The sequence below is a fragment of the Cyanistes caeruleus genome, chromosome 3 (genome assembly GCF_971803275.1).
Source record: "Cyanistes caeruleus chromosome 3, bCyaCae1.hap1.1, whole genome shotgun sequence".
Taxonomy (NCBI): domain Eukaryota; kingdom Metazoa; phylum Chordata; class Aves; order Passeriformes; family Paridae; genus Cyanistes; species Cyanistes caeruleus.
Genome location: NC_141703.1, coordinates 36,386,853 through 36,458,941, shown reverse-complemented (window position 1 = coordinate 36,458,941; position 72,089 = coordinate 36,386,853). Strand labels below are relative to the sequence as shown.

The 72,089-nt window shown below is 34.6% G+C and overlaps 1 long non-coding RNA gene across 3 annotated transcripts; it reads left to right on the top strand.

The window, feature by feature from the left end:
* The first annotated feature begins 37,559 nt into the window (after positions 1 to 37,559).
* LOC111922747 (uncharacterized) lies at positions 37,560 to 47,179 on the top strand. 3 transcript variants are annotated; one of them, XR_015285446.1, is made up of 5 exons: positions 37,560 to 37,656; positions 38,653 to 39,023; positions 39,448 to 39,522; positions 40,612 to 40,751; positions 45,769 to 47,179. It is a non-coding gene; the product is annotated as an uncharacterized LOC111922747 (long non-coding RNA). The 3 variants fall into 3 exon arrangements; XR_015285447.1 differs by having other exon boundaries at positions 37,565 to 37,656; positions 44,020 to 46,198; XR_002860697.2 differs by having other exon boundaries at positions 37,594 to 37,656; positions 38,851 to 39,023; positions 45,769 to 46,198.
* The last annotated feature ends 24,910 nt before the right edge of the window (positions 47,180 to 72,089 follow it).

Sequence of the window (72,089 nt, the reverse complement as noted above, 5' to 3'; positions counted from 1 at the left end):
GGGGAATGCTATCAAATACATATTCATTCCTTAGGCACAATGGAAACACACAATAATTTACTAACATGAATAGTCATAACCCCAAGTAGTTTAACAGAATTGCAGCAATTCAAATTAATTGGCTCTCTTCAGAACTTCCTAAAAAGCCACTGCCATAATGGTAATATGTTCCAGAGCTTCCAAACAACTGATACTAACTGGATGCATAAATTCTGCAGTGTACAAGAAAAGAGAGGAGGGTTCAGCATTGCACAAAATCTTCTGTAGACCAACAGGCACAGAAAAGTAAATTGAAACTGAGAGGAGGATTTAAAAACCCATAATGCTTTGAATCACAGGCATTGCATTATGAGTTTTGTTCTGAAGTATGGAATGCCACATAAGCTACAGAAGCACAGACCATCTAAAAAAAAGTATCAACTTTTTGTCATCATTATCTTTTTATGACAAATGTTCAGTCTGTTCAAAGGTAGATTCACAGGTTCTCAAGAAAACTAATTACTGATGTGAATAGTAGTGCCTTCGCTGTGAAAAAATCCACATAGCAGGTGTTGATGGAGATAAAAAAAAGTATGTGTCTAGCCACTCTCCACATTCAAAGGGAAGTGATAAAACTATTTTCAATTTCTATTTGTTTTTGTATAAAATCTTACAAATTTTGATTGAAAAATATTTTTAAATTGAAAATAGCCAATAAGGTTCTGCAATTTTAGGTCATCTCTTATTCTGCTTTTGGCTGAGATAGAGTTAATTTTCTTCCATGTGGCTGGTACAGGGCTTTGTTTTTGATTAAGTGTGAGAATAATGTTGACAACATATTGATGTTTTGTTTTTTGCTCAGTAGTGCTTGCTCTAAATCAAGGACTTTTCAGACTCGTATACTCTGACAGCAAGCAGGTGCACAAGAAGCCAGGAGGGAGCATGGCCAGAGTAGCTGACCCAAACCAGCCAAGAGGCTATTCCATAAAATAGAATGTCATGCTCAGTATATTAACTAAGGGGAGTTGGCTGTGATCCCTGCTCAGGGATGGGCTGGGCACGGGCCAGCAGGTATGAAGTAACTGTACCCTCCGTCACTTTTTTCTTGGGTCTTATTCCTCTCTTTCTTTTTCATTACAATTTATCATTATTATATTTGACCTTGTTTTAATTATTAAACTGTTCTTATCTCAACTTACGAGTTTTCCTTTTTTTAACTCTCCTCCCCATCCCATGTGGGAGGGGAGGCCAAGTGGATTGCTGACTAGTGCCGTGTTGCCAGCTGGGGTTAAGCCATGACAGCTGTACAGTTTAGGAACAGTTCTCCTGGGCTCCTCAGGCAGAATGAGCAAAACCAGTAAGCCATCAAACTGTGAATTTTGAAGAGCACCTCAGCATTACATTGTCACGCTGGGCTCACATTATTTACCATGGGATGATAACATAGAGTATGTAAAGATGCACCAGAGACAGGTTTCATTATCATTTAAGCAATGTCAAGGTTAATGTTGTTGGATGTTCAAGAACTTTGTTGCTGCAAACCCTACCTGGAGCTCCTGAGCAGCGGTGCTTTTCCTACACAGCTCAGCTGCTGTTCAAACATCAGGAGCAGAACTGCTCAGATGATCAGCAGATCATCTGCACTGCTAACACACAGGAAACAGGCTCTTTACAGCCACCAATGCTGTACCTTGATGTTAAGATAGCTCAAACTGATAACTGTTTCTACTGCTATTAAAAAATAAACTGAAAAGAGAGAAAATTGTCTAGAAAAATGGAGGTAACTTCCATTAGATAGTGTGCTCTAAGCAGGGAAACCAAACTCAACACAACATATAGCTATCGGCAATTTACTCTGTAACAGCTTTGGGATGGAAACGAATCATTCCACTCTGCATAGCAGTGTATTTTTCCTGTGAAAATATCAGAAATCATACTGTATTTTAATCAGTTTGGTAAAGCACTGTGTGTGTGTGTGTAGGTGGTTTTAAATCACACTATTGATTAACTAATATAGGAAGTAGTATTTGGGATGTTGGTATTCCATGTCTTTCTAAAATACCCTCATTTAGGAAATTGCATGAGCCATAAATAACTTTGTTGAGAAAGATGTGTCTTGAGAGGATGGACTCATCCAGATTCACACCATTTCCACTACAAAAAAACCCGCCCCCAGATACCCACCTCCCTCTGAAGTCTTAAGAAAATCCCTTTGTAGCCATGTAATTTATTGCAAAAACTATAGCCTACAAGGTTTTTAAGCACAGTCTTGCTGATACACAGAAGACTGCCACACATGAATTACAACAAACCTTACATGCATATTTTCTCATCTGAGCAATAACCAAGAGGTGTCTTTACACTTTCAGTGATGGAAAGGCAAAGATAAATATTAAACTGGATGTCTGACAGCTGGTATTAAAATCAAGGCCAGCTGCTGTCCCACAAAGCCGGCAGTCATTCAGCTTCAACTCTTAGCTTATTTCAAATTATTCACATTTTTCTAAGAGCATTGGGTTCCCATCAATTTTTTTTTTTTTTTTTCATGGTAAAGGAAACCTTTACCTGAATTTTTACTAACTATTTTTTTCCCAACAGAATGGAAATAAAAATACAAAAAGCTATAGACATTCATTAGCCTTTCAACAACAGACAGAAGAAAAATTACCCCATTCTCTGTTTCTCTTGCAGAATAATGACAGCAAGGAGATGCTCAAGATGCACATATGGGAGACAAGGTAGAGACTGATGTTAGAACTGTGTGCTTAAACACACCCTATAAAATCCAAATCATGGGAATTACAGTTTATCATCTAAATAGATATTTGCAATCCTATTGGACTTTAACATAACCACACACCCTGGAGATTCTCTTCCAGGACTGTTGTTCCTTTTTTACAGGCTTTAAAGTTCCAGTGAGGGTAAGTTCAATCACATGGAAACACCCCTACCACGTACATATGATCCAGTGTTGCAGCTCAGTCTTGGCCATGCTGAGCTTCACTGCTGCACTTCTAATTGCACCAGCACTGTCTTGCTTTGCACACCACACTTATTCCACAGTCACTGCCTTGACTTTTGTTACCTCTGAGATCTTATTCTCTTGTCTTTGCAACTTGGCTGAAGTTGAACTCTAGAGCACAGTCTCTTTATTCATTGACATTGTTGTTCTGCTGTTTAAAAAAAAAAAGGTACAAGCTGAGGGTTCAATTACAGAGGGCAGTTGCATTGCCTCAGGGGGTGGAGAAACCTACAAACTGTGAATCAGCGTTACAATATGCCTCCTATTTCTCTTCTTCTATAAAGTCATTGATGTATCCCCCTACACCACCCCTAAACTTAATTATATACTAAGGCATGTATAATTAATTAATTATACATGCTCTGATACAGCTGCACTGGCCGTAACACTGGGAGGGGAAAAACTGAGCCTACCACCTGTGCAGGAGGGGAAATAATAGCTCTATTGAGGCTGTCTTTGACTTCCTTGTTGTACTGTTCCTAGATTATAACTTTAAAAAGGAGGAAAGGGAAAATGTTAGAAAGTAAGCACTTTTTCCAGGAGTTTGTTTTATTTTACTGGGCTTCAGATCAAACTTTTGGTTTGAAAATCATGTGTAGATGTGAAACTAGTTTGTCTAGCAAGATATACATTTTCTCTCAAGGGATGTCTGACAATCTGTTAACACAGTGTATAATGGAGAGGGTAGGGGGCAGATCACAGGCCAGATTGTTAGCTAGTATAAAAGAGGTGTTAATGCCATTGACTTTAATAGGGCTACGTCAATATCCACCAGCTTAAGATTCTCTGTATCACAGCCCACAGACCACTTGCGGCTCGCAAAGCCTTTGTATTCAGTCCACAAAGGGACTTTTTAATTGTGGCTATACTTGACAGAATCATAAAAATGTACTATTATCAGTTTACCCAGTGATTCTCTAGCATTCCTAAGGATTAACCTCTCTCTTTGGAAGCATACAGAGTTGTGAGAAAACCTTCTCAGCTAAATCCAAGTTCAATTCAGGAGCGACCATTGGAAACTTTCATTAAATCATTTTATTGTGATAACTCATTTTGAACACATGCTGTCTCAATTTATTAGCAAGGAAATTTAGCTGTGAAGATTCCATCTGTGAGTATATTAAGAAAACATGTTGATTTTTTAAAGTAACTTTTTATATGTAATGTAACACCTTATAAATTTAAGACAAAAAAGCAATAGAATTAATGTAAACTTTATAATGCTGTTCTCAGACTGATGTCTTATCTGTTAAGGGTTCCAGCACAAATAAAAAATTCAGGATTCCTGTTTTATATTCTAATTAATTAAAGTTAATTAAAGTACAGTAGATATTCAACATGGAATTATTTCTGTGGAATGGAAATTCTTACTTACAAAAAAAAAGGTGACCTTGCTCTCCAGAAGTCAGTAGGAAAATAAACCTGAATGTGTTTAGGCAACTAGAATTGCACTGACTTCTCTAGCGTTTGAATACGTGCCATGTTTGCTTATTCTTCCTAAAGAATAGCATTCACAATATTCAGGACTTAAAAGACACAGTAGGACTCTCCAAGTCCCCTGCACCAGTTTATCCTCCCCTCCAGATCATGCTTAATAATGAAAAAATAAAGGATGATCACTTTGTATTAAGTAGTTGTGGGGGGTTTGTGGCTAAAAGCCGCTAATGCCTCAAACTTCATTTTATAGTCTGCCCCAAACTCCTCCACTGAGCAGTACAAACCTTTTCTTCTCCAAATAAAGGCTATGTCTGCATATGTGAAGACTAGGGAGCAGCTGGGCCACAGAGAAATTATCAAATATTGTGCAAGTTGGCAATATCAAAACTGTTTATGTTGGAATAACTTTTGCCCAAGAGGTGGGTGCACTTCGGCAGTCAGTGAAATGATCCCCAGATACCCATGGCTCCCATTGCTGTTGATATATTAAATATGTACCAAATTGTGTATACAGAACACACACATGTCAAAAGTTGACATCAGTGGGAAACAGATAATCCTCTAAAGGCAAAATGAGTCAAGTAATTTTGTTGAACTATCTTGAAGTTGCGCAGACTTCTTGGTCAGTATGGCAAAAAAATAGGATGGCAAAGAATTACTGTTATTAACAATAGTGCTATCTTAAAATAAGAGGTTTAAAAAATAAGAAAAGTTTATCACAAGAGTGCTAAAGATTCCTGCAATTATATTTTCATCAAAATGTTTTTTTAAATATCCAATGTTAACCAAATTTACTCTAGAGACTAGTGTGAATTTTAATTTCATTTTTTGCCACTAGAGTGCTGATATCTAATTCACCATGGAAAGAAAAAATTATTTTTTTATAATATGTGGATATTGTAAATAATTAATATACATAGCTCTATGTCTTTCAGAAAATTTCCTTAGTTCTCAAATCCAGAGTAAAAATTTGTCAGGATAATCCTAAATTTTTTTCCTATCATTTTTTTCTTTGTTCATGCTCATATTGGTATCAGTTAAGCCCACTTAAGATGATGGTCAATAAAATTTACATGCTTTTAAGAATACTTTTGTTTTCAAAGGAATAATTAACAAAACAACAAACAACGTTTGTAACAATGTTACAATAAAAACGTTATAATAAAATTTCTTCTGATCTTGCTGCTTCATTCAAACTTTTTTCTTTTTTCCCCAGACTTATGCTATAATTTCTTCTTGTTCTAGCAGCAGAAAACATTAGCCATCTTTATATTTCAGGAAGAAGCTAAACATCAAATAAACAAAATAAACTTTTGTACAGCATAATACATAATATATTAAGTTCTTACTGTTTTGTAGCTTGCATTTATTTAATTTCTCATGGTCAAAGACAAAAGATGAAGCCTAAATCGAGTGAAAAATTCAAATAAACTTACTCTGAATTTTGAGTGGAGTCAAACAGTTCCTAACACCTAAGAATGGATGCAAACAATTTATTCTGCTTGTCATGTAGGAAAAACGTTTTCAATGGAAAACAAAGCACTCTCCCATTTTAGTGTTTGCCATTTTATCAAACTAGACAAAAAGGGAAGTTGGCTGCTGTAGCTAATGGACTATATACTTCTTTATTCAAATGAAGTTATATTAACAGTATTGAGGACTGTTTCAACCTATATAGAACATGTAATACAGACCAGAGTAGACCTCTGGTATTCTAAGTCGAGGTACATCTACGGAAGTCTTGTATTGCATAAGAGTATCTGTAAAGCAAGAAGTCGTAGTCTGTAAAAGCTGGCATGACTTTACAAAATTTACAACACAAAAAACTTTCAAGAAAACCCAGAAAACTGTTGATGTTTGAAACATTTTTTCCCTTCTGTGGTAAAACATTCCTAATCAGGTTAGTTTCTTAGCTGTATCTGGTTTTCATCTTATCTCAGATGATGCAATGGAAAGAAGACTCTAAGCACAAATACTGCGCCAATTATTCATGCAGCCATATTTGTGCAATAGGACATGTGTAATTCTCATTTTTCAAAAGTGAGTTTTTAAAGAGTCTTTCTAGCTCAGTCCAGAAATCCTCAGTTCAGTTTCCTTCTTTCAGCTCTTTAGCAATTTGTAGTTTACTGGGCAGCTGGATACGTGCAGAAAGACACTATTCCATAATGGAACACACTGCAAAATGGCCTTTTCATTCCTCTTATCTGTATTCTTTCAGCTACTCTGTTCATTTGCTCCTTTACCAAACACAAACTTGTATTTTTTTTTTTAAAGAAAGAATTATATTCCTCTTTTTAGATCTTGCTTACCTTTTCAGCCAGCACCATTGTTTACGTGAAGTTCTTTTGCCAGAGCCTCTGATTTTCCTCTCTGTTTTTTGTGACTTGTGCTTTCTTTCAGTTTATCTGCCTCAATAGCAAATTTGCACTCTCTGAGAAAAATAATGTCTTGATTTAATGTTAACTACTTGATTAAATACAACACATTTTGCTATTTATAAATGTTTTCAAGAGGGCCACTGGTAGGTTATAGGCTCTATTGAACACTCTTTATGGAATTTTTTTTACTGCAAATAGTAAACACATGCCTGGAAGGAGAAAAAAGCAATATTCTGCTCTTATTCTATTTCAACCCTTTGTATGCTAAGATGCCTAAAACATCTGATATGTATCTTTCAAGGAAGGTCAGAAGGTGTAAACCAGTGGTACAGCTTCATATGTAAACACCTCAATACCTTAGACTTTTGGTCTAAGTATTTATTTCCATTTCTTTCCAGCCATTTTGTCCTACACTCTGCAATTCTCAAATAAGCATTTTCTTACACAAAGATTATTGTGGAATGATGTATGGGAGTATGTCCTCTCTGTAAATTAAACAGTTCCCATTTCCATGGAATGGCACCAAGATCAAACAATATAACTTCTTTTAAATTTTTCTTTAGTTATCTCACTGTCAACTTCTGATAAACTAAAATTCTGTTCATTAGCAACAGAGCTTTGTAATGGCATATAGATACAGAAGGAGGACATCCAAACAGAAAGCACCAAAATTAAAACTCTTTTAAATAGATGGCTCCTGCTTGTGTCCAGTTGTCTGTGTCTTCTCCTTCCATGAATCACTTTGAAGATGAGGTCATCCTCAGAACTTGTGAGAGAGCTGAGGCCCTGCCTAAAAATTAGGGAAAATGATGGTAAATCAGTCCAGCATAAATAACTTTCAAAAGAAAACATTACTGAGGTTGAGATGTGTTACACTTCATTATTTATGAGCCTTACATATTTTTCTGATGGAGATAAATATATTAAAAAAAAAAAAGATAAGCTTGCTGTTTCAAAATTTCCTGCCTGCTTATACAGATCCCTGGTTTTGGTTAACTCACAAAACTGGCCCTGAAATAGCCTGAACACAGCACAGACTTCTGGAGTCGAGGCAGTCACCAGGTTCTATCTATGAGAAATTCCACACTTAAGCCATGCTGTCAATTAGACAGGTCCCACTGTAATGGTGTGTCTTCTGTCAAACATTACTGAATAGGCCCTTGTTCCATTTGATACTATCCTGAGGAAGCTTTATCACAGTTCTGATGCATGGTAACCTGATAAGACTTCATTTAGCACCCTTCTATCACTATTTAACCTTAACATGCATCTGAAATCTACCATCAAAATAGCAGAATTGGTTTTTTTTTGGTGATGGAGTGCTCACTAGTGGTTAAAGAAGATTAGCTAAGGGTTTTTATTACAAAATAGAGTCTGTATCCCACAGTCTTGATAAATCCTTGGTAACAAGAGTTGCATCATCTAAAAGGCTAGCTGTTCATACCTGATAAGGTTTCTAAGAGCATAAAAATCTCTAAATAGACCAATTATGTGAGAGAGGCATTTATAAGGTGTCAGCATTATTGTTAGATAATGCCTTAATTGAGGTATCTATATGTTTCTTAGGAGATTAAAAAAATACCTTATTATAAGGATGCTTGAGAAATTCAGATCATCTGTTTTATGGAGGAAACAAAAAAAATAATATTTCTGTTTATTATATTTATATCTAAATCCAACACCCCTTACCATTTAACAGAGTATGTATAGCTAAAAATATCAGAAGGCTCTTTAGTTTGTTCATAAAATGTTGAGACCAATTCTTAAATCAATTTCAAAGTTATTAATCTGTCAGTCAATTGTACAGGATCAAATGTGAAAAGAGTTAAGAAGATGCTTCAGAGTCATCAGATTCTTTTATCTTTTTCCCTCAAAAGTACAAAATAGCATTCAAGAAATTAAGTGATTAATTAAATTTATGCTTATATAACTTAAGTAACTTCTTACATAAATAGAATGTGTATGTTTGATGCACATATCTCTATTTAGCCAGAATTTTGGAGGCAGGGTTGTTTTTAAAGCTTTCCACTGTTCCAGGTATGTTCTGTACTCACTGCTGCATCTGCAGCCAGGTTATGTCACACAGACATCACATGCAGTGACAAGTAGTTTATTCCAAATACTAGCTAGATTTCACCATCTCCAGTAAACTTCTGTTGCAACTTCACCATTGAAAATACAATATTCAACCATTTATTTAAACTAAAGTAGATGAGTTTGTGTTTTTAGGGAAAACATGTTAAGGAGATCTATTCAAGAATGTGAAAAAGCATGTCAGAATCTAGGAACTATGGAGTTCAGAATGCCTTTTCAATTTATAATGCTACAATAAAGAAAATGCTAAATATATACAGTATATGCTTTATACTGTATATAAAAACTTGTATACATGTACCACTATGTATGCTTATATGTGCATTTATAAAAGAGCTCTACAGGAAATTAACCATTAATTCTATCATAAATATTGTTGTCATAATTTATTTAATATCTTATGAAAATTTAAAGTGTTTTAATCAGTGGTCTTTTAAATCAAAGATTTGAACCACACAATTTTCAAGACTTAAAATTTTAACTCATTTTCCAAGAATAAAAAAAATTTCAAAATTATCAAATTGTAGATTGTAATCTAAATCATAACAGGAAAAGAGTTATTTTCAGTATCCATGATGTAAGTGGTTACTAATATATGCATGCAGCTGGGGGAAAGGATATTAAAAAGGGGCTTAAATAAACTACATTTCTCTGACAGTAACTTGGTTGTGATTCATAGTCATAACAGCAATTATTTTCTGATCTCAACAGGCTGAGGAAGTAGGGAGTGCCATTTCTTCAGTTTGGGTTGTGGAGGACAGCAGTAAACTCTAAAAATTGCTTTTCCACTTACACTCTTTTGTGCCCTAAACTACCTTTTATAAATAGAGTTAACCGGTAACAATTCCACATCATGATGTATTTTTGTGATTTCATCTCTGTTTGGGGTCTCCTCCCACACACTGTCACTCATCAGATACACCACAGCATCTTCACTCTAGTATTTTTGGCAAAAATAAGTAGAGCATCTGTTAAGTTGATTGAGAGCTTTCTCACCAGGTAATAACCTTTACCTAGTGATATCCTGAAACTGGAGAAGGATTGCAAAAATCTGTTAAAGTTTTCCTCATTAAAAAAATCATATACCATTTTACCAAATATATCAAATTTTGGAATCAATGTCAGTCACTAATAGAACAGAAAGATTTTATAACAGTACACAAGCAGATGTAGGATTTATACTGGATCAATTAAGAACAGAATAAACAGCAGGTATTTTTCTTTGAAAACTGTTTATTTCCATGGGGTGGGGGAGAAATGGAACAACAAAACATTTTTTGTTTAGAAAATTATTTATTACTAGTAAGTCTTTAAAGATCACATTGGAAATCCTTGGTAACACTTTATGTGTTTTCCAAAAATGTGCAGTCTGAAACAATATATGTTAAATGTTGGTGATATTTTATTTCCCTCAGTACTTCAGGTCTAGTGTCTAATAATACAGTGAATAAACCATACATGAGTTGGGAAAAAAAAAAAAAATCATGCTCATTTATAATCAATGACCTTCATAATTAGTGACAAGGATTTTCTTTGTCTGCATGGGAAAATTTTGAAATGTATCATCAGAATCAAGAAATACTCTCTTTTTGTTGATTTGGGATTTTTCACAAAATAGATTATGTAAGTGAATAGAGCAAATCCTTTTGGTTTTATTCATATAACATATACTATATATATGTGTCTGGTCCACCAGAAAACAAGCCCCCAGACTGCTTGTCCTTATCTTTTATATGCTGGTGAAAATGCAGGACTACAAAACCCATGCACATATGCACAAGGTTATATGGGAACTAGCCCCTAGATTAGAATTTAACTGGGAAATTGAAGTAAAATGTTTTCAATGTTAAATTGCTTTGCCTGTGACCACAGAGTGCCACCACACAGGTGAAATGTGTTAATTTGTCTAACCAAGGAGATGCATTTACCTGCTTGAGCCAACTGACTGCCTTGACAAACAGAAGCAGAATTAAATGAATCTCCATTATTGTAGACTATGTATCATTTTTGTAGACTATGTATGGTAAAACTCATCAGTGTCTTTCTCTGTTAAAGTGCTGCCTATTGATGGCAGCAATGTGGTTTTGACTTGATTCATCCCTTCAGGAATGTCTGACTAAAAATGTCTTGTTTGTGATTTGAATCTAATTACTTAAAAGTTCAGAATAAATGTTTCTCACAAATTGATGTTTTAATATGTCACAAATCCTTCTATGAAGTTTTGTTAGACAGAAGAAAATATATATATATTTATCATGACAGTGATTCTTTGATGTGGAATTGATTCTTCAGGCTCTGAAACTTCATTATAGTTATAAAGAAAATATCTATTTTTCAACACTGTTTAATGAGTGAGTACAAGGCTTTTTAGCTAACTGCTAAAGTATGATTGCTTTGATCTTTTAGCTATAGTCCTTTGGAAATGACAGCTTGCAAAGAAACACAAGAAATCATTCAGATTGAAAACCTACTGAGAAATACTAGGGAATAAGGGTTTTTCTTTGGCTCCAGGATATCATATCACTTCATGGTAAGAAACCCAAACCTGTGTCATTACTCTATTGTAAAGCCAGACAGAGATCCCTGTGGTCCAAAAAAGTAAACTTATATCACTTTAGATGAAACTAAATTTGTTTGACTTTTTCTGTGAATCCTACCACATTCAGAATGGAATGTGGGCACCTCTGTACTCCTATTAAATACTATAGCCAGGAGATAATAAACAAGGACATGAAATTGGCAGTCATAACTCATTAGGCCACAGAGACCACTGGAAAGGGATTTTCCCTCTTGAGTAACAGATCCAGCATTTGAGAACTGGTCCAGCAGCTAAATCAAGGAAACACATCTTTGGTTTTCCCTTATTTATTTTAAAACCTTATGTAATATCATAAGGAATTTAATTGGTGCAAAAATTTTCTGGGCAGTTCTTTGAAAATCTTACTTTTTCCTTTACCCTTCTGTTCAAAGGATTACTCACAGGAGATTTCTCACTTTTTCAATCAAAATGGTCATGTCTTAGTGCTGTACAATAGAAGAAACGCATTTTCAGTCTGATCACTTGCCATGAAATATTAATACACATTAAATGTTGATTGGCATTTATATGCTTTTGGAGATCTTGGCCTCTTTTAACAGAGCTTCTTGCTCATTGAAGGAAAATAGCAGTACTTGCAGTTCAAAGACTATTCATTAACAGCTCTAGCTGTCAGTAGCAACAATAACTTACAGGAAACTGAAACCAAGAAATCCATTGTCACAATGTGTAAAAGAGCTTTGGACTAAATTACCCAAGTAATTAGGTTTTAAATCCCACATATTCCTCAAAAATTCTTTGTGGTTTTGTGACGAAAACACATCTGGGCAGGTCCTTAGGCTGTTGCTACTTTACTTATTTATCATATATGGCTGATAATATTGCAATGTCTACATAACAGAGGCTGTGCAAAACCATCACTTTCTTTTAACTTCAGAATATAAGGATGATTTAACATTTTTTTCCCTTTCTTTTTTTTTCTTTTTTTTTCTGTGTGTCGTATGAAAATTAAGGAAATTTGAGATAAAATGGTTGGAGGAAAAAGAAAATAAAATGCTTTTGAAGAAATAAATGATTGCAAGGAGCAAAGTAACAATTGTTAAATGACAAACTAAGCAACTATTGTTTTCTGCCATCTTTACATGTGCTAAGAATTACTAATTTAAGATTAACTCAACATAATCATGGGATGTAGGGTTATTTGTCATGAGTATGAACAGCAGTAACTCAGACTTTAGAGGTTTTTAAAAAGATCAACTATAAGATGATCTCCTGACATTAATTAATTTATTATAAATTTTATGTAATGACTAAAAACCAAGACTTTCACATCTGATATTAACGTAATTTATATTTACAATTTTGTATAAGGCAAAATATTAAAACACTTTACATCCACAAAGAGCATATATATTTCAAACTTTGAGCTTCCATAATTTGATAAATTATGCATCAGATATGTTAAAAGTTCAAGGTCTTGCAGCTATGTCTGATTCGTTCACTCAGCCCTTCAAGAACTGAATTAGTCAATGAACGTGTGTATTGGAGAGCTTGGTTACTCCTACACATATCAAGTGACATGATTGCCATCTGGATCTTTCACTCTCTTTTAGGAAAGGGTCACAGAGGAATTTCTTGGCAGTTTGAAAAACTTTAGTCTTTTTATATTCAAAACCATTAGCCCAGCCATTTATCTCCTCCAGACACCTCTACAACTAATTTTTGCTGTGTTGAGCCTCAAGAGCTACACTGGATGTGTTTTCTTAGATGTATGGCAGTTTTATTCTCTTATTGGTAATCAAACTTCCCAGGAAGGAATTCTGAATATAGTACTCTCATTTATGATGTTTATTTGAGTTCAGCAAATATCTTTACCCAATACTGCACTAAATAATTACCAAAGGTCACATTTGGAGATGATCACTGATCAGTACTCTTCTAAATCTGTTAATAATCTTCTAACAGACCTTATACCTCTCATACACACAGGGGAATGTGTGTACACACATCTAGATTTGTGGAACAAATCTAGCAGTTCAGACACACACTGGCTTCCTTCAGGGAAAGTTCTACTGCTATCCAATATTCCTAAGTATGGAGAGCTAGAACAAGAAACATCAGGAGTTTAAAAGAAATCCAAGTCTTACATGTAATTTCTTGTCTTGCTGATCTAAATATCTTGGACAAGAACCAGATCTCTGAAGTGATCCTTATGTGTTGAGTATTCATTGAGTTAATCAAGAATTAAACATTGAACAGGACAACAAACTTGAAAATGAGAATGAATTCACTATTGCTTCTTTTTTACAAGGAAACACCACAAATAATGAAATCGAAACAGCTACTGCTTTTCCCAAAAATAAATTAAGAAATTTTTTCTAGAGTAGAAAAAAGTACTAAGATTTTCAGTTGGGAAAATAAGAAAATATATCAATTGTAAGCTTTTTTTAATCTGTGTTTTAAAACAAAGTATTAAGCTTAAAATTCATATTTCAACTAATTTTTTGGATAGAATTTTATTGATATTTAATTAAAAGCATGGATAAATATACAGGAGATAAAAACTATTGGAATCTAAAGCAAACTATGTTTCTTTATTCTTTCATTCAGCTGCTAAAAAAAAAACAACTTCAGGTAAAGTCAAAGAATTAATCAGACAGAGTATGCTTTTAGTTTGGTCATACTGTCTATGTTGTGCTTCCTCACATTTTTTTCTCTGGGGTATTGTGAAGTCAATATTGTTAACACTGCATCCACTATATTGACAACAGTTACCAAACCTTTCTCTTCAACAGGATTTTTTTTTGTTTCTATTTTGAATGAGACATGCATTATTTCAACTTCTCTGTAAAAGGAGAAGATTTTGTTTATTTTCAACATTTATTAGGAACAAACAAGAAGGTTCATTGTTCGTATAGTCTGGAAGAAAAAAACCGCAAACTTGCCTATAGAAATTGTTGTAAATCTTCCACTATATGTATAAGTCATCTATGTTCTTGAAATTGCACTGATGAGGATATCAAGATAAAAAATTGACCACTCTTTCTTAACCAAAAATGAGTAAAGAGTTTAAAGTATTTAAAACGTTGAAATAATCTTTGAGTACAGATAATGCATTAAATCACAAATATATGCATTTTTCCTTTATGAGATATCATCAGTGGCATTATTGCCTGCAATATTTTAAGGCTTATATTTCATCTGATGATGGTGCTGCATTTTTACGCCCCATAGTCTCAGCTGAATCTTGATGTGATTTTTCTCAATGCCACTTTTTGAGCACAAGGGTCAAGTTAGATTTTGAGGTGTCAGCATTATGAATTTGGAGCAATCCTATTGATGTAAAAGTTATGAAAATAAAGACCAACATCTCAGCTTCAGTGGAGGTTAAATACGACCAAGTCCATATATACTATAAAATATGGGGATGTACACAGCTAAATAATGGACATTTGGCTCTCAGTACTGAAGAATTATTCTTTCAATGTGAAATCTGATCTAGAAAAGATTTAGATAACCAAAGATGGTTGGGTTTTTTTTCCCCCTAATTGAAGATTTTATACCTTGAAACTGCCCAAGGTCAAAGAATTCTACATTTTTTTATACCAGCATAATTCAAACTTCCTTGATATGTTTTGTGTTTCTTGGCCTAATAATTATAGGTATTACTTAAATAATATATTTATGTTTTTATATATGCGTATACATCCGTGAGTGTCTATGTGTGAATAACAGAGTGAGTTTATGTGACTGTGTATGTAAGCCTGATGGCTGAGATCCCAAACTGAAGCAAAATCCCATCATTTCCCTATTACCTTTTGGAGGGGAAGGCAATCCAAATTTTTCTGGACTGTGCTTGATTATTTTCTGTTGGAATTAGAGGGACACAAATGTAGAGGAAAAAATGGAAAAAATAAAGTTTTCCTTGCATTTTTTGTTTGTATTTAATTTCTATTTAAAAGGGAGAAGCTTGTAATGTAAAAAGTTTTGTCTAGCTTTCTAAAAGCTCATAAGGTGTTTAGGAGCATTACATTTCAGCAGCAACCTCCAGCATAGGGGCATGAAGGGCAGAATTTGTAATAAGAAAATCAGGAATACGCTTACAATTTTCCTAACAATGTATGAGACAGCAAGAGCTGCTTTAACATTTTCTATGGTTCTCCTGCATTTTTTTCCAACCCTTAAACACAGCAACAAGCATGGCTGGCCTGTCTGCTGCCATTTGCTAGAGCACAGAGGAATGAGAACCACCATGAGCTGCAGTGGAAGGACTGCACAGATAACAGGAGTAAAGAAAGGCATGAGTTGCAGCCCTTTGAAGATATATGCAATATGTTTTTGAGTATTGGGTGGCTTAGAGTAAGATCCAGCTAATGGGAACAAGGCTAACAAGCCAGGAGCTGCTGATGCCACAGATTCCAGCATTAGGGAATAGCTGCGTCGTGTGGCAGTGCATGTGTGAGTGCTGGGACATGGCATGACTCACTGGACCTTTAACAGGGTCAGACTTCTCCTACAGGTGCAGCTCGGGGTAATAACAGGTGATAGCCGAGTTGGCTGATGAAAAATGATAACTTGATGGATCAGATCAACTTAAACCACGCTATGCTACCCACTGGAACCTCTGATTGAGACTTACTGGAGAAGAGAGACCCTGTGTTGTACCAAGGTGCAAAGCACTTTGCCTAAGGATCTCCTCTTCAGAGAAAAAGATCACAAAATTACTCTGACATTTAAAGAATGAGCTACTGTTCCCTCACTCATCTGACAACACAGAATTTTATTTTCTCTCTTTAATATAAATGTCATGTTAGGCATTAGATTCATATTTGTGAATGGAGTTAATTTCTCACTGGAAAACGAAAAGTTGAACATAAAATTTGAGGCTTCTGACCAGATTTTTTTTTTTTTTTAATTAATTTAATAAAACTCTTGGATCTGGTCATGCTTCTGCCAGGGAAGGCCTTTAGTAGGGTTACCAAAATAATTTAAATTTATATTATACATTTATACATGCACAAGCAAACATTTTTTATTTTAATACTTTTGATTTATTTCATATTGCATAAACATGTCACTGTTAATGGTCTTATGGAGTACAATCCATTGTCTTTGGCATTTCCAGCCTTTTACGGGTGGTCCGTCTGTTTCTGCTCCTTACTGCAAAACAATAGTCCTTTGTAACTGAGTTTAAAAATCCATTGTTTTGGCAGATCATTCATTACATATTTCCAGATCACTTACAAATCTGAAAGCAATTCCATATAAAGATGCATTTTTTACTATGGTAAAGACCTTTGCTAATATTTCAAGTATCTTGTTCATCAACAGTATGAAGGGACACGCTGCACCCTTAGTAGGTTTGCTGACTGGAAAGAGTGGCTGATACCCCAGAGTGTGTACCACCAGGCAGTGAGATGGGAACAGGCTGGAGAGCTGGGCAGAAAAGAACAAAGTGTAGGGCTCTGCACCTGGAGAGGAATAACCCCATGCACAGGTGGGGGCTGCCTGCTCTGAAGGCAGCTCTGTGGAGAAGGACCTTGCAGACAACAATCTGTCCATTAGCCAGCAGTGTCCTTATAGCCAAAAATGCCAGTGGCATCCTGGGGTGCACTAGGAATGGAATTGCCAGGAGGTTGAGGGAGGTGATCCTATCCCTCTGCTCTTCCATGGTGAGGCCACATCTGGAGTGCTGTGTCCAGTTCTGGGTTCCTCAGTTCTAAGAAAAGAAGGAACTACTGTAGGGGCTTCAGTGGTGGACTACGAAAATGATCAGGGGACAGGAGCATCTCCCTTATGAGAAAAGGCTGAGGGAACTGGACCTGCTTAGCCTGGAGAGAGGATCTTATCAATGTTTAGAAACATTTTAAGGGTGGGTGTCAAGAGGATGTGCCCAGCGATGTCCATCTTTACTGTGATTTCCACTGACGGGCCAAGGCAAACCAGCACAAACTGTAACACAGGAAGTTCAGTCTGAATATGAGGAAAAGCTTCTTTACTTTGGGAGTTACAGAGTGCTAGAATAGGCTGCCCTGAGACATATGGAGTCTATTTTCCTGAAAATATTCAAAACTTGCCTGAGCATCAATGCTGGACACATACTTAAGCAGAGGGGTTGGACTAGATAATCTCCAGATTCCCTTCCAACCCCAACTATTCTGTGATTCTGTGTATGTGCTAACATATTTTTCCTGTCATACCACATTCATATTCTTGGGGTTTACATTCATACTAGACATACACTGAGACCTAGTAAGGTGATAATTATGTAAAGTTGTCAGAAAAACACTTTAAAACAAGTGGGGCTTTGGTTTGATTTGTCTTTGCTTGGTTTTCTAAAGAAGCAGGTTTTTCCTTACATTTGTCTTTAAATCGTATGACAGAGTAGGTCAGAATTTTCCTTCAGAAAGCCTCTGCTCAGTTTTCATCAAGGAAATACCTTTCCCATAAACAGTAGTCCAAATACCTTCATTAGGCAGGTAAAAATTCCCTGTGGATTAGTGAGCTGTGTTAGTATCTTTATAATGAGTGTTTTCTACTTCTGTGCTCAAGTTTTTCATGAAATGTAAACATGAACAACAGGTGTTGGTCAATAGTATCCTCCAGGATATGTATGTACAACATGGATTAAACAACCTTTTATCTCAAGGAAGTTTCTGATTCCTTTAATAATTTCTAAGTGTTTCTTGAACAATGATGTTGGAAAAGTTGGGGGGTTTTGGTATTGAAAGTAGCTAAAAATGAGGACATTTGAAACATTAAATTCATTCTTTGCCCTGAGCATAGCTTTAATCTGTGAAATCCCATTTGGATATATACTATGCTATGCTCAGACAATTAGTTGATATTCCAGTTTTTCATTTTTTGTACTAAGAGATTTCATTTTTCTGACATGTCATAATAATTTCTATTAAAACAGTATTTCCAGCTCAGGACATAGCCTACAACTCCTCTTCCCATAAATTAAATTTGAATCTTTCTATATTTTCAGAAATAAAAATTTTGCTGTTTTAATATTTTATTTTTTAACTGTGAAAATGCATTGCTTCTTAATATTCCTTGACCATTTTGGTCTACAACTGTATCTTTATTGCCAGTTTTCTTTATTTTTCCCTATTTTCTACAGATAATATTGCATTTTCCAATCTGTATTTCATATTAAAAAGAAAACACATATCAAAACAGATTATATACTCTCAAGAGATTTCTCAGAAATGACTGACAATACAATATGATATTTGATGGCCTAAATTGACATAGCATATGCCTTCTCTTATTGTCAAGATTCTTGGTATTGACACACTTGTTAATGTTAGTTAGGCATCTCCAGCGCTAACACAAATAAATGAAGGATAATTTTTTTTTTAAAAAAAAAAGGAAAAGAGTCTTTCAGCATTATGTAGCAATCCCCTTTTCATTTACTTTGTTACCTCTTATAAGTGTATGCAACAAAGTTTTAAATAATGAGTTAGCAGGCTGTATTACACTGTCAGGGCCTAAAAGGCTCCAGTCTTTTGAGATAGAGCAATTTTGTTAGATATAATTTCCATGTGAATAAAAAGTAAGACTCTGCTAGATAGTCTCAGCCAGTGGCTAGCCAGCCCTACACCATCAAGGACATCACCCAATTAAATGCAGGGGGAGAAAGCAGCCACTGAGGTACAGAGAAGAAAACACAGAAGCCATGCTGCAAATCTTAGTGAAAGGTTTTAGTGCTCACTGCTTGCATTAATTATAAATGGGTGAACACCATAAAGTCCTTGTCCTTCCATTGGAACACAGAACACATTTAAGTTAGTAACTCATCCAACCCTAGAGCAATTAAAAAAGATAACAGTGCCTACCTAACATTTGTAATTTTCATTGTGACGATGTTTCTTTAAAACCACAATTTCTGAAACATCTAGGCATGCTGTCTCTGATACAGATATGCTCCATAAATCACCTGAATTCACATATACTATTATTATTAACTATAATATGTAAGATTCTATAGAAAGTCTCTGAAAAACTTCCTACCCCTAACATTATTATTATGTATTATTATTGTATCATCATCATAAATCACCAAGCCAACTGAAATGGATGTCATGGGTATAAAATGTTGAATTTTAAAATCTAGTCCCACAGTAAACTGTTTATGTTTACCTCAGTAATATATTATGCTCAAAAATTACTACATTAATCCTTCAAACTAATTTTTTCTACTGAATATGTTTCTTCATTTATAGTCTATAACAATTTAACAATGTCAAACTAATACAAAATTCCAGAGATAATGTTACCTTATTTTGGTTTATATTTTATTATGCTTTCTGCCTCCCTCTTTTCCCACCTTCTTCCATCCTTTAGTTCTCTAGAAATGAAATCTGTGGTATATGTCCCATTATCTATCATTTTGTGACAGTAAAGAATTCATATTCAGGTGGGTACATCTTGCAGATAACTAGAGTTTGTGCTATAGTTCTTCACTCTTTTCCTGCTTTTCTTGTTTTTAGGTTTCTAAATTTGAGGTCTTAGTACATCTTAAAGAAAAATATTTATTTTATTTTTAAAGGAATTGTCCTTTCTCCCTCCCTCTCTCTCTTCCCCTCCTGATGGACAAAGGTGGAGCCTAATTGTGAGTGCATCTCTAGGAGGGTTGTCTTTTAGGCTCACAGTATAAATAACTGAAAAATCTCTCTCCTGAGAAGAGTTTGGAATGAGATATCAAGTGGCTTGAATCATGTCTGGGGAAGGCTATATCAAAATACTGAGATAAACAAAAGTGGAATAAACCTTTATAAAGTAAACTCTAAGAAATTGTTTTACGTAATTAAAAGTGGGTGAACTAGAGGTGGTGAACTAGATGATTCTAGAAATTTCTGAAAAAAAACACCTTATTGCAAAGAGAAAACAATGATATCTAGTTTAAACAAGAAAGAATAAACTAACCTTTAAACTTATACTTCTAAATCTCTGTTTAGGGGTTATCTTTTCTGCCCCTTACTGAGAAAATCAGGCAAAATAGCATTCCATTTTCTGTGTTATTCTAAATTAAAATGGCAGCAACCTTATGTTGTTAGAAGATTAAGAAAGATGGAGTGAGATGCAAGAAATAAACCTTTGCTGGTGAAATTGTAAAGCTTCAATACTATTTAGAGCATTTAGACAGTACTCATTGTGAGATATGGAAACTCATTGACATTTTCACAAGTGTTGTTTATCTGTTGTTGGGTTTGTGGTTTGTTTTTTTTCTCTCCAATCTCCACAGAATGAGAGACTTCCTTGCATCCTTAAAAAATATGAAGTGATAACCTGCATAACAATTCAGTCAGTTTTAAGTAAATAGGAAATTGCAGCACTAGGGTGTTGATAAGACCACTTGGGACAGAAATGTCAGTGTCTAATACTAAGTGTTAAATTAATTTTAAAATAATTTAAATTAATTTTAACACATAATAATTAACAGATTTATTTATACATTCCCAGAGGTCTTCAGTGCTTGGGGATTAGCGATTGCAAATCAACAGGGGAATGAAAGCATCAAGTTCAAATTGTCACAATTTTTAGAGTTGTATTTGTTATATGAGTACACAGTCACTCTGTTTCTGCAGTAAGGAAAAGGATGTGAGCAAGGACATGCTTGATGAGAATAGATTTCTGTTGCAAAACTCTTCACTTGACACTGCTGTATATTAGAGGGTCTGGAGAGCTGCTCCTACTCACTGCAAGGTTTGCAGCTGTGAACACAGACAATACAGAGTAAAGAAGTTTTATGCTGTGCATTGGGGGATTTTTATTCCTTCTCTCACAGTTTGTGTTCTGGCAGTGCAGATAAGCCTCCATTAGGGATTAGGGTGCCATTTACCTTGGCATTGTACATGCTCAAAGGAAATATATTCCTTTTCCCAAAGAGTTAATTTAAACATTGGCAACCTTTAAGATACGTTTGCTCATGCCTAAACCAGGTTTGCAAATGGATACTTTATTCACATCAGATACAGCTGGGAAGCTGCTTCTGTTGTGTATATTTGGGATACAGGTGGCTACTCATTGAGCAGCTATTTACTGATTCTATTTACATATACCTACCATTATTTACCAAGGTGTTAAATCCTACTTTTTTTTTTTTTTTAACCACATAATTTTATTTGTTAGACAATTTTTCTTTCTGTGAATGTTTTTTCCTCTTTTCCAAAGTTCATAATATAAGTAAAATACTTAACTGTGTGCAAATATTCACCTTGTATTGACTTCCAGACATTAGCTACTTTCTTACATAGCTGGTCAACTAACTTCTCCCTTTTCTATTCCCAAATGAAGATGCACTATCATATTTTTTTTAAATATAGGAAGCAAGGAAAAGTAAAGAACAACAAATTAAATACATAATATATATATATAATATAATACAAATTTTATGTATATATTATATACATAAAATATGGCAAGACTTTCAGAATTACTTCCACATATATGAATCTTTATCTGTCAATAGAACAGAAGACCACTACCTAGACCACTATGTATTGTCTCAAGCCTCCAAAATTACAAGACTTTCAGCTTTATAATATACAGCCAAAAATATAATATTAAAAGACATTTTCAAAATCTGTTACCTGCTTCTCACCACTGATTTTACGTATTTTGATATGACCTACAAAAAAAAAAAAAAAAAGTAGTGAGCTTCACTTTTTTATTTTTCATACAAGCAGGGAGCTACAGCACTAGGATTATCACTGGTTTCATCCCCACACCCTAAACTTTTAACTTAACTTTAAAAACAAACCTCTAAAAAAGCAATTTAAATGTTCACTTCTTGTTCAATTTTAAGCAGGTTAAAATAAGTTATTTATTTATTGCCTAAAACTCATTAGAGGTAATTAATATATCATTTACTATTGAATGTGTCATTCTACAACACACTTTGGTTGGCTTCATAATTTTGTCTCTCTGATGAATATTATTTATCTTTCTCCAGGGAATAAATCTCCCTGGTGATATGTAGGACTGCACAGCCACAATATTCTAAAAGGTACTAAACCAGTTTTAACAATATCTTTTCATAGGTTTTTGAATGCTGCCATTTACATCTACTCCTGCCTGAAATAATTGCTTGTTATTTAACAGTCCCTTGAGCCCACAAATGGAAATATTGGCTTACTGCTAAAAGCTGACAGTTTTTCAAGCCTCTTCAAGGGATGCATATTTTTTCTTTCTTTCCTTCAATTTTTTTCTAATTCACTATATTTTCAGCTTTTTACGGTATGCTATATTCCAACTATATTGTTTTTCCTCCTGCTTTTATTCTTTGTAAGAGCTTTCCATGCCTAATCATTCTAGATGAAAGAGTGGTCATGATAACACAATTTCCTTTACAATAAAAAATATTCAGAAAATAGAAAGTGCTGAGGGCTTTTATTTTCTATTATTTTTTTATTATTATTTTATTAGAATTGTTCTTAATAACATCACAAAAAATTTAGCAGTAAAACACTGTGCAGGTCTCGTTCTTTTAAGTCTGATATGCACACATATTTTAAGGTGTTCTTCCCCAAATGACTTAGGAAAAAAGTGGCTATGATACAGCACAATTTTCTTATTGCTTTGGATTTGCTAACATCTAATTCCTATATTTTCCCTTCCCTTCCCTGCCCTTCCCTGCCCTTCCCTTCCCTGCCCTGCCCTTTTTCCTTTTCTTCCTTTGTTTTTCTTTTCTTCTTTTTTTTTTCTTTTCTTCCTTTATCCCTTTTTTTCCTTTTTCTTTCTCTTTTTCTTAATTTTTCCTTTTACTTTGCTTTCTTAATTTTTTTCTTTTTCTTTTTTTTAAAGAATTGTGACTGAAAAAAGGATTGAAGACACCTAAGAATAATATTTATTTTATTATAATCTGTAGAGAAAAAAAAGATAAATAAAAGAAAGAAAAGGTCAAGTATGTGGTCCTTTAAATAATATATCTTAGTCTCTGAAAAATGAAATAATTTATTTCCTTTCCTTTTTAAATTTTTCATCTAACTCATTATTCTTTACCTTATTCTAAACATAAATGGCATGTTCACTGTCTCTTCTCATTGCTGCTCATCTGTAATCACAATTCAATTATGAACAATCACCACTTCTTTTAGAGTCATAATCTATTATGGTGAAGCATCATGAGTGAAATGCTGTCTCTCTAGGTGTTTGTCATTGACTGCAGTGTAGTAAATTTTCACCTGCTGGCAGATCAACCTGCAGTTTTACAAGCTGGCTACTTTGACAGGCAGTGTGATTTTTGAGGGTAAAATATCTTGAAAAATTATTTTCTGGAAACTGGAAGGTTCTCTTAATGTTGAACCCATCACTGTATGGCAGAGTAGAAGTTGTGTGAGCCACATATATATAAAAAATTACCTCGTTTCTGTGTGAAAACAATTGTGTGTATGGCAGTTTGGTACAGAGACAGTATTTACACCTGATAGTTGAAGATATTTGAGATTCTGAAAATTCATGCAGAGAATTTCCAAAAGATACTGTAGTTCCTAGAAAATTAAACTTTTAACTTGCGGTTCTGTTGAACGTTCATAAAATCTTCTTTACTCATAGTGAGTTCTTTCTGAATCAATGAATTTAGGAATGAAGTCTGAAATACTGAATAATATATTAATGTACTTGGTGCACTCATGGGTTGTCCTAGTCTTTCAAGAGATTCAGAAGAACACCAGAAATTATGTAAAACAAGAGTAAGTGATGTCTTTAGAACTAATTTTAAATTTTAAAATAGCTGGGGTGGGGTTGAAAGCTCTAGTTCAAAAATAATAGATGCAACTATTTTGGTCAAACAAATTATGGTGGATGCTAGATATTATTTTGTAAAATTAATATAATAATTCAACTTTGAAAAATTGCCATTAGAAGGACATTCTTTGACCTTCATATCTTTATTTTCCTTTTCACCTCCAAATTTGTGTTGGAATTATTTTTTTACTACTTGTTAACATTTCCCTTACTTTATAGTAGGTAAAAATCTAGCCTTAATCCCAGGTGTTAGCTTAACTAGCTCATGAGTCTGTTTGATCCAAAGAATTTTTCTTCTATTAACTTTGACGAGTTCATTATCAATAGATTAAACAGAGGGAACTGAAGAAATGTGTTAGTGTTACAATAAATACAGGAAGCCAGTAATTCCAGGATTCCTTTCCCTATATCTACCACAAGAACTAGAAAGCTGAAAGCTCAGAACTACAACTTGAAATACATTTAATACTTTGCTATGTACCATTGCCACATCACTCTAAAATCCCTTATCTAATCAATAACTCAGGAAATGTTATATCCTATCTCTTTTCTCTCCCCTTAAGGAGGAATCAGAAATGTGAGAAACACTTGGCTGCAATCGTCTTACTCAGTGCATGTCCTAGGTTCAGCAGCACAAAAGGAGCGCATCATTCTGATGATCTCTCTGTTGTTCTCTCTACCTGGGTGGCATCAGATCCACTCCAAGGCCAAATGCTGGATATATTCTTCAAAGCCATGAAAGAACTGGGCCATGACTCCTTCATACCTGCTGCTCATTCTGCCCCAGTGTAGCAGCTGTGGTCTGAGTAACTGTGACAGAGACCTTGGTTAAGAACTTGGCAACTGCCTTTGTCTGCTTTACAGAGAAGGATATTTCTTTTCATCAAAAATTGGAATGAATTCTGGACAATGACACCTTACAAGTCAAAGTGAAGATCCATCTCTTTTCATTTGCATAGGTGCAATCACCTCCGGGTGACCCAACACTATTCCCTTGGAGAGTAAGACAAGGGAAAGGCATGCTATGTTCAGATGATGTAAGCAGAGTGGTTAATTTCAGTCCTCTGACTGCCTTGTTATAAAAGACTGTTAGTGCTGAGATTCTGCTCTGATGAATTTAAAATATACGAAAAGATTAGATAAAATACCTTAGATAAACTGCTTATGCTTCCATTTAATTTTCATACCAAACATACTCCTGCAGCAAAACACATTCCACTGGGAAATTAGTTCATCAAGACGAAAAGCATGCTGTGGCCATTAGCTGTTCCCCAGTTTCATCTTTTCATTGCCTCTCAGCCCATTAAGCTTCAGATCCACAGTTTCTTTACCACTCTTAGCTCCATTCTTTATTACAGATGATCTACAAGTTTCTGTTTGCTCCCACCTGTCACAGTATCTTTTACCAAGTTACACTAATTTTATAAAATAGACTCATATAAACAAATGTAAAAACAACTTCCTCCATCAGTTGTACTCAAAATAGCATGAGATTTCCTTATATGTATGTTGATCTCTATGTTGTTTTCTTTGTTTCAGGTCAGTTTATCATTGTAAATATGGTTTAAGCGAGTCTACGTTTCTGCAGCTTGTAAATTTTAGCCGTTTTCAGAAAAATCTTGAACCTCACATGTTTTTTTCCCCAACAGAAGGAGCCACAAGTTAGAGGAATTTCCAAATTCAGTGTGTGAGCATTACATGGACCCTTGCAGGGAGGGGAAGAGGGGGGTCCTGAGTCTTTCTTTCATGTGTATCAAGTCCTCTCATTTTAAGACTTAGGGAGTTTTTCTCAAGACCTATGACTGTTCATTTATTCACAGCAAATAAATTACTTCTTTCTTAGTGGGAATTGCATTTTAGGCAGACAGTACATTGCCTTAGTTTTCAGTTGCTTTCACTATTTTTACATGACATAATCTGTCATCAGAAATATATTTACATTTGTTATATCATCAGCTGCCAGGTTTGCTCTGTACTCTTTTGCATGTGAGAAGGACTGGGGGTACCTACCTCAGCTTAATTAACTCCACCTGGCTTGAGACGCTCCCTTTCAACAATCTGCCTCAATGCCTTTATACAGGCACAGCAGGAGAAAGCCACAAATCTAGTGAAATTAAATCACTCTCCATAGAAACATCTTGAACAATAGCATGAGAACATGGAGCCAACCAATCATGTTCAGGCACATGGAAGTTGCAACAAAGATAAGTGTACAGCAGCAGCAACTAATACGAAAAAAAGAAAAACATGTTAGCTTCAAAATGGAATTTATTCTCTATCAAAAGATTTCAGAATTATTTCCACCCAAGTGTCTTATTCCCTCCCAAGCAGTTGCCAGAAAGTCATCACCAGTGCTTGAAGAGAAAAAAATAGTGAAGTGATTCACCTTTTGCAAATGAAATGTACCTTGGGTGTGATCCAGGCCTATGTCAAGCACCACTAAAGGGCTGCACTGTCCCTAAGAGGGCTCAGAATGTCAGGGTCAAGTCTCTACTCTTACAGAATCAATGCCATTTTTTGTAGTGCTTTCAGTGGTTCAAGAGTGAAGAAGAGCAAACATAGATGGTATTTTCCTGGTTTCACAGAGAGGAAGAGGTCTTATCCTTCTAAGAGGAGAATGCTACAGTGAGTTGCAAAACAAATAGATTTACAGAAAAAAAAAAAAAAAAGAAAAAGAAAAAAAAAAAAGAGTGTGTCATGTGTCCTGGTATTGTGTTATTTCTAAAAATGGTTTTCATAAATCTAATTGCAGAATACAAGAAGAAAGTATTTTCAAAATGAATGACCAAACCTGAAGTTTTCTCCTTGAAATAAATATATAAACTGCCAGGTTACAACGCTACATTTCCCAAAACTGCAGTGAAGCTGTTTCACATCTATACACATATGCACGCACACACAGACACACACACACACACAGAAAAAAGAATTAGAAAAAAAGGAAAGTTTTGGTGAGTGAGACACATTAAAGGCCAAATTCTGCCAGGCTTTCTCACAGTAACACTCTCAGTAATGTCCTCAGTAAATGGGGCATTACTATTCCAGTAATCCTATTGATCTCACTTGGACAACTTCAGAGTAAAAAAACTGGTCAATACAAGCAGGTTGGTGGATTTTGCCACTAAATTATTATCTTCCTTACATTCTATCTCTATAGGTCAGTACTGCTCCTTGCCAAATGTTTGAAGTAATAATTTATAAAATTTTGCTTTGCTAAATTCTCAGAGCAATAAATACTGTGAGCATTAATTTGCAGCATATATTTCTAATTGAAAAATTATTTTCTTTTGGAAGGTGGCCATTAATATGAAAAATGTTATTTTATTTCTTTGTAGTCTTCATGCCAGCAGAATCCTGAAAGGGAAAAGGATGAGAGGTACATGTTTTTCACAGGATCTCTACAATTTATACGTAATAGTCCAAGGGTTTTTTAGTATTTTTTTTTATCATTATTTTTAGTATTCTTTTGTTATGTAATATATGCTTATATTTTTTATAAATAGTCTTGATTTTGGAGTGACATTTTATCCCTTGAAGGAAAATCAAAAATTTCTCTCATGAATACTCCCAGCTACAAATATATCATCAACCAAAATTTCATATATATCACTCAGAAATTGAAAGATAATGAATGTTTGGTTCAATAAATTTAAACTTTTCAATGTTTATGAAAAGCAGATACAGTAAAAGAGTAAAGAGCTGAAAGAAAGCCTGTTTTAAATGAAGAAAAGGAAAACACATCAGTTTTGTTCAGCTCTAGTAAGAACTCTCAAAATCAGGGTGGTACAGGAGTGCAGAAGAAATATTTGTATATTTCTAGGCTAAATGCATATACAGATGTTGATTTGACATCAATGAATTAATTTATAACAGAATTTTTATCAATAAGTTTAATAGAATTTTGTAAGTTAATGTACAGCAAATTGCATGAGCAGCCATTCTCTAGCTATTACTACTCTAATGATGGAAGAGGTATTACAACAATGTGTATATTAAATCTGGTTTTAAAATCTGTTATGATTTGTTGTTGTGTATTGCCTAAGACCTATATCTTCTGCATAGTTTTTTTTTTCCCTCAGTGCTCTTTTGCTAATGTCAAATCATTTAAGAAAACACTGAAACATGTGTAATGTACCTACATGAATAAATTGAATATTTAATGGTTCAATTCCCTGACCTTTGAGATTGCAATACAGGACAACGAGCACACTTTGCTAAACATGGAGGCGAGTGGGTGTGCATATCCTGGGTGAAATACTTCAGAAGGGAAAAGCAAAGTCAAGTTAGAACAAATACTCTAGTCCCTGAAGGCCTGTTGCTGAAATCAAATTATAGGCTTGGACTATCACAACTTATTCCTCAAAAAAAGTCATGCTGCACAAGAATATATCATCCACTTGGATAGACAAGTTACAAAGAGCCAAGTGTTAAGCAGTGAAGTGTCAATCGGGCAAAGTGGGTTTCTCAAATGCACACACATGCAGCCTGCGCACAGATTACATGCACTATCTCACCTCTGGGAATCTATTGCACAACTCATATTTGCCTTAAAGTGAAAACTTGCCAGTAAATTTGTTTTCAAGAACCACTAATGCTGCAAGACCCTCTATGTTTTTTACAAGCAATTGTCTGACTACACTAGAAACCCTAACTTTTCTTATCAGGACATAGCATTATTTTTGAATATACCAAATCTGCCTTCAGAAGAGGATTGGCAGCTCTCAGAACTCTAAAAAGGAAAAGATAGATTGAACTAATTTTTCATAAAGAAAAAAATAAATAGATTGGACTTGTCCAGTAGGAGTCATTGTCACCATCATAGTTTTACTTGTGATATAGTTCCATAAAGTCATATTAGTTGAAGTCCTATAAATGCTCTGCTTTAAATTATACTGTATTTCTTACATATCACACAAAATATTTTTCATGTATGGTAATCATACCACACAGTACAATGCATCTTTCTTTTATCTATTTGAGGAAAAAATTCTTTATGCTTTTCTAAGTTCTACGAATTAGCATGCTTTCTGAAGAACAAATTATAACAAGTCAGTGTGCTTGTTACTCTAAACATGAGGAAAATTTATTTTAGGTTATATTTCCATATGATAACTAAAATTATGAAGCCATAGAATGGTTTGGGTTGGAAGGGAACAGTATCTTGTTCCAGATCCACTTCCTTGGGCAGGAACATCTTTTGCTAGGCCATGTTGCCCAATGCTCCTTCCAACATGTTCTGTTCTTGTAAGCCCCCTGCGGCAGATGGAATGCTGCTACATGGTCTCCACCAAAGCCTTTGGTTCTCCATGTTGAACAACTTTCAGCCTGTCCTCATAGGAGAGGTGCTTCATCACTCTCCTCTAAACTCACTCCAACAAGTCCACATTGGACTTATGTTGGGGTTCCCAGAGCAGTTGTCAGATGGGGTCTCATGAAGGGAGTAGAAAAGCACAGAATCTCTTTCTTTGCCTTGCTGGCCATGTTACTTTTGATGTAGCCCAGGATATGTTTGTCTTTCTGGGCTGCAAGTGCACATTGCTGTCTGATGTTGATCTTCTCCTTAATCAAATCCTCTAGGTTCCCAAATTCCCTCTTCTGCTTTCCTCGGGGAAAGCTCCTCAGAGCTGCTTTCAATCCACATTTCCTCCAGCCTGTATTTGTGCTTGGGATTTCTCTCTTTGGCTCTTTGACTGAAACAAGACACAGTGATGACAATTTTATGAATCATTCTGCTTCTTATTCACCACTCCCTGCTCTTAGTCATGCTTTACATCTTTATGTTTGGCCATTTTGTCACTGTGTATTTGTCTATGTGATAATCATCTTAACCCTTTCACTATGGAAAAAAGCTATTGATCAGTGGTGATTATGAAATACGCCACAGTAAGAAAGATAATGAAGATAGGGAAGTAGCCACACAGACATTAGGCATAAGAATATTTCCACCTTTACTTCTATTTCTAACCAGGTGTTTCAGAACTATTTTCTGCATCTTCTTTCAATCACAACATTAGATTAATCCTAGTTTCTGTAGAAGCAAAATAGTTTTTTCAATATTTTTTATGTCAAACACAGAAGACAAAGACCTACTACATGGCATCAAGTACTATGAGAGATATAGGGGTGTCCTGCAGTAGTCACAAGTCTGGTAAGTGCTGGGCAGTGTCTTCTCTCTAGACTTCTTTCATTTTCAAGAGGAATATGTGCAGAAATTTGATGCCATCACACCAGTCACCTTACAAAGCAGACCAGAAACATTATTATGTGAGTTGGTCATTCTATTTCTTCTTTTCTTCCTGTCTGTGATTCCCTGTTCTGTGCATCAGGACCCCATCAAGGTGGAAGGATTGTAAAGCATTATCCTGGGACCCTGTCATAGATAACAGGATGCCCTTGATTCTGATGGTCACATTTAAATTCTCTCCTTGAGAAAAGGTTTTCAAAATAACTAATGTAGCTTTTCCTCACACAGATATGCAAAACAAAGTTTGGCCCTGGGAAGCCAATGGGAGAGATAGATATGGAAAACAACATAATGTGTTTAACTAGGTTAAACCCTAGCTTGATAACTAGGTTTAATAACCATTTACTAAGTACTAAGGTGCCTCTCTTTACCCCAACTCTACTCCTAGAACTCAGTCGAAGAGTAGAGATTTTGTAAGAAATATAAGGTTCAGTGCTATTTGATCATTGCCCAAGATATTTAATATTTAATAAATATGTCAGAAAATATCTTTAATTTCCTGACAAGAAGCTCATCTTCTGTTTAGCAATAACAATAGATCAACAAAAGCAGATATTAGTAAGAAAATCTCCAACAAAAACAGTGTTAGGAAAGATGACTTTAATCTTACTTTAATAAGGCTCCACTTCATGTGAAAAACATAGGGAAATAAAAACTTCTAAATAATAAAATAATAAAAAATTGGTGTAAAGTAATGTTTTATATTAAATTTCCTAAACATGTACTAACAGTAAGATTTAAGATAGCATATTTTTTTAAAATATTTTTTTTTAAATATTTTTTAGATACCACCTGATTATTAGCATCATACTTATTGGAGGTTTCACTATTATATGATTGATCTTTATGATTTTTCAGATACTGCTTAAACCTCAGCATGTTTTTCACAATAATCTTTTACATCAAAACATATTTCAGGACTTTCTACCCTGCAGCTGACCTGAAATCCATCTGCTATGAAACCTTCCCTCTGAATGTTGTAAAATGGTGAGGACACTTCAGAAAACATAGCCTATCCAATAATAGATTTTTTCTCTTTCTCCTCTACCACACATACTGAAGACCAAAAAAGTGATCACGTGCATCCTTTAGTCTTGGAAATGCAGTTATCAGAAAACAGAAATTTCATTTTATAAAATAATGACATTTATAATGATGACAGCAAAGACAGCAACAGTATTAATAATGACAGCCAGTGTATGTCAAGTACTAAGAGATCACAGTTAGGTGGCTTTAAAAAATACATGGAAGAAGTCAGACTAGCCCTTTCTCAGAGTGGACTTTTCAGCATAAATTTTCTTCATACAGAAGAAACCCATATTTTTACCTGAGTGATTTTGTTTCCACCACTGTGTTTATGATCCATCAACTAATCAACAGTAAAAAACAATTCCTGCAGCGTTTAATGTTCCCTAACCTTTCACATGTTCATTCCAGTCAAGTCAGCTGTCTCCTGCACTGTAGGTAACCACCTCATATAGTATCAGAAAACAACAATCCAATTAGCACTGGAGATCATCCTTGTCTCAAGAGTATCCGGAAACCCTTTTGGCCAAAAGCTTACACCTCTTCAGTCCTCATTTCTCCCAAGCCATGGCTGAAACAAAGGAGCTGAGCCTAGAAAACTTGCTAAACCACCAGCTAGCCTTTCAGACTGCAACTCAGACAACTGACTGGGCAGGGGATGGGGCAGGAATAAAGGATGTTGTTGGAATGAATAAGGTAATGGGTACTCTTGTCACTTTTCTCAAACTTCTTATACCTCTGGACTTCTTCATTGCAGTCAGTCAACATATTAATCCATGTATTAAAGAGAAAATAGAAGCCAGACAACAGTTCTTCATCACAATCATCAGCGTTTTCACACTTGGTTCTGTAATTTCTCCCACTACAATGTTCTCGCAATGGGAGAAATTATACATATGCTAGCACTGAAAACAAAAACAATTTAAATTCTTAAGGAAATAATTTTTAATGGTTCACCATTTCTAACAAAAAATATGCAACTGTTTACTAAATGAACTATGTATACTCCTACATGAGAGTAAGCTGTTCATTTTATGTAGAAGACATATGGAAATATAAGATTCCTCTGGGGTTAACTACACATAAGGCACTCAAGTAAACAGTAATTCTGTTATAACTTCAGATTTTTTTCCTCCAAAAATCTGCTTGCTTGAAGCTCCTGCTCTTATGTCCTAGAGATAAAGCTTGAAATCCTGGTCTGGAAGGCTTCACAACTCCCATCAGTTTCAGCAGAGCCAGAACTGATCTTGGTTCTGTAACATGGGATCATGCATTCTGCAAGTTTAAATAGCACATGGATGACTGTTGTTCACATACTGGATATGACTCAAAGCTTATTAAAGTGAAAAAATAGATTAGTGTTATTAATTATAATGGGCTTTGGATCAGGCCTGAAAATGCATAGCACCTGAAATATTCTGTAAAGGATCAACATATAGATTTTCCCTGTTGCACCATAAATTTTATTCAAAATATTTCAAATGTATTGCTTTCCCTAAAAAAAAACCGAAACAAGCAAAACCCAACCCCCCACAAAAACTCAAACATTTTTAGCAAGACATTAAAAAAACAGTATTTGTATAATTGTCCTCTATGTCAACATTTTCTGTAATGTAAGTGGAGTGACCAGTGTCAGCAAAGCAGTGCATTAAAATCTGTCTCTTACTGATTCAGACTGGTTTTTGCTACCCCTGGGGACATTATTTGTGTCTGTCAAGAATGTTTCAACCTGACAGCTCCTGATTTTCAACAGGGAGGGGAAAAGGCAGAACTAATGGATGTGAATGAGCTTAAAAGCTAGTGAACTTATCAATCACAGAAAACAACTGTATTTTGGGAAGGAAATAGAGGTGCTTTGGCAAAAAAAAAAAAAAAGAAAAAGTCAATAGGTATTTTTTTTCAGACACTGATAACTATGATCAAGTTTTGGTCAGACTATTTTTGGCCTCAGCGCTTTTGTCAGCATTGATTATCACATAAAATTTCTCATGCACTGCATTAAATACTTCACATGCAGCATTATAAGCAGGTCAAATTCAGAGGTCCCAGTTAAGCTTTAACTAAGATAAAATGTTTTTTTCATTCAATAGGAGCTTGTTTCAATAATAACTGAACAAAATTGAATGAAGCCTTAGGATCTGAACCAAAGAATCCAATTATATTTACACAGTTTTTGCACAGCTAGTCTATTATTGTTGAGCTGGGTGAGTGCTCATGAATGTGTTTGAAGGCTTGCATATTTTGCATCAGAAAGAATCAGATATCATATTGCTTTTCCTAAGCAATACTTTAACTGTTCTTTCCATAAGACTTGCATGAATGAAGTGAAAAGGAAACTATGATCTACTACTATAATAGTTATTACTCAGGTTATTTTTTTCATGTGGTACTTGCTCTTACTCAGGTATTATAAACAAATATTGACAGAGATTAGAGTTATAATGACTTGGAGAATGAGATGGATTATGTTTAACAAATGACCCAAAATATTCCTAATATAGTGAGAACTTTCTCAAACCAGACGTCAAACAAAATATTCTGAGATTCAGAAAAAAAATTTAACTTAAAACTTAAAAAGTTAAAAAGTAGGATTCAATAAATGCCAACATTTTACAGCTCTAATTAGTTTAATTGCCAAACAAAATAATTTTGAGCTATAAAACTTGATAGTTTCAATAAAAATGTCAAAATAAAGCGTTCTGAAAACTTTCCAAGCTTATCTCCCTTAATGTTCAGAATTGACAGAAATAATGAAAAAAGGTTTGGCATTGTCAGCATTGTCACTGGAAAATATATGATGAAAAAAATTTAAAACTCCCTATTATTAAATGATGTATTATCTCTACATGCTATAAAACTCAGTTGGTGAGATTTTTTTTATCTGCATTTTAAGGCTTGATTGTCATCAAGTGGAGGCACTTTCCAGAAACTTCTGAGGGAAATCAAACTGCTCAGAGAGAGTCTTGCAATTTCTTCTTGCTTTAATGCTGGCACAGTCAGTGTAAGTTTTTAAACCTGGGCATTTGGGCTTCAAATTAATTATTTAGCAGGTATTTGTCAGTGGATCGTGTTTAATGACATTGAAAAAACTTTTTTACCTTAGTTAAAATAGGCTTGCTCCATCCCATTTTCAGAAACCAATGCAGCCTTATTTCCCTGTCTGTACTCCCTGGACTAGACTTTCTATAGGCCCTCAGGCAGAAGTGTGTTTTACAAAGCAGAGCTCTGATTTACGGCCCTCTCCCACTATTTTTTGCCCTTGGCTGTCATAACTTAGTGCTTTGAAGTGGATCGTTTGCTAATGGCTTATTAGCTCATCTATTTTCTTTCTCTGTGTACGCATTCCTTATGACTACCTTCAGCGTTGTAGATACAATGCTAGCTCGTTCTTAACACACTCTTTAATTACAACCCACATCCAGCTCCAGAGAAGGGCTTCCCAGGTGAGTTAATATTCACATGAATGCAGAAGCAGGCAGCTGAGCCTGCCTCGGTGATTACTGAAGAAAGTTAACATTTTCATCACTACAAATGAGTGAACTCCTGGATGCTGCAGCTGAAAGTGGTCAGTCTCTGATGGGAGATGGAGGGGAAGGCAGACATCAGGGTTTCAAACTCACAACTGGGAAGGAAAAGGCAAACTGAGTTTGCACAGAGCTGCCCTGAATAGTGTGTCTTTTTCTTTCCTCATCCTGCTATAAACTTTTAATCTCTCTTAAAATCTTCTTGTGGGGTGGCAAGTAAGAGGCTGAGAGGCCCAAACTTCACAGCATGGCTATAATGACTTTATCTTAAATGATTTATCTTTGAAGCTCAAATTGACTACGTACAACTGCTTTTCTCACCAACAGTCCCCTCTTTCTGAATTCTACATCTTTAAGTCCTGATATGTTCAGAGAAACCCAAAGTGCTGTGCATGCCATTACTGTACTCTGTTAGTTTCTTTATATTCCCTCAGGGCAATCTATAGTACCACCCCTCTCCATGCAAAGTCAGTACTTTAAGTAAGCTGTATAACACATAAAAGATGGGGAAGTCAGAAGAATAAAATAAAATAAAAAAAGTATGAGTTTAAATTTTCAGGGGAAAAAAATAGAGATAAATATACAGCATAGAATTGTTTCTGCTCTTATACTGGAAATGTTTCCTGCTACACGATGACCTTCTACTCTTTCAACTTCTACTCTCCAAAAATTCTAAGTTTTTGCTTCTTTCCCCCACCATTTCTTAAACAACATGTATTTTTCTCTTCCTCAGAACACCACTGGATGTGAAGTCAAGCTTCTTTTTTTCTCTCCTTGTTTTCAGTTAAACCCTCCAAGGGTAGATGCAAGCTGTTCCACTCCTGCTGAACGGATGCTTCAGAGCAAGAATAGTCCCACGGAGACTAAGTGAGATGTCATGCTGGGGGCAAGAAATGGGGAGACAGACAGACACACATACACAACCACATGCATTCAGACACACATATGGATCTCTATATAAGTAAGAGCAGTCCCATTTCTGTACATTCCAGAATATGTGAAATGTACAGAAATACGTTTCTGTGCCTAGAAATCACTGAGCACATTGTGCTGTCCAAAAGGACTGAAATGTCAGTTTTCTTATCAAGTAAGTGAAGCCTTGTGGTGAAAGGCTTACTGTTCCTGTTATCTGTGGGTTACTGGTCAGTTAGTGATAGCAGGCCATGTCCAGAAAACACCTGGCAAACGTTACTGTCAGGATTTTCAGTGGACCCTCAGGCTTATTATTGACCTTTACTGTTGAAGCCATTAATCTAAATGTGTCCCACAGACAGCACTACAAACATTACAAACTGAGGTTCAGATTAAGTCAAATATTAGTCACTTTCACTTATTTGTGAGATCAAATTGAAGTAAACAGTAATTAATAGCCACTAAGACAACTCAGTCTAGCCTTTGCTTTATAGGCCTGGTTCTTATCATTTTTCCCACCATTAGGTGAATTTTTTACTCCTTTAAGGTTTCTTAAAACTAATAAACAAGACTTCCTGGTTGCTAGACACAACATTAAGAGGTTGTGAACTATTTTTACCTCTCATTTTAAGGCCACACTAACCAGTTACTGTGCCCAAACAAAAATACAAAGCCAAGAATGTATATTGAGAAAGGTCCAAAATTCCAGATGAATCAAGAAAGTCTTAAACAGAGTCTGTTTGAAAGTGTATGGCCTAAATCTACTTACCATAAGGATATTTCCAGTTTGTTTCTCTCTTCCTTTAACATTTTTTTCTGTTTTACTAAATTTTTACTATTATATAGTATAACTATATAACTATAGTTATACTATATCTATATAGTAGTTATATTTATAGTAGTATAACTACTAGTTTCTATCCTATTGGTTTCTTCTTTCTTGAAAGGGTCAATATTTTGCAAAGTATTTTAAATATGAATGGTACCTCTTGCCTATTAGTGTTGAATAAGTTTTGAAATAATGTGAATGAGTGTTAAGTTTTGCAATTTTAATGAAAGCTCTCTCATTAACACAGTAGCAACAACAGCAAAACTAGAAAAGACAGATTTGTCACGCTGCACCAGATGATATCCTGCATGGTATCTACAATTAAAATATACCACTGTGTCTATTTTTTTAATATATTTATTTATTTATATTCCACTCTGTGACCTACCATTCTGGTTACTGTTGCAGACACTTTGTTTTAGTAATTTTCAACATCAGGAAATTATATTCTCTATTTTGGGGTATTTGAAAACGGAATTTTCCTCACTTAATGGTAACATAGAACTTGAAAAGCAAAATTCTCCAAGAGCTAGTTATATTTTTCTGAATTTATAACAAATGTATTTGTTTTAATAAATTATGATTTTCCCCTCTGATTATTATGGCTTTGTATTAAGTATAGTATGTTAATAACGTGGTTTAAAACCAGGATATTGGATCCCCCACCTTAAATATTTAAAAGAAACACTCTACGTGTAAAAAAGCAAAAGCATGTTCTCTAATGAAGTGGGACTCTGCATTAGAGCTTTAATTCAGCTGTTCACAGCTACATCAAGAACAGCTGAAAATGAAATGTATAATACAGCTCAGGAGTTAGGAAGCAAAGTGGTGATTACTGAATTGAGATAAAGCAGGATACCTTATTCCCTTTTTCACATCTTTGTAGCTGAGACCAAAGATGTTAAAACTGCTAAGAGGGGTATGTATATTGACTTTATATGGAGTTTTTTAGCATACAATGCTGAAGTTACTTTACTCGCAGCAAGTAAACTTGCTATACATATATTTCCCTTAAAAATATGAACACATGAATGCATGTATGTGATGAACACATGAATGCATGCTTTGTGATGTTAATGCAATGGACAATAGTTATTTCCTGTGAATTTTCACCCTTTAAAATCTGCATCTTTATAGCCTCCTGCAGGGACAATTGTGTAGCAGCTAACCAGGGAAAAAAAGCTATTATCAGATCGATGTTTTCTCAGTCATGGAGATTTTAAAACCACGCTCTTAAAGTGCGTGAAATTAAATCTGTCAAGATCAAGAAGTATTGCATGTGTTTTATGTTTTTGAAAACTGTAACAAAACCAAGCTGAAATGTCATTTAGTATTTCACCAACTACTGACTTAGCATGCTACAGAAGTTGATGTTTTCTATTGCTTTATTTTAAATGAAGGATTTGGAGCAAAAAGCAAAAGCGAGATGCAAGAAAATCTATCTAGTTGCAAAAAAAAAATTGGCCTTTTTTTCTAATTGTGACATCCATGATCTCTACAGATAGTGATATGATGATAAGACTGGAAAAGAAGAATAAAAATGTCAGGAAGTAATATTCCAAATTGTAAATAAGTTTTGGCACAGTTAAATGAGAAAGTCATGATACATGGAAATCACTCCACAGAATATGAATACCATGTGTTAAGTTACAGCATTAAATGCTAACAAAAACATGTAGCATTGCAAAATGATTCATAAATTCTTGGCTATATGATAATTATGTTGCTACTGTAAAAGATGACAGACTAACATCAACTTATGAGAAAAGCTATGTCAATGCAAAATTCTCCTTCATTTAAGGACATAGAGTATTAAAAAAAGGAAAAATTAAAGAACATTAAACACATCCCTTTTGGTCATATAGGCTTTTACAGCACTTTGGTATCACAGCGTTTTTTATGTCTTTCACTCCAGTGACTCAGAGACGACAATCACTCCTACGGCAGACTTGATAATCCTTTGCTCTCTCAGTGTTTTGAGCTCTTCACACTAAATCTTTACTTTAAGTGGCAAAGTTTCCATCTCTCTCCAGCTGGTGCTGCCAGTCATTCCCCAGACCTGAAGGCTCCCACTTTTTAATGTGCGTGCACTCCACTTGTATCTATCACACAGAGACTACACCTGCAGAAACAATTATTGTACATCATAGAATAGATTTGCAGAGCAGAGCAGCTGGTGCCAAGGACCTGATGACCACAGGAGATCATATGGAGTGTTTTTACTTCAGCTCAGTCCTCATCTGTCTGCAAAGCTCCAAATGCCCATCTGCAGACAGAATGTCCTAGGTGAGCTTCCAAGCATATATTCTTCCACTGTTTCACCTGCAGTGAATCCAATTCCAGAACCCTGAGACCACTCCATTACATGACTCCACCTAAGTGTGGAAAAGCAGAAGTCTTGGTTTAAAAATGTACTTTCAATGGATGGTAAAATGTAAAAGGCACCTACATCTGCTAGGGAATGTAGATGTGTAATGTTTACATTTAAAATTGCCTTCTCTTTTTGGTTGTTTTTTTTTTCTCTTTTTGTTTTTTTTCTGAAAAGGAATTATGTCTTTTATAGAAGTATATGAATGCTTTCCCACTGATGCAGTAAATCCATGGGAGAGAATACTGGCTTTTCAACAATCCACCAATAGTTTTTTGGGGCTATTTGTTTAAAGTTGGTCCAAAAAGCTATCACCAGTTAACAACAAACCTTTTATTACAGATGTAACTTCAAAGCTTTTCCATGAAGCCAGTTGCTATTAAAGTATTTCCAGTAAAAGTACCTATTCATTATTCAGTAAGTACAATATAAAATAGTTCCAGCTACTGCACTGAAAAAGTCTTGGCCTCAGTATTTCACATTCAAAAGAAATTTATCACCTTGTTGTTCTTGCCAGAAAGACTAATTAATATTAAATCTTTTGAATTTCTCTGGATAAAACTGGCATCTGAGAGCCTAGTATGGTATCAGAGTTCTTTAAAATAAGTCAATAATAGAGATTAGTACCTCTTGTGTAATACTGTATGCATTGCATTCTGTTACATTTATTATACAAATTGAAATGAATAACAATATGCAGTTTAACATCCCATGAATATTTTTTATCATTCTCCAACAGTACTTAATATGCTAACCAACTTCACTGAAAGGCATACAGATGTGGAAAGAGTCTATCTAGGGACTTTAATTATCACCTTGTCAAATTCAAATTATTATCTTGCGAGTTCATTTCCATAAAGTATCCCCTTTGCTGTTGGATGATTTAACATGTGTCTGCTTTTTCTTATCTTATTTGTATCTATCCAGAGGGTTTAAACCTTTCAAAGTCGGCCAGCTCTTTGTCAGATCATGATGTTTACCGTAACTGATTTTGTCAAATACATTTTTGCAAACACTCAATTTTGCCATGGATGGGTCTGTAAAATGTGAAGAGAAACTAGCACACAGCACCAATAATGTTACATAAATCAGACTAAGACTTCAACGATTTCTAAACAGGATTAGCTTACAGTGAAGAACCAAAGAGCCTGGGGAATGATTCACCTGACAAAATTCTTGGAGGCAGTCATTTTTGGTTGATAAATCATTTCACATTTCAGGAAACCTGGAATAATTCCAGCTGTAAGGATTGGGTAGACATTATTTTCTATGCTAGTCTGGATCACATGATAGGGCAAAAATATCATATGAATATTAATGACAGTGATTTTTTTTAATCTATTTAAAGGCAACAAAGCAGTGATGAAAATAAATGATGACAGAAGAAAAATGTCCTATTAGATAAGACTTACATCCAGCAAAACTGAAACTTTAAACTGATTATTTACATTTTTTTAAAAGTGTGCAGGATAAATATGTGCATAATATGTTGGATGTCTTTGTAAGGGTGGTGAGGCACTGGAACAGGTTCTCTGGAGTTGTGGATGCCTCACCCCTGGAAGTGTTCAAGGCCAGGTTGGATGGGGCTCTGAGCAACCTCGTCTAGTGGAAAGTGTTCCTGCCCATGGCAGTGGAATTGGAATGAGGTGAGCTTTTAAAGTTCTTCCCAACCCAAATTATTCCATGATTCTATAATTCTGTGACATTAACACAGATTTGATCAGTCCCCCAAATTTCTGTTTAGAAGAAATAGAAATCAAAAATTCTCTATCTTGACATAAAATCCAATAGCCTGCATATAAAGTTAACTAAATCTGGAAACAAAAAATGTGTTACATTTTTTGTAATTTTAAGTTTTTGAATTTCAGTTGTAGAAGAACACATAATTGTGTAATTATAACTCATAATTAAACTAAGATGCATAAAAATTTTTAATAATAATAAACAGAAATAAAGAAGAATGCTATTTTTGACAAAATACAAACAAAACAATAAATGTGACTCTAAACATCCCACCCCAAGTAGCACAAACCAGAAAGAAAAAGACAACTAATTAGCTAGCTCTTTGTAAATATATCTAAGCGCAGTTTGAAAAAGAGACATGGATTGTTCCTGTTCAAGAGTCATACTACTCACTTGTTTTGATTTAGTTTTTAACTTCTTTCTTGCACTTGCACTACATTGGAGAAAACTTTCATAATTTCGGAGAATAACTTTCACTTCTAAATAGATACATAATACTGGATAAATATTAGGGGTTATTATTAAGAATTAAAATATTACATAATAATATTGCATATTATATGTATTAAGGATTACAATATGAGTTGAGAAGAAATTTGCAGGAAAAGGAGCATAATAGATGCAGCTTTTGTGACTAGCAGAGGATGGAAAAATCACACTCAAGGCAAATTTGGCTTCTGTTTGTAATTTATTAATCATGAATTCCTTTTTATTCTTTTTTTGGTTTTCATGTATTTAGTCAGTTTAGATTCTGAATTAATTTCACTGAGAATTTAGAGGGACTACTTATACATGTATATGAAGAGTCAAAATGTGTGTGTTAAATGTGTTAAAACTGCTTCCAGTGCATCTGTGTAAACCAGAGGTGCAACTTGATCAGTTAGTTCTTGCATAAATTTCAGTAGAATAAAACAAGAAATTTTATCAGGGGGGTAATTGTAATTTACTGTGTTTTTTAAGTAACAAACAATGCTCCTTGCTCCCCAAATTCTTTCTAATTATAATTACTGAAGACTACTGTGAAAAAGGTTTGCAAAGTTTTCAAAAAAATATGCTCACTTCTTAGCAAAAACCTGAATAAAGAGAGCAATGTTAAATAAGTGCTATAGACCAAAATGCAAGTAGGAAGAAAATTTCAAATGTGATTATGGCAATTGCATTTCAAACTCCAGTGCGGATAAAACTACAGATTAGTATATAAGAAAGAAAACATAATTTGAAGTTAAATTATGATTTTTTGACATTAATACATTGTTGAAATTATTTAAGTTTCAGAAGCACATAATTAAATAGGACTTGATGTTAGCTCATAACACTTGCCATCCACGTCTTTCACTTCAGCATTAAAATAAAACTGAGGCATTTTTCTCATGGTCCCATTCCTCAGTGCTACCATTGAAGCACTCTTTTTCTCTTATGGGGTAAGGGATGTCAGAACAATAATCTTCAGCAAAAGAATAGGTTGTCTTGCAGCATTGTTAAGGCTATAACCTCAGCCCAAAGTACAGATTGCAACAGGCTTTGCTGAAGCCTTTGTAATGCAGCAATCCTTGCCAGCCATACAAGTGCTCATTTTGCAATAATAGATTCCCTGACATTTGATATAATGTAAAGGGTATAGAGTGTGCTAAACAGTGCTTAAACACAGAAAACTGTCCTCAAAATATATACCACACTGAGGAATTCCTGTGAACCAATAACATAATTCAGATGCTTTGACCATGCTGCAATGAATGCACCATAGTGGAAAATGCAGCTGTCCACATCACAAACCCTGACAGACAAATAAATGTCCAATGAAAATAGATTTTGCACCCTTGACCTTAAGGCAAACACCTATTTAAAATCGGGATACTCATGAATGAAAGAGGAGGAATAGTCAGCACAGCCTGACAATGTGTTCACCTGATTATTTTTTGCAAAATTCATGGGAAAATAACATTAAAAAACCTACCTGACTTAGTACCAAAAATTACTGTGATTTCAAAAAGAATTTAATTTGTCATTCTAGCAGTTTGAGCAGTGGCCCATTTAGCTCTTTTGTCTGAGATACAGAATGACTTTGAAACCTTCCTTACTGAATTATTATTATCAATGAAGGCAACAGGTTCCTGCCACACGACACTATTACTGTGCTGGATGAACTCTCCTTTGGGAAATTTCTTTTACTTGTTGGTAGCATTTCTTCATATCTGTTGTACTCTGTACACTGTATTTTGGGATCAAAACAAAGGCATTTTAGACAAAGGAATTCAAACTGTCTCGGTTTTAAATATAGCCAACCAGACTTTTGGGGTCAAAAAAAAGATTAAATATAATGCATGAATTACTTTTCTTTAGCCCTCATAATTATTTATTATAAGCTACAATAATTTTGCAGCAAATTAAGAAAGATAAATGAAACATAAATTAATCAACTGTGAATGCATGCATAAATGCATATATTTGAAATGCTATGGCAAATTTTATTTTTAGGGGATTCACTGGAGAGACACAGGTCCAGTGCTTAATCTATACTGAAACTACCCATAAGGAAAAATTTGACCCCCATTTCCTTCTCTTTTCTGTGTGAAAAGGGAACCATTGATTTCCGCCAACTAACAAGCAGTCAAGTATACAAAACAAGTAGCAGAACAACCCATGTAGTAATTCCTGTTAATTCTTCCCCTCGGTTTTTTGTGTTTTGTGAGTGGTTTTTTTTGTTTTTTTTTGTTTTTTTGTATTTTTGTTTTTGTGTGTGTTTTTGTGTTTGTTTGCTTCTACAAGGGAAACATTGATTTGAACACGTTTTAGTGGATTTTCCAAAATCATGCCTTTTTAATAATGTTTCCCTTCCCAGAATATTGGGATCAGATAGCAGGAACAAAAAACATATAAAAATTCATTAAAAGAAAAATCAAACATCCTGTGTTTCTCGGGATGATATTCTGTAGGAGTTTTGTTTGCTTGCTTTATATCTTTTATGTTAAATTTATTCAGTAGAAGTGCTTAGTGTGGGTTTGTTGATAAGGAGATTGAGTAAGTGTAATGAAAACCTCATTAGTTATTGTCATTTAATGATAATAGGCCTCTATTTCCCCTCCTCTCTTAAAATGAGCAAAGAATACAAAACAATAAACAAACAACTGCCACCACACCCAGCCCCACTAAATCCCCCATTATGATAAACAGGATTAAAAACAAGAGGAAAATGAAGACTGTGAAGCTGCCATTGTTTTGGAAGGAAGTGATGAAGTCCAGATTCCAGCTCTGTAGCTAAATAGCTTTGCCACCACTTCTTTCTAGAATATTATTCAAATTTTGGGTTGCACATTTGTAGCTCCTGCTATCCTCAGTGTGACTATGCAGTAGAAGAAGTGACCTGGCCACCTCAGCAGCTTCTCCCTCTCTGCTCTCCCTGCCACATCCCAGCTGCAAAATTCTGCTCAGGCTATGAACACAGGATGTAGTCTCCGCTGATTGGCTCCTGCCAATGATTTGATCATCCTTCAAAGTTCTGTAAAGAGAATGTCTAAAGTAAATAAATTAAGTCCTTTTTGCCTTCAGATGTATTTTGCTGAAAAACCTAGGTATTCGGGACAATTAATTTTATATCTGTCTCTTACAGACTGTTTTGGAATATACATTTTTCATTAAAGGAGATTTCTTCATTTCTCCTTTAAGAATTAAGGAGCCCTTCCCTCAGTTATAATAAAATAAATATGCTGTATCTGTCCTGCAGGAAGTCTACTAAGAAATATTTTCATTGGTTAAATTTTGGTCACTGCAAAAGTGAAATGCAATGTTGATTGGAGATTTTTTTTGCTTATTTGGGGGTTTTTATGGTTAGAATTTAGTAGCCAAAAGGAAGAAAGAGGTTTATTTATTTAAATAATGATAATTTTATGAACATAATGTATCCATAAAAATAGTTGTCTTTGGGTGAAAACAATAGTTTTGATTATTCTCAACTTTTTTCCCTTAAATTCTTTCTCCTTCCTCTCTAAAAGGCTTAGGTTGAGACTGCAATTCTGTAAAAGCCCATTTCTCTAGACACTCAAAACTATATACTTATTTCTTGCATTTTTCCACATGTAACTTATTTTTTTAATAGAAAGATATAACTGCTAATTCTGTTAATTTTCAATGTAACCCTTCATTACTGTACAGAAAGAAGAAAAAGAGGCCAAAAAAGACATTCTAGTATTTTCAAATATTGTTTTGTTTAGTTAATTTGTTTGCGTGGTTTTTAAAATTCATATAAGAGTTTTTTAATTTTTTTTTCATTCCTTCTAATAATACACCTTTGAAAGATTTTTATGCCCAATTTAATATGACTAAAACTATCAAGATTAGTGCTGTTCCAAATTTACTCTAAAACCAGCGTGCAAAAATCTTTTACTACTTATTGGTGCATAGGGTACTGCACTTTACAAAAAAGTAACAATTAAAGACCATGAACATAAAATAATCATTGCTTGAAGCTGACAGACAGTGATACCAAAGGGTTGCTTTTCATTGTAAAAGTTCTAGTACTTTAAACTTCAAGTGTATGAACTAGTAACCAATCAATGTCTTTAGGTGACCATTACTTTGTGACCAATGTCAAATGTTTTTAATTAACTAGTTAGGCAAGCTTAAGAAAGCCTGCTGAGCAAAGATGTATGATGTCAAAGCACTCTTTTCCTTTGTCACTTCTATTAGGCAGGGGAAGAATTACAAAAATCAATGGCAAAGGAAGAAGAAAACCAAACCCTTTACTCTAGAGCAGAGGTCAATCTGTTTATAGAGGAATTAGGTGGCAATAGTAGAATAGACAATTTGAAAAAAATGCTAAAAATTAACACTTGAAGCGGTGCTAAAATAAAAGATCCTGTCAGAAATTATTAAAATTGCATGTTATAGTAAAATATATTTTTTTTTTTTTCATCTATGTTTTAGTCAAATCAAAACCAGATAAAGCTGAGAAAAATGCAAAATCCCATTTGAAATTCATGGAAATTCTGCATTCAATGTGTGACAGAACTGAAACTCCCTCATTGCTATTACAGAAATACTGTGGTCTCTCCAAAAGAAGTTGCTTCCCCCATCAGCAACTGTATCCTGTGTGAGGTTCAGAAATATCCTTAATGCTCTGGCACCTTGAAAAGGAAGAAGCATGTGTACTTATGACTGTTTTCATCCACTGAATGCTTATAACCAAGGTCAATTAAAGTGAACCTACATTAACAAATGAAAACTAGGAAGCTTGCATTAATTCTGTCCTACTATACTTGCTTCTATTGTATCCTTTGTCATTTGTATAAGTTACACCTACTCAGCCATCAAAAGCCTCTGCAGAATTTAAAGTTCTTCACTGGTCACCATTTTACTTCCCTAGTATAAGATGCTAATTTCTAGGTTAAGGTGGTGTTTAGGTCAGTGTCATATGCTGATGGAGTGCCCTGAGGAGAGGTCAGTAACTCTGGCTTGTCTTCCCAGGCTGCCTTTGAGTGCTGACCTGCCCAGGGCAGCGGGTCAGGGCGGTGGTGGAGGATCCCCGTGGTGGGGCAGGCACCCAGGGCACAGCCACTCCACTCACAGCATTCAGTGCCTCAGTCACGGGCACACCGGGGCACTTCTACAGGCCAGGCTGAACCTGTCCCTCTCCTCCTCTGCTGACACTGGGCCTGAAACACAACAAAAAGCAAAGAAAAGAAAGGAAAGGAGAAGGGGGAGTGGGAAGGGGGAGGGTGGGCCAGCTCTGTTTTACTGCTCATTCATTTCTCTGAATTCAATCACTCCAAGGCAGTAACTAGCTCAGCCCCAGGCTCCCCTTACATGCACAAAAGAAAAGCAATCCCATTCAGAAGGAGACCATGAGTTATTGATCTCATGCTGAATGTTATGTTCGGTTCAGCAGCACTGTCAGCTCCCTCACATGGAAAGCTTATGTTTCCCACCAACTCTGTTGAATGATACTCAGCTTTTTTGAAAATGAAGTGTTGGGGACGAGGGGTCAAGGGCAGAGACATCTCAGCTTTCATCCTGGGACTTCAGGACACATTCTGGGTCATGATGAAGGGTAAGCCTGCCAGGAATTAATTGTAAAAATACTGTGGATCCTGTTCACCAGAGGAGCAGGCAATTCATGGTTGCTTCACTTTCTAATTCAGACATTAGACAATGAGCCATAAAGCCATCATTTGTTAATGTACATTAGATTTATTTTACCCATTCAAATTAATGAACAAAATTTTTTGCTAAGACGCTTTATAGTTCATTTATTTAGCTTAATATCCTCATTTGCAGAAATATGCAGAGATTTTGTTTTAATCAATGAAGACATTAAAGTGAAAACTTAAATTAAAAATTTATTTCTTATAACATGTTTCAGCTTTTCTTTGCATGAACTTTAAATAGCATTACCCCATGTATCATCCCTCAGTAGTCTATATGACTACTTGAGAGAATGCAACAGTTATTATTAAATTAGTTATTGTTACCATAATGCAAGCAAAAAGCATTCAGACCATATCAAATCCATATTAACTTCTTGATTAAAAACTTTAGAAACAGAATATTTTGTAATTGTTCCTTTACGAGAATTCCTGTGCCAAGAGTCTAATTGTGGCATGAGCATAATCTCTTATAATTAATTATCTTTTTTTGTTTTCACAAATATTCTTTCTCAGAAATCTTTCACTTATTCAGCCAGTTTGTTAGGCTGCAGTTTTGATCTATTTGAAGGACTGATGAATTTGAATTTGAATTTGATGGACTGATAACCCCATTCCAGTGGTATAAGTTGAACAGGTCAGGTCCTGCACTTAAATAACAACTCCATACAGCACTACAGGCTGGGGGAAAATGGCAGAAAAGCTGCCTGGAAGAAAAGGACCTGGTGATGGCCAACAGTGGCTAAACGTGAGCCACTGTGTGCCCAGGTGGCCAAGAAGGCCAATGGCATCCTGGCCTGTATCAGCAATGGTGTGGCCAGCAGGAGCAGGGCAGTGACTGTGTCCTTGTGCTCAGCACTGGTGAGGCCACAGCTTGAATTCTGTGACCAGTTTTGGGCCCCTCACTACAAGGAAGATGCTCATGTTCTGGAGTGTGTCCAGGGAAGGGCAATGGAGCTGGTGAAGGGTCTGGAAACAAGCCCTATGAGGAGTGGCTGAGGGATCTGGGGATGTTTAGCCCAGAGGAAGGGAGGCTCAAGGGGGACTTTATTGCTTCCTACAACCATCTGTAAGGAAGTTGTAGCCATTTAGGGGTTGGTCCCTTTTCACAAATAACAAGCAACAGGACAAGGAAATACTTCAACTGACATTAAGAGAGGTTTGTATTGGATATTAGGAAAGGATGGTCAGGCAGTGGAACAGGTTGCCCAGGGAAGTGGTGTTCACTGTGTCTGGAAGAATTAAAAGATATGTATAGATAGGACATTTAGGGAGAGAGTTTAATGATGGACTTAGCAGCAGCTGGACTCAGTCATCTTAAAGAGCTTTTCCAACATAAATGATTCTATGATTCTAAGATTAAGCAAAGGAACAATTAGGCATCTGAAAGGAAGACACAGATGACTGTAGACATCTCAGAGGAACAAAATTAATTCACAAGAAAATCAAAGTAAAAAAACCCAGTGAATGTAGGAGTGCATATTTAATTGGAAGCCAGAGCTGAAACACAGAAACCCCATTACTGTCTTACTGTCTTTACTTCAATGCAAATTCATTTTCCCTGAGTAAGAAGTATTGTCAGAATGTCATTCCACAATCATGTTCACACAGTCACACTCTTCTAAAACCAAATATTATGAGATATATAATTTCATCAACATAAACATTAAAACTATGCACTTACTAATGTTTGCTGTAAATTTAGTCCTTTATTCTTCTCAAAACACCCTCAATCATACCAAAGTTTTTATGCATTAAAAGGTATCCAAATCTCTCAATGCATTCTGCTAATGATACAATTTTTTGTGTTTATATTGCATATTCCCTCTTTTCACTAAATATAATTGATTTACCATTCCATGCACCTGATTTGTCCTCTGAATTATTCAGCAATCTTTTTTTCCTGTAATTTTTTTCCTGTAATAACTAAAACTTTCAAATGGAAAAACATATTTGGAAAAGTTCTTCCTGATTAAAATATTTCTTAGTAAAATCTAGAGTAATGACATAAATTCTAAATATAAACATAAAACTTTATATACAGACAGATAGGAAAAAACCTAGTAAATAACTAAACAGAGCAAATAAAATACCATGATTTCACTAATGAACATGATAATGAAGATTTCTAATAATTGGTTTGATGTTTTCCCAGCTGGAGATTTCTCTACTGTTTTCAAATGATGGATCTAATATAAATAAAGAGATACTTAAACTCTTCATCGTTTGACATGGAAATGTTTTTGTGGTTTGTTTGGTTTTTTGTTGTTTGACTTTTTGGGCTTTTTTTTGTTGTTATTTTTTATTATTTTTTTTTATCTCTTAGCTCTTAACTATAGATTCATTACATAATGTAGTTACTTGAAGGTAATTATTCTAAGTGAAAACTATTACTTTTTTTAGCTCTACTTGTTTCTTCTCACACCGTATTTTCTTCCACCCTTTTTTTTTAGTCTTTGTTGAAATTAAGATTCTCATATATCTTACTTGGATCCTTAGATTCTGATGAGAACAAATAGGAATTAAAATAGCATAATTACTTTATTGGCATTCATTGTAAACGTCTAACCAAGGATTTTTTGACATTATATCTTTACTTCTAGGTACAAACATTTCTTCTATTCTCATTACTGTTTCTATGACAATAGTGTAATGCTGTATCACGTATTTCAGTTTACATGTTTTCCTTAGTTCCTTCAGTTACTGCCAATTCACATATGATTCAACCCATCTAGTTGCCTGATCATATTGTTTCTAGTAAAATGTTGAAGAATATTTGAGAAAAGTGGTATGGTCATTAATTTATGTGCCATGTATAAAAACTTGCCTGGTGAAACATGATAAATTCCATCTAACCTCACTACACCACATAGGCTTTATTTTATAGAAATATTAGTCAACAAGTACTGAGAAGATTTCAGTTTTTTGACAATTCCAAAATTCCTTACAAAATAAATCGTAGCCACTGTCACTTTGCATAGTGGATTTCATGAATATAAACTTAAGCAAAAGTGTAAAAAGGTAACATCCCACCTACTACACATAACATTTTCATGTGTTTCTGTTTCATTTTTCTGAACACCGCTATCTGTCCATAGGCTATCTGAAAATACATCAGTTTTCAGGCTAGAGCATGGAACCTTACAATAAAACTGAGAAACTATTGTCAAAAGAGATCGTGCAGATGAAAAACTATTCCTACAATCAGACTAGTAGCACATATAAATAGGAAAAAATTTAACTTCAGTCTGAAATACAGTGTAAAGTGAATTTAAAATAAGTAGGAGAAATTATTCTCTTAAAAATCAAACCCCACAAAAATATTAAGAATAAAAATAAAGCAAGAGTGACCTAGATTAAAATTTAAGCAGGGGGAAAAAATATCTTTTTGATAGCTAATTTTGTTTCTAATGCCCTTTATGATTCTGAGGCTTAACTCTGATCTGGACAAAATTCACAGACTTTTCTCTAACTATGATTCCATTTATGGAATATGCCTTTTTTCTTCTCCCTAATTCATAGCTCCCATTGTGTATTTTACAGCTTCTTGCTGCTTTGCTCTGTATTTGAATTTTTCCTTGTATAAAGACAAACTGTTTGAGTTGCCTCTCAGCTACTACCCCCTTTAACCTCAGATCATGACCTCTTGTTTTGCAGCTAGTTACTATCTCTGCTGCTTGCTGATATCAATTTGTTTCCGCCTCATTCAGCACCAGTCGTCTGGGCTCTTGATCCCTTACATGCCCTCACTGGCAAACATCTTTCAGTACCCAGGGAAGGGAAGAAACCCCCAAACTTAAATGAAACAAAACTTCAGCAGGTAACAAAAACACCATGTCAATCCACCCACCTCTTGAGGGATGGCTTAAGAACAGATAATATTTATTCACAGATTGTCTCTTAATAGATAAATAACAGATCACTATGGGGTCAAACGACAGAGCTTTTAAATTTCCAGAGACAAATTTCAGCTGAGAGAAAGGGGTGTAAAATAAAATGTATCACCACAGCATATCTGATTGCAGTAGGAGTATGGCAAAAGCAAGAAATAGAATTTTAAGCCTAATCCGTCACTACGTTGAAATGGTAGGAAATGTTCTTCTCTTTCCAAAACCAATACATGTGAAGTGAAATAAACTGAATATAATTGCTTTGAAAAAAAGAAAGAGTGTATTGAGTTGCTTATTTCCTTTGATAAGGAACACAAAAAATTGAAATGATCAGGCTTAAATAAAGAAGAAAATTAATTATAATAAGATATGGATTTTTGTGATATAATTTTAATTATTTAAATGAAACTATGTTTATGCTCCCCCTAGGTGTAATGATTCACTGCCATATTGTTTTAGAAAAGTCAACAGAAAACTGAATGCAATATTTGTTTTATTTAATATTACTGTCATAAACTGGAAATATCCTTACCCAATGATATAGCAAGACTTACACACTATCTTTTGTTTAACTGATAATTGCTAAGCAACAACACATAAATATTGAGTAACAAACTACATATTTGTAAGAAAAATAAAGTAAATTTTGAAGGAAAATAGTTGTTTGCTGACATAGTTTTAAAATTTAATTGAATTATTTACTGTGAATATTTTCTCAGTTTCAATAACAGTGCTGCCTTGTCAGAATTCAGCAAGGGGAAATTATGTAGACTAATAAGATTTGACATACCTCATTGAATTCCCAATCCTCCTACTTCTTCCCTAGTCATCAAGATTAGACAGGATCTTTCTAATCGCTAGTCACTGGAATGCTACCTGATATACTCCTTTATTATTGTTTGCTACAGTATTTCGACTGTCATGGAAACAAGAACTAACACATACAGAAATATTTGCATTTCTGCCACGATAGTCAATGGAATGCGTCCATACAGCTTGATGAGTACCACATACTGTGTGCAGAGAAACAGTATTACTTCAGTTATAAAATATACTGTTAAAAAACTGTGTTTAAGGATTTTATAACTTTTTGGACTATTTTGTATGAATCAGATATTTTAAGAAATTTAATCACAGTAAGATTTACATACCCAGTTAGGAGGAATTTTATATTAATAATCCTGATTACCTCACAGATAATATTCTCTTAAGGAACTTTCTGATATGATAAACAGACATTCCTGTACAGTTCTTCATTCTTGTCTATCTTCCATTCACATATATATCCTCATCTAATGGACACCCATTATTTATTAATCCATGAATTGAAATGCCATGAAAATTCTGAAATCTTTTTCTTGGTAGATTTATGGTGACCATTTTGCTTGGGTTAAGGAGAGAGTTTAAATGAATGGAGAGATGTTCTGCATCAGTAGCAATCAAAGCAAGAGATTGCTTAACCCCTTAACCCTTTTAATTTTTGAATATAGATGCAGCAAAAGACTTCAATCTGCAGAGCCATACAGAATTCCCTATTCAAGAATAAAATGCAGTTTAACTTAAAACTGCATGCCATACTGTAGCACAACCTGAGACTGAATATGCAAGCTCAGAAATATTTGGGGAGCCACCTTTCACCCTACCTCAGGTGCCAAAATCCTATGTTTCCATATGAAAAGAAGAGCTGGTTAGTAACTCTGGCCCAGTTTTTAGCTATTGCACTAAATCCCTTTCCTGCAGTTATTATGCCAAAGTGCACTTTTGTACAAGGGCACTTAAAAATGTTTCTGAAATCCACATTAATAATTTCCACTACTACCTCCTTGTTCACAAATTTAGTAAATACATATATTTTTAAAGAAATAAAGCAAATTAGTCATATCCCTTTGATGCCATTGTTTTAAATGGCTCATAAGACTGTCCTATGTGCTCAATTCAAACTATTCTTCGAACTATTGTGTGCCTTTCAGGTCATTTTTTGAATCTTTCATAGATTCTTTCTTAAACTTTAAAAGAAAAACAGATTTTGACACCTCTGTTACCTCATTAACCTCGATGAGTTATCAGAATATCTGATGCTGACTTTTCTATTTCCCCAAACATGTCACAGAAAAATTTATCTGAGCCTGGTGCTTTATCATCCTTTAATCATTCTAATTTTGCAAACACTTTATATGATCTGGGGCTCATAAAACCGTTGTTGTATTTCACTTTCACAGAAAATTTATTCCAGACTTTAGGTTATGGCCTACAGCTGCACTCATAAATATCAAGGCAAAGAATTCATTCATGCTAAATTACCTTCCAGAGATGTGCAGAGTTATTCATACCACTCTGAAGAACACCAAAATTCACATTTCTGTCAAGTCATACAAAAATAGAATACATGAGATTGCCAGTTAAAACCTTGCCAATATGTTTTGAAAGAGTGGAAAGTCAAATTCCAGATAGGACTGCTGCTGAGAACGCATTCAGGCAACTCAATTAATGATTGTCAGACTTCAAAACTCTACTTTATCCAGATACACAAATTTAACTGAAGTCAAAATAAAAGTATTATAAATAAACTCAAGCAGTTGTGGGAAAGTTAAAGCAGGAAACACCATGTCCTTATTTTAAGTACTTATTTCTCATACTCAGTTTCCAGTCTTTCAGAAAGAATGTGTTCTGCTTGTCATTGGAACTTCTCATATCAAGCACAGCAAGTCCCAGATATCTGTGGCTGGTAGAGCATGTTCCACAATCACCAAAATCTTCATCAGTTTGAGCCATTTAAAGTGAAGATGTCTTCATCAATTGGCTTGTGACAGTTTCATTTTTTTCCCCCATATATTCTTGTTAACCTTTTGACAAGAAGCAATTATGAATTTACCATGTCCAGCTCAGACCTATGGCAACGCTACTTCTTCCTGTTTTCAGATAAACACTGCATCTAGATAAACATAAAGCATCATAATTCACATTAAGTTCTAAAGTTACAAGAAAAAAAAAGTTTTTAAAAAGAAAATTCAACAGATTTCAGAAGATTAATTATTACCATTTAAATACATAGAATATACTTTGGTTTGGCCTTAGTGAGAAGGCCAGAAAAATATCTCAGCAGAATTGAAAAGTATGAATTGACAACTTGATTTTCTTGTAAGCTCTAAGTTGTAAATTAGAAGAAAATTTTAAAAAAACCAACAAAAATGCAACATGCAAAATAGAAAAAGATTGAATAAACCCTGACTGTTAATAAAAAGCCATGTAACCTTCTGGGAGGCCTTCGTTGCACTTGTGCTAAAACCAACAGACCTTTGTTCATTGGAAATTTATCTTCAGTAATTAATAGCAACTTTTCCCTGCAGAATGAACATATTTCTTCGTAACATTCATGATTAATTCTATTCTACACAGGGTGCAATTTCTTTTTACTATTCATCTTTTGAAATTATTGAAACATGTATAAAGAGTAGAAAAATCTGGGTATTAATTCACATAAAATTATTGTCCAATTTAAAATTAAAGTGTGAAACACCACATCAAATGTCTGGGATATAATCACTATGTTTATACATTAATGAATCCATCAGAAAGGATGTGGTTATATATAATATTAAATAACAGAGTTTTAGCTTATCATTATTATTTAGGAACCATGCAGTGCAAATACCTTTAAATCCAGTACTATAATTTGCTATATCTGAAGGTGAGGGTAAACTTGCTCAGCAGTTGAGCCTGCTTACCCTGTGCTGTTTCAGTGTGTAGCTCTTTATTTCATTCTCTTCACTCACAGAGCATCAGCAGCAGTAGCAATAACACTCTGCATGTGTATGCCAGTAGGTTTTTATTGCTGTTTCTGTTCTTGTTTCCCATGAGAGGAAGGAAAAAAAAAAAAAAAAAGGTATGGGAAATCTTGGTTTTTAATAGGGATTTCTGCTTCAGAAGTGAGATGGGTTACACTGTTTTTAGGGGCTTCCCTAACTTGAACTCCCCTAGTTTTTAACAAGCAGATCTGTAATAATATTCCAAATACTATGAGCCACCTTCTTTCATGATTCTTAGGCAATCAGGGACACCCAGGAATGCCTGATTCCATGCTGACTGTGCACAGTAAGTCCACCTGATGGAGATCTTCCATCTGCTGAGGTTCTGCTACCTGACCCTGCTCTAATTGTACCAAACCTGCAATCCCCCCAGGTAAAATGGCATGCCTTTCCCCAAATCCGTTTTCTTCTTCTCCTTGCAGGTATAGAGCAAGCACTAATTCAAATATATTAATCAAATATGTTTTTAGAGAAATTTCCTATGTAGGATGTGAAAAAGATTATATATGGTTATATGAGATTCAAATCTCCAAGACTTTCACAGAAGAGGAATGTGTCAGTAAGGAAACACCAAGACCAAATTGTATCTTAGAACTTTTAGATGCATGAATTTTAGTCAACCATGTACATACCAATGTAAAATACATTCCCTCCAGCAAATATACATTTTTTTTTTGTCCTGAAAGTAAATATGTGCAATCTTTCAAACAAAAAATAAGGCAGTATTTTTTATGGGTTTGGCTTGATGTGGGTTTTTCCTTGTTTTGGTTGGATGGTTATTTACAGACACTGATGTTACTTTTATTTCATTTGGTTTATTACTTTTATTTTATCTAGAAATAATTGTGCCTTCCCTATTCCCTGTAGTAAATTAGGAGTTAAGATTATCTATCTTGAAAGAGCTAAAAATCAACTCTTTCCCCTCCCAACCATATCTCACCTCTCCCAATACAGTGCTTGAGATGCAAAATGATGAAATACCTGATGGGGTAAGACAAAATCATAGCTTAATTGGTATGAATGTTGTTTGTGCAGAAACTCTGATATTAAAAATAAAAAAAAAAAAGAAAGTTTTGCAAAATTAAAATGGCATGTTGCAGTTAACTAGGGAAACAATTTTTTATTTCTTTTTTTTTTTTGATTGCCTCAAATCATGACCTGACATCTATTTGGCAAGCTATTCGGATAAAGGCTGAGTGTTTCACCAGGAGAGTGGCTAATAAGTAATTTCATACAGTATTCATCCAGCTAAAGGAACAAGCTTCTACTTCTTCACACTTAAGTGAAATATACTTTTGTTAACTGGGAGAAGATAAAAAAGAAATTTATGAGAGGATTTTCATGATTCTGGGCCACCCAATGGCGCACTAAACTGTGGGAACTGCTGATCACATAGGATAAAAGTAAAAATGTTTTAATGTACTTTATCTTGAAGGTAAAAAATCATAGCTGAATGTATTTATAAGAAAACATGAACTAAAAATTGAAAGAATTTCTGCTACTATCATTGAAACTATTTAGGAAATAGTTGGATAGTCTCTGAGAAGTTGGGTGAAAGGGAAAGAAATAACATTATTTTGTCAAAGACTTTACTTCAGTAAAGAAAAAAATAAATCAGTCAAAGAAGAAGCTTTTGTTTGGTCTTTGATCTAAAACTTCCATATCTTTATTCAATCATGAGAAAAGTCTGTAAAACTGTTCAGTTTAGGAAAAAATCCCTTCATCTAACATGATAAACTTTCAGTAATACCTTCTCTTCTACAATATGCAATCCTGGTGCACAATGTCAAGAGGAAAGAAAGGATTTAGTAACCAGAATTTCAATAGCTTGCTTTGTGTACCACAGTTCACAGAACATCCCTGTACAAATCATCAGGGAATAGAAATGATCACCAGTGAAAGGGACACTATTTCCCATCTCATTTCTATCAGCAGCTATTCAAGGACAACTAATAATGTAAAATTATATCATGAACTTTGCAATAGCATAGAGGCTAACCATCTTAAAGTACCAGCTTCAGAAATTATTTGTCATGACAGTCACTGATGGTCTGAACACCCATTTAGTTTCAAGGGTGAAGCTGAATGAGGTGGCAGGGTGTGGATTAGTGGTGATGCAATCTGAAACCAGCATTGCTGCTTTTTCAGTCAGGAAATGTGGGTTAGCTGCACCAACTGCAGGCTAGTGCCTGTGGGAGGAAAGCTTCCAGGCAAATCCAGTGGTGGACTTTTTGCTGTGCAGTATCTTCCTAGGGGCAATAAAAATTCCACATGATCCAACGAGTAACTGAGAGGTGTATTTCCAGGCATTAAAAACAGTTAAGGCAAAATTGCCTGCTGGCTGTCCCTAGAGGCTAGACACAGTTAAACTAAGTTAATTTCTCGCAGCAGTCAGAGTATGGGGAGAATATGCAGACAGATAATATAAACAGCTTGATTTTAAAAACACTGTTGTTTTTTTTCCTGTGGCTAGGAGAAGAGATGTGATTGAATTATCAAAAAAAAGTTTAGTAGTGTCTTCTGAAGTATCAGATGTTAATTTCACGATAGAGTATTGTCTACTTTTTGCCTTGTAACATTACTTAGACTAGAATATTAAAAGGTCTAACAAACCATGGCTGTCTACCCAATATAATAAGCTTATTAATAATTATAATATTAATAATTATATAATTGATAATATATAATATTATACCATATACTATATACTATATATAAGTATTAATATAATGTAAATATTATAAATTTTATTATGTATATTTATATATTATATATTATATGAATTCATGTAATATATTAATTATATATTATATAATATATAATAAAAATAATATTATTTCAATAATATTATCTTAATAATATTAATGTGGTGTGCTAGAAACATCAAATCTGGAACAATTTTTCCAATACACATGTGCTGAAGACTAACTCTCTGAAAAACATATACTGTACAAATTAGAGTATGAATGCTGTTTATTAATGATCCAAATACAAAGATGTTGTTTTCTCCTTGTAATCTATTGACTACTGAACTGGAAGGAGGGGACAAATAGACAGTTTGTGGTAACATTTCAACAAAGTCTCTGTATATGGAGGCAAATGAAGTGAAAGAAATAGATGATAGTTAAAGACTGTGTAACAATTTTCCTAAGCTTTTTTAATATGTTTATATTGAAGTAGATTTAAAAAAGGAGAGGATGGATTTAATTTACTTCTCTACTAGACAAAATCTGTGTTTTTCTTTCTAATTAGTTCAGTGGCTTGAAATCTGCAATGTTTAAATTAATTTAATTTTTTTATCCTTCTTCTAAAAGGACAAATTTAAAAGACCCAACAAAAATGCCCCTAAAAATATTTATGTAATTTAAATATATTCTTAAATATTTAATGATAAATTAAAGTAACAGCACTGTGTTTCAGATTATATGTCACCTAAGTGCAACATAAAATCTTTTTAAAAAGAAAAAATGTAGGACAAAAGCATTTCATCTTTTTGCTTATTAAAATCTGTCAGCTATTTATCAAAAATTAATAGTTCCAAGAAGTATTTATAATATAAAAACACTATTCAGATGAAGCATTTTAGTTAGTTTTTTCATTAAGAGTTCTTTGTTTACAGGGCCTGCAAATTTTATCCATCATATAAAATGTCTCAATGTATTTGCTTGTTAAGGGTTCTGTTGATTTGAGTTGAGGATAGGAAAAAAAATCAGAAAACACTAACAAGTTTTGTGGCAGTATTTCTTTATTTTTGATTTTTAAAGGATTTCAGATATTCATTTCAGATATTCATTTGAGATTTTTAAAAGCATCTTAGTAAAATCTTCCCCTCTCAAAATTCACGGGCTCTTCCACTTTATCAAAACTACTGTGGCATCTGTTAGCCCTGGCCACAGGAATGAAATTAGTGTCCAGCTAGCAAAATGTTCGTCAGGTTCAGTACACAAAAAAGGAACAAAGTCAAAGTAACTTCCTCTTTCTAATTTTTCACCATGGCTGGAGCTGATTAAGGAAAAAAAATGGACTTTAAAGAGTTTGAATGAAAGAGATCTAGAGGAAATGAGAACTTAGGGGCAAAATGACATGTTATTATTAACAGTAAAATTAAGGAAGCAGAAAGAAATATGATAAGAGACAGAACAAAGTAAAACCTCTGTTCGAGAAGAAAAATAAACAGCTGGTGGGACAGAAGCCTGTGAGGGAAACTGAAGTAATGAAGCAGTAACCAATCTTAAGAGCAGGAGATACTCAGTAAGGTGGCTGTGAAGCTTACTGGGTACCCACCCATGATACCATGACCTTTCAGCTCAACTCATATCATGCCATGTGCCTTCATTACAATCATAAGCCTCACACCTCCGACAAATGACAGAAGAAATAAGCAAATTCCAAAACTAAATAATAAATTTTAATTTCTACTACTTTAATCCTGCATTTTGGTTGTATGTTTAAGCTATGTTTGGAGCAATGCAATAATGTAGAATAGTGATTGTGCTCCAACCTGAATTTTTTATTTAGTCAAACAAAATTTTTAGATGATAACCCATAATCCTTTCTTTATTAATTTCTTACTCTTTTATGGTAAGATTTCTCTCATCTAATTTGTATTTATTTATTTTAGTCCAATATTCATGTAGAGAATGAACTAAAACAAAGATTCAAAATGAAGTTTACAATCTAGCATAGAAATATATGCAAAGTTTTCAGTATCAAACATAATTTCCAAAGGGTATGAAGGGTATCCTGGTACATAATAATGCAAATAAATCGTAGAAGAAGTAGCATTTTCATTGTGTTATATAGTTCTAATTATTAGAAATATGAAACATAACAATGCTGAATTCTCTATACAAACTGCAGTTATCACTACAATTACAGAACTATAAAGATAACAAGTGTTTTCTTCTCCAAAATAATGTTCCTCTCATAATTCATATTGTCCAGTAGCATAACAAATATACACATAAAGCATATATAAATATATTTAAAAGTATAATACTGCTTCTATGAACAAATCACCTAGATGGGAATCTCACTAGAACCTCTTCTTACATTAATATTTTTACAGATCCAGACCAAACAGCATTTATTCACATGGCTAATCCTATGGAGGTTTACAAGATAACCTGCTACTGTGCATGATTGCAGAACCAGGACTTATTTTTTTATTGTCAAAAAAATAAAAGAAAAATAAAAAAGAGCCCAAAATACCCACCACAAACCCTGTAGAAATCTAATTACATATTCAAAATGTTCTATGATAATAAGAAAATAACTTTAGAACATTTCACAGTATAATTGTACCTGTCACATATGTATGCACCTTTCTGTTCTCACGACTCTCTTACAACTGTGCTGCTAGTGACTGCATTCAGCTACCACTGCTTGTTCTGGTCATATTTTTTGTTGTTGGAATAAGATTCTGTACTTTTTAAACCTAATCCATCATGTTATTATTCCCCTCAAAATAGTGGATAAGTATCTTCAAAAAATGTCTCAGGATAAATATTAGAAGTGTCTCAGAATAAATAAACCCATTTCAGTGAAAAAAAAAACAAAAAAACAATGAAATGAAAAAATTGCACAAAATTAAGCTATTCTCAAAGCAATCTTTGGATTTTGATGAGAACTGAAAATGGTGCAGAATTTTTGCAATCCTAAGAAAAATATGACAATGAAAATAATAAAGAAAAATGAACATGAAAGAGACAAATTTAAGATTTCAAGCCACTATTAGTAAGGTTCTAACGTTACTTTTATATTTCAATAGGTTAGATTGAAAATGTGGTTTTGTAGGGTTTTACTGATTTTGGGTGGTTTGTTTTTTGGGTTTTTTTTTAGTTGGGACAAGTTAGGGGGAAGGATGGTATTTTTAAAAAATCTATTTTTCTCCTTTAAAATTGTAGTTTATCTGCCACAGCTCTTAACAACTAATTTTATTAAGTTAGTACTGATTTAATGCATTCAGATATCTTTCTATAAACATAATGCTTCATTGTAACTGTTACTTTGGCAGACTTCTAACTATGACATCAAATAGTTTGGCCATATCTGAGCAGTTAGAAGTTAATAGAAAGCATCATGAATCTGAGGAATATGACAATGCTTTAGCAAACATGGAGAATAAGCTCAGTCTTTGTGTTTGACAAGTCAAAGGCTGTCTTTCTGAGTCAAACAAATAAAGTAATACAGATCTATTTGTGTAAGCCTTGAATACAGCACTGACCACGTCAAGCTGATACTTCAGAGTTTTGATAAACATCATCCATTTTCAAGCACAGGAAAACTGGAGTTAAAATAACCTAACTTTTTTTCTTCACATAACATGGGAAAGTTAGGTTAGAAGTTACTTTTGCAGTCAAAAAATCAAACCCAAAACAAATAGCCATGAAGGCTAAGATTTGTGGCTAGACCAAAGAGCAAACACTGATACTACGAGTATCTACACAATCCCTACCTTACAAGCAGTCAGAGGTGAATATGACACACAGCTCTTTTTCAGGCTTCTGCCATAGTAACTGTAAGTCACAAGGGTATTTGGGAAAATATGACTAGGCTGCTGACTCATCCCTGGCCTTCGGTTGCTCTGTGAAGCAAGATGGGAGGAATTACTGAACATAAATTGGTGGATGATCACATGGCTTAGTTGGCATGTTTTTAAAAACTTGGCAGTTTTTAGTCTCGTGGTTGGACTTGATCTTAAAGGTCTTTTCCAACCTAAAGGATTCTGTGGCCCTAAAAAGCACCCAGAGGTAGCTGTTAGCATCACGAGGAAAAGCTGAATATCATGAGTGGGTAAGAGGGAGTCACTTGAAAAGTGACTCAACTCAGTATGAAGTTGAGGGGGAACACTGGGAAATCTTCTGGAAAGCAACATTTTTTAAGGCCAGTAACCTAGGTAACCATACCAGTAAAAACATACAAGGATGAGATTGCCAACATAACAGTATCAAAAAACTTAATTTTCTACAGATAAAAAAACTGGGACAAACCAGTTTCAGACTTATCACGGAACAGTTACATCTGGGAGAGACATTCAAAGGTCAAATAGTTATGCCCCTTCTGCCACGTGGAGAAACATCTTTCACTTGATCAAGTTGCCCAAAGCCTCATCCAACCTTATCTGAAATATTGCCAGAGATGAGGCATCCGTAGTTTCTCTGGACAACTTGTTCCTATATCTCACCACCCTAACCATAAAGAATTTCTTCCTTATACCTGATTTTAACCTATCATCTTTAAGTTTAAAGCCATGAATCTTTTTTCTATGGCTATAGGGCCTGGAAAAATATCTCTCTCCATCTTTCTTATAAGTCCCCTTTATACATTGAAAGGAAAAACAATGTCTTCCAGAGCCGTCTCTTCTCCAGGTTTAATCCAAACTCTCTCATCCTTTTTACACAGTCTTACTCCAGCCTTCTGATTATTTTCATGGCCCTCCTTGGGACTCACTCTAACACATCCAGGACTTTCTTGCACTGGGGACCCCAGAGCTGGACGCAGTACTCCAGGTAGAGACTCAGCAGAGCAGATAAGAGGGACAGAATTACCTCACTTCATCTGGCCATGCTTCTTTTTATGTAGCCCAAGACAGGGCTGACTTTCTGACTGCAAGCACATTTGTTTCTTTCAGTATATTTCTAACTTTTGCATCTTCCTAAGAGATGATATGATAATTTTCTACTATTGGCAGTCTCCTGCAGAGTAGGCAATTGGTTCTCTAGAAGGGATATCAGTGGGATGGTGAGAAATTAAGTCTTATCCGTGCCAAGCTTGACCAATCAGGATGTCAGAAAATCTTCAGCTGTACTATTTGGAGAAAGCAGATGGGCCAGTAGAAATTTACTGTAGTTAAATTTGTATTTACCACAAAAAAAAAGGAAAATTAAAAAGAGAAAACTCCTACAGAATTTCAGTGCAAAATGAAAATGGACTTCTCTGAAGGATTGTTCTGGTGCTGATAAATATGGGTCTTGAATACATAAGGAAAAGGACTGATCTGCACGTTACCTAAGATATTTTATACATATATATATATATATATATGAATGTAAAAGTACTAATCAGAAACTTAATCAGAGCAAAAAGACTAAGAGGAAGGAAAGAGGAGCAGGAATGAGAAGAAAGTTGTGGAATTCCAGCAAACAAGAGTCTCTCTGCATTATAGTCTTCTCTGTCTGTGGAAAATTCATGGGAAGGAGTGGCTGTAGCTGCAGATATTAGGTCCTGTAAAGGCATGCAAACCTTTTTGCAAATACAGTCATAAACAAGGAAACAAATAAATGACACAGGATATAGGACTGAAAGATATTTCTTAAATGTTAGTTCAAGGCATCCACAAATTACTAATTAGATTGGTTTAAATGTTGAGTTAGTGATCCTAACTTATTTACTTAGTTAGTGATCCTTACTTATTTACTTATTCACTATTAACTTAGTAAAGTTGAGGGAAAAAAATCTGAATCTTAACTTTCTTTTTTTTCTGCATTTAAATTCAAATTTATGCTAATACTGAGGATGACATATATAAGAAAGCACTAGCACTTTCAGCCTGAGCACTAAACAAAATATTTTCTGCTAGTTCCTGATAAAGAAATTTGCATTAACCTGAAACTAAAACTAAACACCTAATAATCATGAGGGCTGGAGAAAGAAGTTGCAAATAAACATGTGAGGAAATTTAATGGTCAGCTTACTGATACGTCAGTTGCAACATAAACTAATAGTCTTATGGAGACTTAAAGAATGGGAAGACTAACTTTGCATTTAAAAAGTCATGTAAAGCAGATTAAACTGTACTACTATTGTTCACATAGACTGTAAAGAAGCTTGAAAAAGTGACACTCAAAGAAATGTGAAAAATCAGGAAGTCTGAGACACAAAATCCCCAAAAAGAACAAAAGTAAAAAAATTCTTGCAAGTGTGTACCCCATAATGTGGAACATATGTGATAGAGTCTTTTAAAAGACTTACTGAATCAAGTAAGCCTTATGAAAATTCTAGGAAGTAGTCCAAGCTAGAGGAGGGCAAAAGAGTCCAAATGTTTTTCTGGATCTGTGTGGGATGAATCTATGTTAAGATACAAACCCAAATGGCAAGCAAAGGTGTCTAGACACCAATTGCTTCCTAAATGTTTGTTTATAAGTAATTTTTAAAATAAACAAATAAAACAAAAGTGATGAACAATAATAGATAGGAGAAAATAATAAACTTAATGCCTTAAAGACTATTTCACAATTCCTTGTCACTGCATAAAATATTAAAATGCTTTCTAAATAGTTGAAGAAGAAAGGAACTCTACTGTGTTTGCCTTATTTCTTAAGGAAAGAAGGAGTATTTGGTCACTGCACTGCATTGAACTGCCTTGAGCTGCACTGAAGCACTTTTCTGGCAGCAAGTTTTCTGGCAACCCCAAGGTTTGTGGTGCAATTGACACTCTGGAAGGAATGAATGTCACCCAGAGGGACCTTGAGAAGTGGGACTGAGAAAACCACAGGAAGTCCAACGGTGTCAAGTGCAAGATCCTTTACCTGTGTCAGGGCAATCCCAAGCACCAATATAGGCTAGGAAAAGAATGGATGGAACCCTGGGGGGAAAGACTTGGTGCTGTTGGTGGGTGGAGAGATCAACATGAGACAACAATATATGTCTGCAGCCTAGAAAGCCAACTTGGTCTGCATCAAAAGCAGCATGACCAACAGTGAGGGAAGTCTCAGCTCCTCTACTCTGCTCTCATGAAACCCTGCCTGGAGTCCTGTGCCCAGCTCTGTGGCCCCAGCATAAGGACATGGACCTATTGGAACAATTCCAGTGGAGAGCCATGATCAGGGGGCTGAGAATTGCTCTTAGGAAGTCAAGTTGAGAGCACTGGGGTTGTACAGCCTGGAAAAGAGGAGGCTCTGTGGAGACCTTTTAGCAGCCTCCCAGTAAGCAAGCAGGGCCTGCAAGACAGCAGGAATGGTACTTTTATAAGGGCATGTAGTGACAGGACAAGGGGGGGATGGCTTTAAACTGAAAAATGGTAGGTTTAGTTTAGATATTAGGAAGAAGTTCTATACTGTGAGGGTGGTGAGGAATTGAAACATGTTGCCTAGAGAATTTGTAGATGCACCATCCCCAACCTTTATCAGAACAAGCTGGATGGGGCTTTGAGCAACCTTGTCTAGTGGAAAGCATCCTTAGAATTTGGAATGTCTTGCAGAGATTTTTTCCCAAAGAGATTGCAGAGATTTTTTGCAGATATTTTTTCCCAAAGAGACCTTATTGCAATTTGGGGAATTTTAATTAATGCAGTCTTTCTAAACTTTTAATTTCCTTGTTTTTCTTGTTCTTTTTTTTTTTCAAGTGTGTTATCACATTAAGGCATGGTGAGAAATCGTGATATTTAAAATAAGATGATAATAATTAATTTTTTATAAATAAATATGTTGTTATATGCATGCATTTCTAAATTCCTTTGAACCTTTGGAAGCCCGACATAGTAATTCAAATATTTTCTATAACTCCTTATAATCTCAGGACACATTAAAGGTGTCTAAATTAAAATCACAATTATATGTGATAAAGAGTGAATTGTAATACTAGATCTACTTGCTTAACATTCAGGAACAATCTTTTTTTGCTATACTTTATGCAGTTTTTTCACATTAGGGTCTGAAACAATTCTCACTGAAACAGAAAATAAGTGATTTATTTTTATTTTTTGTTGTTGCTTTGGGAGCTTGGTTTGGTTTGTTTTGAACAGGCTCAAAGGTTAGACCAAGTGAAAAAGAAAGGAGAATCCCTTTGCCCAGAATGAGGTTGCCAAGTATGCCTGACCATTATGGCAGATGATCATCACAAAACTAATCCACTTGGATCAAGTATGCAGAGGAACATCCTGAGTTGACAGAAGACATACAAAATATACATTCTAAGAAAAACCCTTCAATTTTGTTTCATAGACACCTTCCTTTTCTTAAGGTTGAATATGGGTTGTACAAACAAGCTGGCTTTTGAATGTTCATGCTTAGGAAGTATGGGAAGAAATGGGAAAGACGGAGAGCAGTGCCTGGGAACCTGTAACTGAGGCTGAACAGAAAATAACTTTATTTATGATTTAAAAGTATTTCATACTCATTCTTGAAGATTTAAAATATGAATTAGCCAAAAGCTAGTGAGTGCACATCTTTCTAAAATCTATTGAACCTCCTTGTTCAAAGTTCCTCTAAAAAACTTTTTGTTGTGTTTTATCTAATTATCTAATAAATTATTACAACAAGGGAGCTCATTAAATTCAGAGTAAGGAAGAAGGAAAAGGTGTTGCTAGAACTTAATTAGCAAGATACAAAGATACCAATTAACACCTATAGCTCAAGAAAAGGAAAAACTTTTTCGTGCAGCATACTAAAAAAATACATTCACAGCTGGTTACACATATTTAAGTGGCATGCAACTAATTTTGGTGCTAGTGTTGATATTAAGTAAAAAAGATCATGTAAAGGAAAAAAACAACTTCCCCAGGGTAGCAACCAAGATTCTTTTTTATTGGTATGAATACTAACTATTTAGCTATTCAGATTAATGAAAGAGTAATTAGGAAAAAATTGTGCTACAGAGATGGCTAAGAATGATATCATCTTTTTCTACCAGATGTACCACACTAATGCATGCCAATAATAATTTAAATATACAGTTTGCAATTAACACCTCTGACAAGCTGGAAAACAATTATTTTCTTTTAAGATAATAAACTGACTGCTAGGAATATGATCCTTCTTAAACATAGATCCTTCTCTTACTTTTGTTTTGAGTGCTATTATCATGAAATCTGAGGGTCATTGAATTCTAAGTAACAGAGGGAACCATCTAGCTCTATATATTCAAAATAAATATGAAGAACCATTACCTATAAAGGAAATGGTGATTATTTTTCATATGCTTTCCAATCTGTTTGATCTGTTTCTGGAATGAATAAAGAGACTTAAGTATTTTCCATATTAGAGTTCAAACTAAAGCAAGAAAACTTTAGGATGTACAGTAACCAGAAAACAGATAGCCAGCAAGGAATACTGTCTTCAGGGTGCAAATGAAATGCAGTATTTGCACAGAGCTGAAACATGGAAGCCTGCAGGATATTTTATTATATCCATAAAGGATTTGGAACAAACCCATCCCTGAAGGAAGAAAGAATCAAACACTTTTTTTGAGCACTGCAAAAGGCTTGCTTTTCCTTTTCAAGTGTGGCAGCATGTGCATATTTGAAAAATAGATAGTACTTTTCTATGGAAGAAGGAGGGTGATCTCTATTCTTTCTGTTAAAATGGAATACAAGTAACACCAGATTTAAAATCCATAAAATGGAAAGAGGAATCTAGATTACCTGAACTAATAGCTGCCTTGCTTAGGAACTAGAAGCCATTCAAGATCTGTCTGAATAAATAGCAAAAGCAGAGACAAGATTCCAAAGTGAGTTTCTAAGAACTGGGATATACAAAGTAGAGAGGCTAAGAGGCCACATTTACTTGCTCATTTGTGAACTCAAACAGTGAATGCATTATTTTCTTACTGTGTTGCAGGGTTTTTGAAGGGTTTCTTTTCAGTGCAAATTTAGTTTGCACTTGAAATCTTACAATACACACTTGAGCTGTGCTGCTGGTTTTCTCAAAGCAGTTTCCCTCCTGGTGAAGCAGAAGCAAAGGCATCCAACAGGGAGACATCTGTGTATCTCTCCTTGCAAATTGAAAGCAAGATCCTCCAGCAGTTAGGACTCTACATATGTTCAATTTATGCCTAGAACCCACAGCTGTCATTAACTTCATTGACTTAACTGTGAAAACACAATATAATGTGTACTCCAAGAACCACAAAGAACCGTACAAAAACAAGTCATGGTCCTTCCTTTTACATGCAATAATAGTCTACAACAAAGATGCATCTGACACCAGATCAGCTCAGACATATTAAGAAATAGTCAGTTTTGGGTATGTAGTACCCAATAGACACTTATTACTAGGGATCCAAAAATTACCTTTTAACTCTTAATTTAACATATTGTTTCTTTCTATTTAGGCAAGACAAGACACTACCTCATCAGATATTTTTTAACCATGCAGTCTTAAACTTGGCTAAGCAAGCTTATTACAGTTTATTACAACTGTTTAAGCCCAGGCATAGGATTAATATTTCTGACTATTGCCGTCTGATTATATTTCTGTGCTGTATCCTGTTGGTACTCTAGTGGCTGCTTCAGAAGAGCATGAGTATTGTGTCATATTGGCAATTCCTGCCATAATGGGAAACTTAAACTGTCATCAATTATGGCAATTCAAGCATGTTAATTCCTTATTAGTGTTCTTGACTTAAAGAGGGATGAGAGAAGAATCTTGCCCCTATGAAAAATTTTATAGAAAACTTAATGCACAAGCATTACCCTGGGATTCTTAGATAACACAAAACTTCATTTCTTTCTTTTGAAATTAAAGAAAAGGAGCTGTTTATTTTAAAAGATCAGTCCTATATTTAAAATCTCAAGAAGCCCAGAGAATTCAGAATTGACATTTACCACCTCTCAGAAAAATGCTGTTTGCATCAAGTATCTATGCCATGTTCTTGTCTGCATCATCTGGTTGTCTCCCTCTGTTTTCCTAAACAAATGCTTTTAAGTTTGCAATAAAATGGCAAAGCACAAAAGGGTGGAAACATTTTCTCCTTGTGTATCTGAGCAATTGGAAAGAAACAAGAAATAAACCTTAACAAAGGAGTATACCTCTCACCACCCTGAATTGTTATAATATAATTTAGTAACACAATGATGAGCAATTTTGAGAGTAACTTAGCAAACAGCAAATCAAAATTCTGACAATACAAATAAAAGAATGATTTTGCTCTCTGCTGAGTGTGTGACTGTTTATTTGAATTTCTCTGAGATTTGGTGTGGAAGAATACATCTGATGATGGTTGCTCAGTTTGCAAGCTAGAGATGAAGACTGATATGCAGACTGAGCTCTGGGTGGGACCCCAGATAGACAAGAGGCCGTGAACTGAAAATCCTTTGGTTAAGAAAGGTCATGAAGACCAGTGACACCAACAAGATGAATGGGCACTGAGACACACCTCGAGAGGTGAAGACTTGAGAGGAAGAACAACACTATTGTGCAGGCAAACTGTGAGCATATAAAATCCCAGGGGTTCCTTTATCCTCCTCAGAGGCACCAGCTCGGGCTGTTTTGTTTATTATGTGAATAAATATCCTTATGGAACGAGACATCTCTGACTCCTCTGTGGCAAACCTGGGCTCCAACTGGTCAGGAAAACTGTCTGACTGCGTGTGAGATGTGTGGAAGGGCTCCCATCACTTCCTGGAGCTGCCTGTTCTGAAGGGGCTTCAATCCCAGCAGCAGAAGTCTCTGGCCTTGGGAGTGTGACTACCAGAGAATATCATGAATGGTCAGACTGGGAAGTTTCCCTAACATGAGTATGTCACAAAAAGATAGATATGAAGGAGTGTATTCAAAATGGAATTGCAACCAATTAAGCAATTCCAGCTGTTCTGGATAGTCAGCTTATATAATTCTCTCACAGTGGGTATTCTTTCAGCTCTAGGTCATGGTAGAAAGTTTCATGATTGACTGACTATTGATTTTTCAGAATAAGATAAGTTAATTACAGATCATATGCTCTCACAAAATTACAAAGGACAGGAGATGTCTTTATTGTGGGGGCAGTGATGTCAACTTTCTGTCTGGGGTAATAGTTAAAAGACTAACAATGAACAAATATCTTTTTGAAATAGGACCCAATCTAGACTTTCTCTCCATGCATGCATTTTTAATGGCAATTACTTCAGCAGTTATTAAGATATTTCAATAAAAATCTTAAAAGAATAAAAGAAGTAATATATTCTTAACTTGACCTAAAGGTTTTGAATGTTATTCAATGTCTTCATTCTGAATAAAAAAGACAGATTTATCAGAACTAATTCTAAGAAGGCAATTAAATTTTTGAAAGTCCTAAAGCAAATTTAGGACATTTTCATCCCAACAGTATTCTCTACTTATTGTCATACCCTCTTCTTACTGTTCCTTTATAAAACAAAGAAAACTCCCTACATCTACTTTCTTGACAAACTCCAGCACAGATATGTCTTTATCTTATTCCTTCATCTTCTACCAGCTTTTCCAGTTTTGGGGTATTTTTGGGTTTTTTTTTTCCTTAATGTACAGTTGACTTGAAATTGATCTCAACAGTGTCAATTCAATGGCTGTTGCATGCTTTCTTACACAGAATCCCCTTGCAACTTAGTGAGCTGTGGAGATTTTGACCACTGCTTCTGCAGCATCAGCAATTCACGTAGTGAGCTGTATTCATACCGATTCTCAGAGATAAAATTTGTTTTGTTTGTTAAATAGCAGTTTTAAGATTTCCTCTCCTAAATAGATCAAGCCACTATCTTGATCAAGCCACAAGCCACTCCATCCACTCACTAGCAAAATATAGACCTGGTGATTGCTTAATAAATATGACTCTCTTTTTGTATGATTTTTCTGTCAGCTGTGTTTAGTGGTTCATGAGCAAAGATATAAATAATGTAGAAGGTATTAGAAAGTTAATTGTGTGGTCACGAATTTAATTTTCTTATTGAAAAAAAATATTATTAAAAATATTATTTATTGAAATTGAAATAAATATATCATTTATTGAAAGGATTGAAAAGTGCATATTCTTCCAAATAACATAAAAAAATGAGCAGGCATTTGTTTACCTTCATAGAAATACCAACCTTATGTGAATTTTCACTTTATGTATTCCTTATATCCCTCCAAACACTGTATTTCATGTAGCATTAATTTCAATAAAATTCAGATATAAAATGTTTCTTGATTGCATTCATTATTAAGAGCAGACAAGAATTTCAATTCTCCATACCTCTCAGTCATTAATTTTACTGTATAGCCATAACTACTTAAAATTAAATTGGTGAAGGTATTTTTATTTAAATAACATACAAAAACAGGGAAAAAAAACTAAATATTGTGAGAAAAACAAGGTAAAGAATATTCTGTCATTGGTAGTGAAAGTATTGAGCACTTAAAAAAAATTAAATATGCTGACTTTTGTCTTCAGGCAGGAATTTCAGTCATCTTGTTTATAATAGCCTTAAATAAGAGCCCTTCTCTGAATTTCTGAGAACATTTAAACCTTTTTGCCCAGTTAAATGACTTCTTTCTGATTTCTCTTCTTTGATCTACACGATTTCTTGAGCACATAAAGCTGTTTTTTTGCCCTAAAATAGAGGTCTTCAGATATGATTCCTCAGATATTACATGGGACCTGGACAAAAAGGGGAAGTCTGTAACCCAAAAGAATATTTCAACTAAAATTAGTGGTGAAATTTATTTCACTAAGAGACATGAAAACCTTAATAAAATATAAATTGCTTTGTCTGACAGTTGCAAGCACTTTAAGTAGTTTTCAGGGTTCATTTCTTCTTGACATAGTTAACTGTAAGATTGAAGAATTTTCCACTGCTTGTGGTCTAGACAATATTTTTTTTACAAAGACATGGCCCTGACTTGAGATCAGACCTCAGACTCAGGAGATTCAAGGTCAGGACCTGATATTAGTCAAAATTCTATTTCTAGTACTAGAAAGAGTTTTATTGTGAATGTTCTTTTATGTCCCTAACCAGATTTTGTTTTCTTTTAACGTCCTCATAAGATTATTGGTAATCATAGAATTATGAAACTATTCTACTTTTTATAGTTTTTTAAAGTGAGTTAAAGAAAAGGACAAGGTTCCACTTTCAAAGAAATTTCTAAGAAATGGCTGCTGCAGGCTTCAAAATCTATCACCAAAGCAGTAATATTAGCAATACATTCTGACCGGCATTACATAAACAACACACAGATGTTTGCTAAAAATAAAATTTAATAATAATCTGGAGTACCTATGCAATGTCTCAAAATAACCCCAAAGAAATGTTAAAGCTAATTAATATTTTTTTAAATGTTTTTTTTTTTCTTTTTCTATTTCTTCCTCCCTAACCAGGAATTTTGGAATACAGTGTTATTACTATTTAACATAATGAAAACAAATTTTGGACAATAATTTGAGCTTTTTAAATATTGTTTGACATAGTATAAATACTTCTTTATCTCAGTGCACGTATATAAGACCACATTTTCTCCTTTGATCTTCCAGTACTTATCTGGTTACATAGTGTATCATGTCTCTCCTGAATATCTTTAAAACATGCAAAGAAAAAAATCATATTATTAAAGCAGAAAATCCAAATGCTTTTCTCTTATCAGAAAACCAAAAACCAGTTGCATCTTGCTAGCAATGTTCACTCTTTCAGTTTCCAGATGCATTTTTTCCTTAGCTCATGTTCAGATAAGGAATTGTGCAAGAACCCTTACTGTGCCATA